This window comes from Saccopteryx leptura, chromosome 3 (genome assembly GCF_036850995.1).
Source record: "Saccopteryx leptura isolate mSacLep1 chromosome 3, mSacLep1_pri_phased_curated, whole genome shotgun sequence".
NCBI classification, from domain to species: Eukaryota; Metazoa; Chordata; class Mammalia; order Chiroptera; family Emballonuridae; genus Saccopteryx; species Saccopteryx leptura.
In genome coordinates, this window is record NC_089505.1 from 211,531,286 (window position 1) to 211,592,233 (window position 60,948).

The 60,948-nt window shown below is 46.0% G+C and overlaps 5 protein-coding genes across 7 annotated transcripts; 2 read left to right on the forward strand and 3 right to left on the reverse strand.

Annotated features, from left to right (window-relative positions):
- Positions 1–13,568: 13,568 nt before the first annotated feature.
- Positions 13,569–16,454, reverse strand: H2BC21 (H2B clustered histone 21). Its single transcript, XM_066372275.1, has 2 exons — positions 16,061–16,454; positions 13,569–13,659 (listed from the first exon to the last, which is right to left on the reverse strand). The coding sequence occupies exons 1-2, from the start codon at positions 16,435–16,437 to the stop codon at positions 13,647–13,649; spliced, it is 390 nt and encodes a 129-aa protein (XP_066228372.1). The 5' UTR covers positions 16,438–16,454; the 3' UTR covers positions 13,569–13,646.
- A 271-nt stretch (positions 16,455–16,725) lies between these two features.
- LOC136400515 (histone H2A.J-like) lies at positions 16,726–17,324 on the forward strand. Its single transcript, XM_066377325.1, has one exon. The coding sequence runs from the start codon at positions 16,785–16,787 to the stop codon at positions 17,175–17,177; it is 393 nt and encodes a 130-aa protein (XP_066233422.1). The 5' UTR covers positions 16,726–16,784; the 3' UTR covers positions 17,178–17,324.
- On the reverse strand, positions 17,325–17,718 carry LOC136400516 (histone H2A type 2-B). The gene has a single exon (XM_066377326.1). It carries the CDS (start codon positions 17,716–17,718, stop codon positions 17,326–17,328), a length of 393 nt encoding a protein of 130 aa, XP_066233423.1. The 3' UTR covers position 17,325.
- A 14,171-nt stretch (positions 17,719–31,889) lies between these two features.
- Positions 31,890–33,076, forward strand: BOLA1 (bolA family member 1). The gene is made up of 2 exons (XM_066372276.1): positions 31,890–31,983; positions 32,336–33,076. Exon 2 carries the CDS (start codon positions 32,339–32,341, stop codon positions 32,750–32,752), a length of 414 nt encoding a protein of 137 aa, XP_066228373.1. The 5' UTR covers positions 31,890–31,983; positions 32,336–32,338; the 3' UTR covers positions 32,753–33,076.
- A 4,906-nt stretch (positions 33,077–37,982) lies between these two features.
- On the reverse strand, positions 37,983–50,718 carry SV2A (synaptic vesicle glycoprotein 2A). Of its 3 annotated transcripts, XM_066377328.1 has the most exons (14): positions 50,598–50,708; positions 47,198–47,259; positions 46,019–46,963; positions 44,593–44,773; positions 43,642–43,793; positions 43,395–43,528; positions 42,666–42,755; positions 42,315–42,425; positions 42,045–42,133; positions 41,240–41,404; positions 40,909–41,042; positions 39,712–39,918; positions 38,977–39,136; positions 37,983–38,570 (listed from the first exon to the last, which is right to left on the reverse strand). In XM_066377328.1, exons 3-14 carry the CDS (start codon positions 46,638–46,640, stop codon positions 38,387–38,389), a joined length of 2,229 nt encoding a protein of 742 aa, XP_066233425.1. In that variant the 5' UTR covers positions 46,641–46,963; positions 47,198–47,259; positions 50,598–50,708; the 3' UTR covers positions 37,983–38,386. The 3 variants fall into 3 exon arrangements, with proteins under 3 accessions (XP_066233425.1, XP_066233426.1, XP_066233424.1); XM_066377329.1 differs by lacking the exon at positions 47,198–47,259 and having other exon boundaries at positions 46,019–46,743; positions 50,598–50,718; XM_066377327.1 differs by lacking the exon at positions 47,198–47,259.
- Positions 50,719–60,948: the final 10,230 nt, after the last annotated feature.

The window sequence follows — 60,948 nt, forward strand, 5'->3', positions numbered from 1 at the left end:
AATGCCATGTTCACAGGTCCTGGATAGGGGTTTGGGGGTTGAGAATAAGAGAAGGGGGGCTTGTGGGGAGTCTGGCACCCAGATCTGGCAGGAAACGCTGGAGCCAAAGGCAGGACAGGGCCAGAACTTCCTGTAAGAAAATTGAGGTTGGGCCTTGGGGTCCTGCAAACCAGTGTAAGAGCCAATAGTAGGTGGAGAATGGCCTGATGGAGGAGGGGTTTAAGAACACAGTGGAAAAGGGAGGGGGCCCTGGCCAGCAGGGGAAGAGAAAAAGAGAATGGTATCCAATATTTGCAAGTGAATGAGAAACAGAATCCTGCAAAGGGAGGGGGCTTTCTGGAGGAAAGAGATTGGAGTGAAAGAGGTCCACAGAGGGACCAGAGAGAAATCCTAAGAGGAGGTGCCCCCGGGGGTCAGGCAGGAGAGAGTTGGGAGTCCACAGAGAAGGAAAGATCAGGAGTGGAGGTTTTCTCTGGCCAGAAAAAGGGCCTGCATGGTGGAATAGGTGGCACAGAGATTAAAATGGGAACACAAATAACTAGAAGCCGTGAATGTAAGGGATCTCCAACCAGTTCCCAGCTTTTCTTTGGCGATAGTTAAATTGGTGACGGTGTTAAAACCGAAAGTGCCTTCAGGAGGCTAATCCAGTGGGTTCTGGGGCCTGGCCACAGCGGGGAAGAAGAACAGTTTCTTCTTCTTTAGGGAGGGAGATTCTTGCACCCCCACGGCCACCCTCAGTCCTCAGAATGGTCAGAGTTGAGAACTGGCATCCCAAAACTCAAGCTCTGGCCACGGACAAATAGGAAAAGTGGATGTGCTCGGGACGTCTCCATGGGACGTCACACGCACTCAGACGGAAAGAGGTCCCTGGTATAGCTACGGTGTCAGACAGGGAGTCTCGGTGGAAAGAACTGAGGGGAGGCTGGAGGCAGGGGACTTACCACACTGTGCATCGAAGTGGATGGAAGGTCAGAGATCCTGGTTCTTTCTCGGAGGGGAAGGGAAGAGGAGCAGTCCTTGCGGACTTCAACTCCTCCCAGGTTTTTGGCAACAAAATGTAAGGTATTTTCCCCACTGAGAAGGAAGGAAGGGGCCAGAGCCACGAAGTGTGGAATAATAAAAGGTTTTATTGAGTACAGAGCGCTTCCCACCCGACGAGGTACCCTGGCCCCGAGGAAACATGGAGGCCAGGGAAGTCGCAAGGGGTGACCCGTGTGAGAGATATTTAAAGGGTCCCTAGGGTGGTCGAGCTAATATGACGTGGTGAAATCTCACTGGCTGGCAGACGGTCGTTCTTTTCTGAAGGGCTCTTGGGAAGTTTCTTTTGGTATGCTTGGTTGTGGGCAGCCCTAGCCAAAATTCCCGGCCCTGAGTTCCCCACGTGACCTTCTCCTATTGCCCACCACCCTACAGAGAGTCCATTTAATCTGGTGAGGCAAAACATCGGATCCTGGACAAGCCCCCATATGTTATAAAGTACTGCACCCCAGATTCTGAAAGGCACCATACCTCACTTCATTGAGTCCACGTAGAGACACCCAGTCCAGATAAGTTTTGAAGAGTTTTATTAACAGAGGAAATTTTAATATGCCAACTGCATATGGCTGACACAGGACATCTGCAGGCCCCAATCATGCAGTCCCAAAAATAGTTCAGGGGCTGCTTATATGCCCTTGATCACACACAGGCGGGGGAAAGCATGACATTATGGCACAATTATTAACAAGATTATAACATTTGTCTAGGACAGAGGTCAGGAACCTATGGCTCGTGAGCCAGATGTGGCTCTTTTGATGGCTGCATCTGGCTTTCAGACAAATCTTTAATAATAACGTTAAAAATATAAAGCATTCTCATGTATTACAATCCATTCATTTCCTACCGCTCATGTTCATGGTTGTGGGTGGCTGGAGCCAATCACAGCTGTCCTCCAGGACAAACTAATTTTTTTTATTTTTTATTTTTTTTCAGAGACAGAGTGAGAGTCAGAGAGAGGGATAGATAGGGACAGACAGACAGAAATCGAGAGAGATGAGAAGCATCAATCATCAGTTTTTTGTTGGGACTTCTTAGTTGTTCATTGATTGCTTTCTCATATGTGCCTTGACCGTGGGCCTTCAGCAGACTGAGTAACCCCCTTGCTCAAGCCAGCGACCTTGGATCCAAGCTGGTGAGCTTTTTGCTCACACCAGATGAGCCCGCGCTCAAGCTGGGGACCTCAGGGTCTCGAACCTGGGTCTTCCGCATCCCAGTCCGACGCTCTATCCCTTGTGCCACCACCTGGTCAGGCAACACCAAATTTTTATTGGATAATGCATAACATACACGGGTTCTTGTATGGCTCTCATGGAGTTCCATTTTGAAATACGTGGCATTCATGGCTCTCTCAGCCAAAACGGTTTCTGACCCCTGGTCTAGGGGATACACAGAAGCATTAAAACTCTCAAAGTAACACAATCAAAGATATTTACAAATCTTTCAGGCTTCCTCTTCCCTCACTAACCTAGAGGTATTTTACTCTCAAATTCCAGGAAAGGGAGGAACTACAATCAATGCAAGGTTGTATGTAAATTATGCCTCCTCCTGAAAGAGAAGAAGTTTCTCAGTTAACCTTTATTTTAGATTTAAAACTAAATGACCCATTGTTTCTGCAAGCCAGAAACTTCTGCATTCTTCTCCCTGCCTCCCCAAAGGAAAGACGGACAGGAAAGCCTGACCTTTCCTCCCAGAATATCAATATCAATTTTCAGCTTTTTGGTACCTTACAACAAGGAGAAGACAAGAGGGCTAAGGCAAGAACCCTGGCCAAGCAGTGACTGGGCTAACAGATGAAAAGAAGACCAAGAAGCAGAGGGATAGCTGGAGGGAGATACAGACCACCAGGAAAGTCAGCATGTCCAAAGGTGGCAAAGATTGTATCAATAGGGCCATATTGTGCACTGCCATTCAGAAATATTGGTAAAAATTTAACTTATTCAAGATTCATGTGCCCAATACCTCAAAAGACCAATATTCAAAATGTCAGCGTTTGGAGTAAGGAAAGGTTTATTGATCAATAAAGTCACCAGCTCAAGAGGATAAAGGCCTTAAAGTTTCTGCAAATCTATCTTAAGAAAACCTAGAATTCAGCCTTCTTTTATGTCAAAGGAAGGGAGAATGGGTGGAACAAAAGGTGAGTGGCAGGTAGGCACCAACAGGGATCCAAGGAAGAGTGCAAAATTTCTAAATCTCTGTTCCTGGTCCATTAACCTTTGCTGACTGAGTCCAGTCTTGGGGTTCCTGCAAATCTTTGCCAAAAGTTCAAGCCTCAAGCAGAATTCCTCTAATAATCATATCTATAGCAGGAGTTATTTGCCTGAAGACCCTGGTAGAAATGCAAGCTAGAATTAAGATAGAGTTCAAGAGAGTGAGCATTTCACTCGGTTACATTCATATTCATTAAACTCAGTCACTTCTGTCTGTGGCAGGTGGGTGTTTTATCACCCCCATTTTACAAACTAAGAAGCTAGGAGTACTTTGCCCAAGCTCCCACAGCTAGTGAGTGCCAGGGCCAGAGATTCTGACCAAAGTGCAGGGGCTCCAAAGTTCATATTCTTAAGCAGAAAACACCAAGCAAAGAGCCCCTACTGGGAACTGAGAGGGGAAGTGACAGCAAGCTCAGAAAACACAGGATGAGAGCCTTGCTGCTTCACTGGAAGCTTCTCCTCTTGCTTACCCACTCCCTGCCTGACACCATTACCATCAAGTGGAGAAAAACCTCCCGACATGCCAGAGTTGAGCTTGTGGCCCCTGTACAGGACTTGCAATCTTTCCAAACCCTCCACCCATTGCTTCCAGAATGAAACTGATACCCATGCATCATAGTACAGAGAAGCAAAGGCTAAGTGTAATGCCATAAGACATTTTTGAGTCCTAGCTCTGCCTCTTACTAGCTCCACAACTTTGACAAGATGCTTAATCTCACCAGGCCTCAGTTCCTCATCTGTAGAATGGGAATAACGGGCCCTGCCTGGTGGTGGTTTTTGGAGACATATAGACACAATTTCCATAAAGGGACAAGCATAATGTCTGATGCAGAAAAAACAACGGAGAAATTTTATGCTATTATTAGCTATCCAGAAAAAATAAGACAAAATTATAAAGGTAAACTGCCTTACAATTTATACATTATAAATCTTCCCTGGTTTTTAATTAGACGTTCACTAGCTATTCCTCTAGCTGCACAAGTTTGTTCTGCACTGCCAAACATATACAATTCCTAACTACTCCCTGTTGGTCAAATAAGTTTGTAAATATAATATATATGTTTGCTCGCTTATAGTTTGCATTGTGTGTGTGTGGGGGGGGGGGGGGGATGACAGGCTGTAAGCAGGCAGGGTCGTTATAGTCAAAGGCTTAGTTTTAAGACTAAGCTTTTCCCCAAACCCTTGACTATTGCATGATGTGGGGTGGTGCACTCTCATGAAGAATCCCATTATGCCTCAGATAAGTGACTTTGTATCAGAGACTTCCTTGTTTGCATATTGGATTAAAGGTTTTGATTTCTACACTATAAAATGAAGCAGACTGGGAGCTTGCTTTCTCTCGGTTCCTGAGATTAGCATTAGAGGAGAGAGCAGAGAAAGGCCACGTGGAGGAGAGAAGAGGCAGCCAAGATGGCAGAGTGCTGAAGGAGAAGCCAGTTTGTGCAGAGTTTGTGCAGAGAGAAGGAGATGGGGAACAGAGATGAATAAGTCTGGTGAGCTAGAAACTTTTATTCTATGAAACTCAGATGAGTCAGTGGCCTTGGGAGCCCTGAATGGAAAGGGAAGTGTTTTCTCACTGTATGTATTTCTTGCCCGCCGGGTACAAGCTAGGAATAACGCTAATAGCCCACAAGTTCTTGGCTCCATTGTTTCATTACAGTCTGTCCGAATCAAATGTGAACAGTTGTTTCATTACAGTCTGTCCGAATCAAATGTGAACATGCATGGGCCAGGCGACTGTGATGGTGGCTGTGGATACTTGCCATACATTTGGCATAGTCTGTGGCAGGATTTGATACAGATCGGTATGGAGCCACCACTACCATTGAACGGTGGAGTAGAGGACTGGCTGCTGTTTTTGTTCCCCATGGCTATCCTTTTGGGGGCCATAGGCTGGCTGACTTTTACAGCCATGCGTGAGGAAACCAAGAGCTCTGTGGAAGAGGCTGCCTGGGACCTGCAAAGCGAGCAGTGGAAGGAGCTGGAGCAAACATGGGAGAAACAGATGCTGACCCTGGAGCTGGAGGAAGCGCTAGAGGAGGAGGCCGACCAGTATTGCGAGATTTGCTTGGAAATGGAGCAGCTGCTGGAGAAGGAATCACAGGTTTGTGAGTTGCAGATTGCCCTGGACGTTGTGGAGAGCCGGCAGCGGCAGGAGGCTGGGGGCTCAAGCCTGGCAGCGCCAGCTGATGTTTTCAGTTCCTCTTTGGAGGATGAGGAGAATCGGGCTGGAGTTGCCATCTGCAGTATCCAGAAGGTGAGAGCCCAGCAGCAAGGAGTACTTGCTATGTCTCTGGTAGGTCTGCGATTTTGGGACATAGGGGTGCATGCCATCATGTTCTTCAGAGCAGAGACAGAAATGCTGACTGCCATTGCCACGTGCTCCTCCTTGGGACAGTGTAAGACCTGCCAGGATGGCAGGGATGAGAGGTTGGCTGAGGCCCCATGTGTGTGGACTGATTCCTGGACTATGACCAGAGTGGGCACTGGCTCCTTTGTTGTATAGACTTACAGATTTGGAGAATGTAAAATACCCTGATGGGGGTGGGGGGTAGCTTTGCTGGAAGCACTTTCCTCCCCCCAGGAAGCTTTTCCCATGGCTAGAAAGAAGGCTGAGGACATTTTGCGCTTTTGGCAAAGTGCTCAGAGACTGGAGAAATGTATCTTTGTAACTGTTGAAATTGTATGATTTGTCATGTTGTAATTTGAGTAATGTGACTAATTTCCTTGTGCAAAAATACCTGTGCTTTAGATTGTGAAGCGAGCAAAAGGGGTGGAATGTTGGTCAAATAAGTTGGTAAAAATATATGTTTGCTTGCTTATAGTTTGCATTGGGTGTGGGGGACAGGCTGTAAGCAGGCAGGGTCATCATAGCCAAAGGCTTAGTTTTAAGACTAAGGTTTTCCCCACACCCTTGACTATTGCATGATGTGGGGTGGTGCACTCTCATGAGGAATCCCATTATGCATCAGATAAGTGACTCTGTATTAGAGACTTCCTTGTTTGTATATTAGATTAAAGGTTTTGATTCCTACACTATAAAATGGGGCAGACCAGGAGCTTGTTCTCTCTCTCGGTGCCTGAGATTAGCATTAGAGAGGAGAGCAGAGAAAGGCCACGTGGAGAAGAGAAGAAGCAGCCAAGATGGTGGAGTGCTGAAGGAAAGCCAGTCTGTGCAGAGTTTGTGCAGAGAGAAGGAGATGGGGAACAGAGGTGAATAAGGCTGGTGAGCTAGAAACCTTTGATTCTAGGAATACTCTGATGAGTCAGTGGCTTTGGGAGCCCTGAATTGGAAAAGGAAGTGTTTTCCCACTGTGTGTATTTCTTGCCCACCAGGTACAAGCTTCTCCTTCAGCACTCCGCCATCTTGGCTGCTTCTCCTTGCAATGCTAGTTTCAGAAACCGAGGAGAGCAAGCCCCCCAGTCTGCCCCATTTTATAGTGTAGAAATCAAAACCTTTAAGCCGCCCTGGCCGGTTGGCTCAGTGGTAGAGCGTTGGCCTAGCGTGCGGAGGACCCAGGTTCGATTCCCGGCCAGGGCACACAGGAGAAGCGCCCATTTGCTTCTCCACCCCTCCGCTGCGCTTTCCTCTCTGTCTCTCTCTTCCCCTCCCGCAGCCAAGGCTCCATTGGAGCAAAGATGGCCCGGGCGCTGGGGATGGCTCTGTGGCCTCTGCCTCAGGCGCTAGAGTGGCTCTGGTCGCAACATGGCGACGCCCAGGATGGGCAGAGCATCGCCCCCTGGTGGGCAGAGCATTGCCCTTGGTGGGCGTGCCGGGTGGATCCCGGTCGGGCGCATGCAGGAGTCTGTCTGACTGTCTCTCCCTGTTTCCAGCTTCAGAAAAATGGAAAAAAAAATAAAAATAAAAAAAAATAAATTAAAAAAAAACCTTTAAGCCAATATACAAATAAGGAAGTCTCTGATACAAAGCCACTTATCTGAGGCATAAATGGGGTTTCTCATAAGAGTGCACCACCGCACATCATGCAACAGTCAAGGGTGTGAGGAAAAGCTTAGTTTTGAAAAGATCTTAGTATTAAAAGGGCAGGAAAGTATTTTAAGACTAAGCCTTAGGCTATAATGACTTTGCTGGCTTACAACCTGTCTCCCACACCCAATGCAAACTATAAGTGAGCAAATATATATATCATATTTACAAACTTATTTGACCGACAGAGATCATTATTATATTCTTTTTGTTTGTGTGACAGAGACAGAGAGAGGAACAGATAGGGACAGACAGACAGGAAAGGAGAGATGAAAAACATTAATTCTTCATTGCAGCTCTTTGTTTTAGCTCCTCAGTTGTTTACTGATTGCTTTCTAGTATGTGCCTTGATGGGGGGGGGGGGGTGCTACAGCAGAGCAAATGACCCCTTGCTCAAGCCAGTGACCTTGGGCTCATGCCAGTGACCTTGAGCTTCAAGCTAGTGACCTTTGGGCTTCAAGCCAGTGACCATAGGGTCATGTCTATGATCCCACGCTCAAGCCAGCAACCCCACGCTCAAGCTGGTGAGCTGTGCTCAAGCTAGATGAGCCCGCACTCAAGCTGGCAACCTTGGGGTTTCGAACCTGGGTCCTCTGCGTCCCATTCCAATGCTCTATCCACTGTGACACCACCTGGTCAGGCATTATTTTATTATTTTATTCAATAATTATTGAGTATCTGTTAGATACCATGCAATCTCCTGGGCAATGAGGATTCAAGGTTAAACAGAATGGTGTGATTTCTGCCTTCTTGGACTTTTCATAGCTAGACTTGAAGATGGATATAACAAGTTTAATGTGAGAAAAGAGCAGATACAGAGAGTATAACCTAACATTGGTACTGATAATGAAGCCCTCCCTGAGGAAGGAACTTTTTGGATGAGACCTGAGGAGGCTGGTAAGGAAGACTGTTCCAGGCAATAGGTGCCATTGGCAAAGGCTTGAAGGATAGTGAAAGACCGCAGGCTTAGTGAGTTAGGAGGAACTGCAAGAGTATGTGTCCTTGTGAGTGAAGATTCAGAGGCCAAGGTTTAAGGTCCTCCTGCTTTTCCTGACCATTTAGGCACTTACAGGATGCTGTTGGTCAAATCAGTTTGTAAATATGATATATATGTTTGCTCGCTTATAGTTTGCATTGGGTGTGAGAGACAGGCTGTAAACTAGCAGTCATTAATACCCTAAGGCTTAGTCTTAAAATACTTTCCCGCCCTTTTAATACTAAGATCTTTTCAAAATTAAGCTTTTCCCCACACCCTTGACTGTTGCATGATGTGGGGTGGTGCACTCTTATGAGGAATCCCATTTATGCCTCAATGCTTTGTATCAGAGACTTCCTTATTTGTATATTGGCTTAAAGGTTTTGATTTCTATAGTATAAAATGGGTCAGACCAGGAGCTCTCTCTCTCTCAGTTTCTGAAATTAGCATTCAGGAATTAGCTAATTAGTTCCTGAATTAGCAATGCATCTCTTAGCATTGCAATGAGAGGCAGCCAAGATGATGGAATGCTGGAGGAGAAGCTAGTTTGTGTAGAGTTTGTGCAGAGAGAAGGAGATGGGGAACAGAGGTGAATAAGGCTGGTGAGCTAGAAACCTTTGATTCTAGGAATAACTGAAAGAGTCAGTGGCTTTGCGAGCCCTGAATGGAAAGGGAAGTGTTTTCCCACTGTGTGTATTTCTCACCCACCAGGTTCCAGTTAGGATTAAAAATGGCCCACCAATTCTTGGCTCCATTGTTTCATTACCGTCTGTTCAAACAAAATGCAAACCTGCACGGGCCAGGTGGCTGTGATGGTGATCACGGCTACTGGCTTTATAATCTCATACCTAACAATGCTTAGGAGTCAGAGAGGAGGACTGATCCTAGAGAGCCTTTCTTATAAAACTTAATAATAATATTAACAGATAATATCTACCAAATTAGTAGATACAGATTTTCAATCACCCATATTAAATGAATGATTAAACCTAGTTTACCTAGTCACATGAACAGTTTCTCCAGTAAGGGTCAGTTTCTGAAACCTAAACATAACTGTCCCTCAGGCTTAGTTTCTGAGCCAGAGTTACTGATTAGCCATGTTGTAAGCTCTTTAGCCTCCTTCTTAAAGGAATAGGACTCCCCAGACAACATTATGAAACCATAGGATATAAGAATTACCGATAGCTCTGGCTGGTTTGCTCAGTGGATGTCTTGGGTTTGATTTCCAGTCAGAGCACACAAGAGAGGCAACAATCTGCTTCTCCACCCTTCCCCTTCTCTCTCTCTTTCTCTCTCTCTCTTTCTATCCTTCTCTTTCTCTCTCACTCTCTCTCTCTCTCTCTTCCCTTCCTGCAGCCAAGGCTCCATTGGTTTGAGCATATAAGCCCCAGGCACTAAGGATGACTCCGTGAATCCTCAACCTCAGGTGCTAAAAATAGCTCAGTTGTGAGCATGACCTTAGATAGGCAGAGCATCAGCCCAAGACAGGGGTTGCTGGTGGATCCTGTTCCAAGCACATGTGAAAGTCTGTCTCTCTGTCTCCTTTCCTCTCACTTGGAAAAGAAGAAGAAGAAAAATAATTACTGATAGCCTGACCTGTGGTGGTGCAGCGAATAAAGTGTCAACCTGGAATGATGAGGTCACCGGTTAGAAACCCCGGGCTTGCCTGGTCAAAGCACAAACAAGCAACTACTGCCAGTTGATGCTTCCTGCCCCCCCCCCTACACTCTCTAAAATTAATAATTTCTTTTAAAAATAAAGAATCACTAATAATGTTTTACATTTTTAACTTTTTTTTATGTTAAACTGAGACAGCAAGGCAGGCCTGAGCAAATGCGTCAGATCTGTGTTTTAGGTTACTCTGGCAGCAAGTCAGAATGAATTAGAGCGCCGATTTTCAACCTTTTTCATCTTGTGGCACACATAAACTAATTACTAAAATTCTGCAGCATGCTAAAAAAATATATTTTTTGCCAGTCTGACCAAAAATATAGGTACAATTTTGATTCATTCACACTGGACAGCTATTGTGTTGGCTGTTATCATTTTTTATTTGACAATCTAAGAGAAAAGAGCTCAGTGTCCCTAACTAAACAGCCAGGTATTGCACGCTTTAAAAATTCTACTGGCATTCCAGTTGAACATTGCCGGATTGCAGAGGTTTTGAGCCTAGGAGAACAACTGTGAAATCCTATCACTTTCTCCCACTTGAATAGAATAAGTATACTGCTCACGAAAATTAGGGGATATTTCAAAATGAATATGAAGTGATAAAATATTTCCTAATTTTTATGAGCAGAATGTTGGTATATATCAGGGGTCCCCAAGCTACGGCCCACGGGCCGCATGCGGCCCCCCGAGGCCATTTATCCGGCCCCCGCTGCACTTCTGGAAGTGGCACCTCTTTCATTGGTGGTCAGTGAGAGGAGCATAGTTCCCATTGAAATACTGGTCAATTTGTTGATTTAAATTTACTTCTTTATTTTAAATATTGTATTTGTTCCCGTTTTGTTTTTTTACTTTAAAATAAGATATGTGCAGTGTACGTAGGGATTTGTTCATAGTCTTTTTTATAGTCCGGCCCTCCAACGGTCTGAGGAACAGTGAACTGGCCCCCTGTGTAAAAAGTTTGGGGACCCCTGGTATATATGTTTCATTCCCCATCTGAGTCCCCTCCCAATTGAGAGCAGAGAATTTAATCATGTTCATCTGTGGAACCACCATGACACAAAATTGAAGTGCACTAAAAAGTGCAGGAAGGACTAGAAACAACCCAACTATCCATGAACAATGAATAGATTAACAATTGTAGTGTAGCTATATGATGAAATGCTACTTAGTAATAAAAATGAATAAACTGATAAAAAAAAATGAATAAACTGATACATGTAACAGTATGAATGAATCTTAAAATAATTACACTGAGTGAAAGAAGCCACATACAAATGTGTTTGATTCTGTGGGTCATATAAGTTTGCAAATATGATGTATATATATGTTTGTTCGCTTATAGTTTGCACTGGGTGTGGGAGACAGTCTGTAAGCCGGCAGGGTCCTTATAGCCTAAGGTGTAGTTTTAAGACTAAACCTTTCCCACCCTTTTAATACTAAGATCTTCTCAAGACTAAGCTTTTCCCCACACTCTTGACTGTTGCATGATGTGGGGTGGTGCACTCTTATGAGAAATCTCATTTATGCCTCAGATAAGTGGCTTTGTATCAGAGACTTCCTTATTTGTATACTGGCTTAAAGGCTTTAATTTTTACACTATAATATAGGGAGATCAGGGGCTCTCTCTCTCTCAGTTCCTGAAATTAGCATTGCAGAGAAGCAGCCAAGATGGCAGAGTGCTGAAGGAAAAACCAGTTTGTGCAGAGTTTGTGTAGAGAGAAGGAGATGGGGAACAGAGGTGAATAAGGCTGGTGAGGTAGAAACCTCTGATTCTAGGAATACTCGGATAAGTCAGTGGCTTTGGGAGCCCTGAATGGAAAGGGAAGTGTTTTCCCACTGTGTGTATTTCTCACCCACCAGGTGCAAGCTAGGATTAAAGGTAATGGCCCACCAGTTCTTGGCTCCGTTGTTTCATCACCTTCTGTCCGAATCAAATACAAACCTGCACTGGCCAGGTGTCTGTGATGGTGGCCATGGCTACTGGTCATACAGATCCATTTACATAAAATTCTAGAAAGTACAAATTGTTTATAATCAGCTAAAGCAAACTAGTGGTTGCCAAAGGACAGGGATGGGAACAAAGGAGAACACTGGTAAAGGAGGCAGGTGAGAAGAATTATGAAAGAATATCAGGATACTCTGGGACAAGGGGTGATGGGTATGTTCATTATTTTGATAGCAGTGATGTTTTCATAGATATGTCAAATGTTAGCAAATTATACTTTAAACACATGCAGTTTATACCTCAGTCAAGTTGTTGTTAAGTACAGGTGGGCATGGTAGGGAATGAGTTATGAAGTATCATTTGAGCTAGAAAATATGGCCTTAGCTTGAAAGAAAGCTCTGGCCAAGCTAGAAGAAGAAGTTCAGTCCAGACCTAGGAAGGAACAAACAGGTTCAGGAGAAGGTGAATAGACCATTTTAACTAGACCAGAAACTTTTTTTAAAAAGGAAAAGCAGATGATTGAGGGCCTTGAATATTAAGCTTTTTCAAAGCATACATTGGATTGCAGTTCCAGTACTTACTCCCTAAACCAGGGGTCCCCAAACTTTTTACACAGGGGGCCAGTTCACTGTCCCTCAGACCGTTGGAGGGCCGGACTATAAAAAAAACTATGAACAAATCCCTATGTACACTGCACATATCTTATTTTAAAGTAAAAAAACAAAACAGGAACAAATACAATATTTAAAATAAAGAACAAGTAAATTTAAATCAACAAACTGACCAGTATTTCAATGGGAACTATGCTCCTCTAACTGACCACCAATGAAAGAGGTGCCCCTTCTGGAAGTAGTGCGGCAGGGGCCGGATAAATGGCCTCAGGGGGCCGCATGTGGCCCGCTGGCCGTGGTTTTGAGCCTAGGAGAACAACTGTGAAATCCTATCACTTTCTCCCACTTGAATAGAATAAGTATACTGCTCACGAAAATTAGGGGATATTTCAAAATGAATATGAAGTGATAAAAATTTCATAAGGACTTTATTTCTTCTGCCCTAAACAATGCTGAACAAGTTTAACTTTTCCATGACTCAGTTTCTTTTATGTATAAAATAAGGATGATAATAATGGAAGCTATCTTAAATGATGGCTGTAAAGATTAAATTAGGCAATACATGTAAACCACTTGGCAGAAGACCAGGTAAATAGGTACTCTAAAAAGGATACAGAACCTAAAAAGTAATTATTATTATAACCATTATTATTATTAAACTCAACATCAGCAAATGTATACAGATGTTTGAGCAGGAGAAAGAAGTGACCAAGGAGGAGATTCCTTAGGAGAGTTCATCTCACTATTTCGAATTACCTCCCCACCAAAGTTAAAATAATACCAAGCTCTATCATCTCTACCCTCTTCCTCACTCTGAAACGTCCTTCCTAGTAAACACCATGTCCAGGAAGAGCCCATAAACAGCAACTAAGTTTCTCTCAAGTTAGTGAAGGGATTCTAGCTGATAAATCCTACTACTGTGGGGACAAACTAGACTGAGTTGAACTACGGCCTCTGGGATAGACAACCAGAGCCCCCGCCCCCAATCCCATCCTCAAGACCACCACCACCACCATAGAGGTATATTCAAGGTGCATCCTATAGTGAACAGAGTAGGTAAAAAAAATTTATTTTAATTTTAAAGCATAGATACTTCCCCAAAAATTTCAGAAGGAGGCCCAGATTTTCAGTTACCTTACTTTCTCAAGGCCTTTAAACACAACTAGTTTGTTCTCTGGAAAGTTCCTGGGAAGAAGCCTCTGTGCTTCATTCAGTCTCCTTGCCTATAAAATGGGAGATAATAATGGTAACTATTTCATGAGGCTCTTGTGAGTATTACAGTCAATATGTGTAAAGGATCTAGATTCTAGAACATTGTCTGGCACATAATAAATGCTCTGTGGGTGTTAGCTAAAATTTCATAAGGACTTTATTTCTTCTATCTTGTTTATAATGCTTCTTATTTTTTACTTTAAGGCCAGTGGCTGTGGTCATTGTCATGCAGGTTCCCATTGGATTCGGGCAGATGGTTAAGGAACTGTGGAGCCAGATAATGGTGGACCATTCCGTTTATTAAAGTCTCCTAACCATGGACGAGCAAAGAGGCGGGGAAGGCCACGTCCCCCTCACTCCGGGCTCCCAAGCCCCTCAGCACTCTGGACTCACTGGACTCATTCTCCAGATTTACCGGACTCATAGGCCCCCACCAGCCTCAGCAGCGCTCCCAAGCCCCTCTGCCCTCCTCTCTTTCTTTAGGCTTTCTAGCAAAACAGGCTGGGGGGGGGGGGGGGGCCTTAGGCAGCAAACAATTGCCCCTCCCTACAGCAGGGCATCAGGTAGTTCTCAATTTGCAATTTACCCTACCGCCCTGAGAGCAAGCACCCTCAGCCTTCCACAGATCTTACACACATGGCGCTGCCCAATACAAGTGAGCAAACCTAAAAACACTTGTTACAAATGTATTTGCCCAACAGTGACCATGTATTTTTTCAATTACTAAGTATTAATAGAGTCTTCATAACAGACCTCAGTGCACCTCTGAGCTAGAAGTTTGATGTTTTACAAACATCCATCCTGCAAGCTGGAGGTGCCCAGCTTGTCCACAGGTTCACTAGTGGTTATATATGCTAATATCATTTAGTTAAAAAAAAAATACGGCAGATAAAAGAATTTTAACTATTATTTTAAATATAGTCCAGATAAAAGAATTTTAAGTTAACTGCTAACTTTATTAATAACAATGCCATCTGCACACATTTGAAAACACACATTTAGGAAACATACCCCTGTAATCAACTCCACAACCTCTTAGCCAAAAGCAGAGCTGAATAACTGATCAGACCATCAGAGTCTGTATAGCAAAATGAAGGGTTGGACAGAAAGATTTAACAAAATAAAATGTAATGTCCTCACATCTGAGGACACAATGGTGCACAATGGTAGCTGCTTTACCAGTGGATGGATCACTTTGCTTCTCTCAACCTCGTTTATAAAAGGGTTATTAACCTTGCCTATTTTACAAGGTCTGTCTTACATGGTCTCCTGAAAAGCAAATGAGACGGTAAGTGTAAATTAAAAGCTGATCTAGCCCTGACCGGATGGCTCAATCGGTTAGATCATCCCAAAGCACAGAGGTTATGGGTTCGATCCCATCAGGGCACATATAGGAACAGACTGATGTTCCCATCTCTCTCACCATTCCTCTCTCGCTAAAATCAGTAATTTAAATTTTTAAAAAAGGAAAAACTTATCTCAGGGTGGAGCAGGAAAGGGGGGGAGGCATTGGCAGGATTCAGAAAAGGGAAAAGGGTCTTTGCAGTGACCAATGTTCTCAATGTAATGAAAACCCAAAAGACGTTACACTAAAACGTACAAAGACCTACCACTGCCACCTCCTCTTTCTGGCAAAAGGAATCTTAACAGGAACTTCCTCCTAGCTGTTGCGAGGTGACCACGGACAAATTTGGGGAAGGAGTTCCAAAAACATTTCCATTATCATGTTTTCACATGCATCTAATGGGAATGAACCGCACCCATCCATCGTGGAAGTGATTAAGGGGTATCCGCTATGTGCCAAACACTTAGTGACACTCATATAATATTAATGTAGCCCAATCAGGAAAAGGCTGGGACCTGGCGTAAGTGCCCAGAATGGCTGGTGTCGCCAGCAGGCCACAAAGCACCATAGCAGCTATCAAACTCTTGGGAAAAATTCTTCAGGGTTGTGACGCAGTGTTTAAGAAACCTGGGCTTAGTTGTGTACTGGGTTCTTCCTTAAATGAAAACGGCTGACACCACTTCGTTTTTAAGACGTTGACGAAACATACCCAACAGAAGCACCAAGACATCACATTCTACAGCTGGAGTGTGGGAAGAGCAGACTTCAATCTTTAGAACCGACTCGTATGGGGAAAAAAGACACAGGGACGGGTTTAAAACGCTCCTCAGATTCGAAGAGCAAAGCCACTCATGCGCCAGGAACCTGAGGTCAGAGGCTTAAAAAGCTACGCGTAGTATGTATGTCCGTGAACTTTAACTAAAATAACTTACTTTGTGATAAAGAACTGAGAAGAAAATCTAATGTATACAGCTCTTTCTGGCGACTAGGTGGGTGGCTCTGAAAAGAGCCTTTGGAGGCAAGCAGCCAGCGACTCGTGGGAGCGCCGCGTCCCGGGAGGGACTCACTTGGAGCTGGTGTACTTGGTGACGGCCTTGGTGCCCTCGGACACGGCGTGCTTGGCCAGCTCGCCGGGCAGCAGCAGGCGCACGGCGGTCTGGATCTCCCGGGAGGTGATGGTGGAACGCTTGTTGTAATGCGCCAGGCGGGAGGCCTCGCTGGCGATGCGCTCGAAGATGTCGTTGACGAAGGAGTTCATGATGCCCATGGCCTTGGAAGAGATGCCGGTATCAGGATGCACTTGCTTGAGCACCTTGTACACGTAGATGGAGTAGCTCTCCTTCCGACTGCGCTTGCGCTTCTTGCCATCTTTTTTCTGGGCTTTAGTAACCGCCTTCTTAGAACCCTTCTTGGGCGCCGGAGCGGATTTCGCAGACTCCGGCATGGCAACAAACTACACAGACGCGCTAGAGAACGAAGTGAGAGGCTAAGCGAGCCTGGTCCTTTTATAACCACCCTTTGCAAATTAAGGCTCCAGAAGTCTTTCATTTCCATTGGGCCATATAGTAACTTGCGTTTCCAGTAGTAGTTACGTCATAATGCTTACACTGGACTTTATTGGTCATTTCTGGAGCCAATTTAGAACCAATGAAAGACGCGTTTCTGACCCCACCCCTAGGAAAGCTTATAAAGGCTTTCTGAGTACTGATTTTCTTTTTTTTTTTTTATTGTATTAATCTTGTTTAGTTGTGAGGTTCTGAGCTTTAGTAGATTTTAATCTCACTTCTGATCATGTCTGGTCGCGGGAAGCAGGGAGGCAAAGTTCGTGCCGAGGCCAAGTCGCGGTCGTCCCGCGCCGGTCTGCAGTTTCCAGTAGGCCGAGTGCATCGTCTACTGCGCAAAGGCAACTACGCTGAACGGGTTGGGGCCGGCGCTCCCGTCTACATGGCGGTAGTGCTGGAGTACCTGACAGCGGAGATCCTGGAGCTGGCGGGCAACGCCACCCGAGACAACAAGAAGACACGTATCATTCCTCGTCACCTTCAGCTGGCCATTCGCAACTATGAAGAGCTTAAACTGCTGGGTAGAGTCACCATCGCCCAGGGCGGCGTCTTGCCCAACATTCAGGCCGTTCTGTTACCCAAGAAAACCGAAAGCCACAGGCCAAAAGCAAGTAAATACTGACAAAATAAACCAAAGACTAAAGGCTCTTTTTAGAGCCACCCAAGTTTTCAAAATAAGAGCTAATGCGCCGTTTTGTGGTCAGCCCTTCATGTGACACGTTGGTGGCTCTTAAAAGAGCCTTTGGGTGAGTGGGACTGGTGTAACCTAATTATTTGTTCTTGCCGGGCTTATGACTCTCCGTTTTTTTGGGCAACAAGACAGCCTGGATATTGGGCAAGACACCGCCCTGGGCAATGGTAACACCCCCAAGTAACTTGTTGAGTTCTTCGTCATTTCTCACAGCTAGCTGCAAATGGCGAGGAATGATACGCGTCTTCTTGTTGTCTCGGGCGGCGTTGCCCGCCAGCTCCAGAATCTCCGCTGTCAGGTACTCCAGCACCGCCGCCAGATAGACTGGCGCGCCGGCCCCTACCCGCTCGGCGTAGTTGCCTTTGCGCAGCAGGCGGTGCACACGCCCCACCGGGAACTGCAGGCCAGCGCGGGATGAGCGCGATTTTGCCTTGGCACGAGCTTTGCCTCCCTGCTTTCCGCGTCCTGACATCACGGCTAAAAGTACAGTTATAGCTTGTTTTACAATGAGAAGGATGTGGAAAGAATAACGAATTTGATGAAATTTATAAGAGTTACCGGGAGGGGCTTAAGGGAGGTAGTTTGATTGGCTAAGACAGGCTGTCAAACAGCCAGTAGGAAAGCAGAAAACAGACTTCTGTTTGCATCCGGCATTACCAGGAAATGACGAATTTTGTAAATACCTACCAATTGCCGGGAGCCACATCAAAGCTCCTTATTTGCATGCCAGGATTTTTAGAAATTTTGAAACAGCGCTGTTTGGGGGAGGGGGGTTCCGAGTGGCATATTTTCCAGTTTAGGGTGGTAATTGTCTTCTTTTGCTCCAGTTTAGAGCTGGAAGGGAGATCCTAAGAAGTAACCAAAGGGACTGCAGAAGGCTTCTCCCACTCAGGGATACGAGATTATGAAGCCGATTATCTCCTTGAGCCCTAAATTACCTTCCAAATCCTGTAGTGTGGCTTCGCCCCACTCCTACCGCCTGCGCTCCGCAGAATCCGGAGTGACTAAGGGCTACAGTAGTTTGGTCTCTTGACCTCCAGGAGGCGTCCGATACCGCCTTGAAACTGGTTTCCTTGGCTTTCAAAATGTCCTCCAGCTTTCTTTATCCTCCTCCTATTGCTCTGCCCATCCCTAAATCCGCGTGTCCATTCGGACTGTGCCTCACTCCCGATTCATTTTATTGTTCATTGTTCTCGAAGAGTCTTACCCACTTCCATTGCTTTAAATTGACATCCAGACTTGATACAGAAACTCGGAGCCTCATACCAAAATGTTCACTGAGTATTTCAACCCATTTGTTCCAACTATTCGACCTATACAAACGCAAATTTATTCCAAAAATGCCCACCCTCCACTCTTTGTTCTTTTTCCTGAATTACATCAACAGTCTTGCAGGTATCTAAGCCAGAATCTTCTTGTTAGGTAGGATAGTTATTAGGGCAGGAAAAGAGAGGTTTTTTTCTTTTGTTTTGTATTTTTCTGAAGTTGGAAACTGGGAGGCAGTCAGACAGACTCCCGCATGTGCCCGACCGAGATCCACCAGGGGGCGATGCTCTGCCCATCTGGGGCGTCGCTCTGCCGCAATCAGAGCCATTCTAGCACCTGAGGCAGAGGCCACAGAGCCATCCTCAGCGCCGGGCAAACTTTGCTCCAGTGGAGCCTTGGCTGCGGGAGAGGAAGAGAGACAGAGAGGAAGGAGAGGGGGAGGGGTGGAGAAACAGATGGGCGCTTCTGTGTGCCCTGGCCGGGAATCAAACCTGGCACTCCTGCACGCCTGGCCGATGCTCTACCACTGAGCTAACCGGCCAGGGCCGGAAAAGGGAGTTTTATCTCACCCAGTCCTAAGGTCTGCCAAAACAAAATCACCAGACGTTCAAATCGCCCTGAAACCCTGTATGTTAGTCCCAATATCAGGGAAGGGGAACCTTGAAACCCTGCTAGCCCTGATAAGGGGAAACAAAGCCTTAAAGCTAAGAGTATATAACTCCTATGACCCCAACAGGACAGGTGCTCAGAATAGCTGTTTGCCCACTGTGTCTTATGCTTTGCTTAATAAACTACTTGCTTTCCTTAAACGTTGTGTTATAAAGTACCGTACCCCAGATTCTGAAAGGCACCGTACCTCACTCCATCAGGTTCACGTAGAGACACCCAGTCCAGATGAATTTTGAAGTTTTATTAAAGGAGGAGGTTTATTAAATATGCCGGCCACATATGGCTGACACAGGGCAGCAGACCCAAATCGTGTGCCCCAAAAATATTTCAGGGGCTGCTTATATACCCGTGATCACACTTGGGTGGGTAGAGCATGACATCGTGGCACAAGCTGACATTTGTTTAGGGGATACACAGAAACATTAAGACTTTCAAGGTAACACAATCAAAGATGATTACAAATCTTTTAGGGTTCATCTTCTCTCATTAGCCTAGAGGTATTTTACTCTCAAGATTCCAGGAAGGGGGAGGAACCGCAATTAATGCAAGGTGGTATGTAAATTCTGTTTCCAATTGAAAGAGAAGAAGTTTCTGGGTTAACCTTTATTTTAGATTTAAAACTAAATGACCCATTGTTCTTGCAAGCCAGAAACTTCTATATTCTTCTCCCTCCCCTCCCCAAAGGAGGGATGGGACAGGAAAGCCTAACTTTTCCTCCTAGAATATCAATATTAATTTTTCAGCTTTTTGGTACTGTAAAGCCAGCAGCCAAGGCTACCATCAGAGCAGCCTGGCCCATGCAGGTTCGCATTGGATTCGGACAGTCAGTAAAGAAACAACGGAGCCAAGAACTGATGGGCTGTCATCTTTAATTCTAGCTTGCACCTGGCAGGCAAGTAAAAACACACACTGAGCTCCAAAACCCACTCACATTCAGTGCTCACAAAGCTACTGACTTATCCGAGTTTCCTAGAATCAAAGGTTTTGTAAAGCCAGAAGCCATGGCCACTATCAAAGCAGCCTTCTGGCCCATGCAGGTTCGCATTGGATTCGGACAGTCGGTAAAGAAACAACGGAGCCACAAACTGGTGGGCCATAGTCTTTAATTCTAGCTTGTACCCGGCAGGCAAGTAAAAAATACACACTGGGCTCCAAAGCCCACTCACATTCAGTGCTCACAAAGCCACTGACTTATCCGAGTTTCCTAGAATCAAAGGTTTCTAGCTCACCAGCCTTATTCTCCCCAGTTCCCCATCTCCTTCCTTATCCTAGATACAAACTCTACACAAACTGGCATCTCACTCAGCACTCTGCCATCTTGGCTGCTTTTCTTGGCCTACTCCACGTGGCCTCCTTCTGCTCTCTGCTCTGCTCTCTCCTCTAATGATAATCTCAGGAACCAAGAGCGCAAACTCCCGCTCCGTCCCCATTTTATATTGTAGCTTCACAATCTCTAATCCAATATACAAAATAGGGAAGTCTCTAATACAAAGTCACTTCTCTGAGGCATGATTGGATTGTACCACCCCACATCAAAAAGGGTGGGAAAGGCTTAATCCCAAAACCAAGCCCCAGGCTACAAGGATTCTCAACACACATTAATATCACCTGGGCGATGGCCTCACGTGTTATCATTAACAAAGTGAGCATAATACATTTTATCTGCCCAACAGGTTTCTAGCTCACCAGACTTATTCACCTCTGTTCCCCATCTCCTTCCTTCTCCAGCGTCAAACTCTACACAAACTGGCATCTCACTCAATACTCTGCTGTAAAGCCAGAAGCCAAGGCCAGGGCTACCATCACAGCAGCCTGGCCCATGCAGGTTCGCATTGGATTCGGACAATCGGTAAAGAAACAACGGAGCCAAAAACTGATGGGCTGTCATCTTTAATCCTAGCTTGCACCCGGCAGGCAAGTAAAAACACACACTGGGCTCCAAAGCCCACTCACATTCAGTGCTCACAAAGCCACTGACTTATCCGAGTTTCCTAGAATCAAAGGTTTCTAGCTCACCAGCCTTATTCTCCTCAGTTCCCCATCTCCTTCCTTATCCCAGATACAAACTCTACACAAACTGGCATCTCACTCAGCACTCCGCCATCTTGGCTGCTTCTCCTGGCCTACTCCACGTGGCCTCCTTCTGCTCTCTGCTCTGCTCTCTCCTCTAATGATAATCTCAGGAACCAAGAGAGCAGGCTCCCGTTCTGCCCCCATTTTATAGTGTAGATTCAAACCCTTTAATCCAATATACAAAATAGGGAAGTCTCTAATACAAAGTCACTTCTCTGAGGCATGATTGGATTATACCACCCCACATCAAAAAGGGTGGGAAAGGCTTAGTCCTAAAACCAAGCCCCAGGCTATAAGGGGGCCTGCCCACAGCCCGCCCCCAACACACATTAATATCACCTGGGTGACAGGCCTCTATGTGGGCAGCGCCATCTTCAACAAAGTGAGCATAATACATTTTATCTGCCCACCAGGTACCTTATAACAGTTGCAGAGAAAAAAAGAAATAATAAAAGCCAACCTGCTACCTCACTTGGGACTGGCACTATCATCTTGGTAACCTGGCCCTTTTCTCTGTTGGAAAGTAATAAATTCTGCTTCAGCATTTCTACTCATTGTGAAATTTTTCACAACCCGTGTCACCAGTGACATAACAATATTCCTCCCTACATCTCAGCATATGCAGTTACTTCCTTAACAGATATCTCTTCAGCCTTTTTCTCCACACTCCTCCTGAATGCTTCATCATCCTCTCTTAGATCAGCAGCAGAGCCTTGCAGATTTGTTTGCAGATTCCTAATCCTCTACCTGCCTTTCATAGACATCTTTCCTGGAAGTTCTTTTTCTTCCTGTTCAGCTTCCCATACCTGGGAGTTCTACATCCCACACAACATTTTTGCCCTTTCCTGAGTATCCCATAAGGACATGAAATAGAATGCTATAGAGTAAGGAATAAACAAATTCTATTCCTTGAGCCCTTTTCTGATGTTCTCTTTTATATTCACTTTTATTCAACATTTATAGTATACAAGCTATCTATCAGGCTATGGGTATACAGAATGCACACTATTACAAAAAAACTTTGTGATGAGATGCCTCTAGAAAATGGAAGAATTCTAAATTCTGGAAGTTAAACTAATATCAGCTATCTATAGAGGTTATCTCTGGTATGAATGCTGGCATAGACTTGTGAAACACTCAAATCCAATCAAAGGTGGTGGGAGTGTTTCCTCAGTAGTAGAATGTAACTTAAGATATTTCTACCTGACCAGTGGTGGTGCAGTGGCTTGAGTGCCAACCTGAGATGCTAGGTCCCCAGTTTGAAACCCTGAGGCTTGAGCACAGGCTTACCAGGTTGAGCATGGGATCACTGGCTTAATTGTGGGATCATCAACATGATCCCAAGGTCACTGGCTTGAACCCAAGGTTGCTAGCTTGAGTAAGGGGTACCTGGCTTGGCTTGAGCTCCCCATCAAGACACATATGAGAAGCAATCAATGAATAACTAAAGTAAAGCAACTACAAGTTGATGCTCATCTCTCTCTCTCCCTCTCCACTTTCTGTCTCAGTCTCTCTCTCTCTCTCTCTCTCTCTCAAAAAAAATTTTTTTAATCAATTATATCATTTCAGAAGACACATGTGTTAATAAAAGATATGTTCCACATAGAGTCTAAACAAGGCAATTATAGTAGGTTCTCCAACACTGAGTATATGTCTGCTAGACACAAAAGTTTGGGCAGTTATAGAGGGCTCCATAGTTATGAAAGAATCAACCTTTTGGCCCTGGCCCGTTGGCTCAGTGGTGGAGCGTCGGCCTGGCGTGCAGAAGTCCCAGGTTCAATTCCCAGCCAGGGCACACAGGAGAAGCGCCCATCTGCTTCTCCGCCCCTCCCCCTCTCCTTCCTCTCTGTCTCTCTCTTCCTCTCCCGCAGCCGAGGCTCCATTGGAACAAAGATGGCCCCGGCGCTGGGGATGGCTCCTTGGCCTCTGCCCCAGGCACTAGAGTGGCTCTGGTCGCAACAGAGCGACGCCCCGGAGGGGCAGAGCATCGCCCCCTGGTGGGCATGCTGGGCGGATCCCAGTCAGGCGCATGCGGGAGTCTGTCTGACTGTCTCCCCATTTCCAGCTTCAGAAAAATACAAAAAAAAAAAAAAAAGAATCAACCTTTTGTCACAGCCTGAATGAAGTATTTCTGAACACTGTCTAATTCTTAGTTCAGATTCTATGCTCAATTAACAACTTTCTGATTATTCAATTTCAAGATAAAAATACGAGGCTGAGAAGAGGAGGTCCAGTTATGGGAGGATGCATCTACTGCTAGAAGTTAATAAATTTGCATTCTGGACTATTCATAAATTTCTTGTATATTGTATTAATGTGAGTCTCTCCCCAAGAAGCCAATCAACTCTAGAAGTTCTGATAGTATCAAATTTTCAGACCTACAAGTCTGAACCCAGACAGTGGAGACCCCACCACAACTCTAGCCTCCAGAAAAGCCCTGCTTGAGGAACCAGTTGACTTTCTGGACTCTGATGTATGTTTTTACTTCTATCACAGTTAAGGAAGATCAAAAAGAAAAGAGTTTATACTGAATTCTTATTATGTGAAAATTTCTATGCTGGGGGCTACCTAAGAAGTAGATATAATTGTTTGTTTCACAAATTAGATGTTAAAGGACTTGCCATAAGTCACACAGCCACTTACTAAGACATGCTTGGAATCCAGGTCTGCCTAAGTTAAAGACTGCTCTTTATCACTTTATTCTCACTGCTCCACTAACTAGATGTTGGGCTTCATGAAGTAACTTAACTTGCTGAGTATTGCTTTCTTACTCTGTTAGAGAGAGAATTAGACAATACTATAGATTCCATCTAGCTGTAAAACCTTATTAATAAGTCAAGATAGGCTAATATCTTTCAAATTATCCCAGGCTCAATTACATCTATTGCTCCCCAGAGGTCCTTTTCCAACATCCTTACAAGAGCTATTAAAAAGCAAAGCAAAGCAGGCCATTTATAAAAGTAGTACAACATCACAAACAGGCTGGATCTTCATTCCTTAACACTTCTGGGATTTTTAACTAAAGGAAACTGAGTTCCTTCCCAAGCGATCTAGATAATCAAACATTTATTTTGTACTCTAACTCTATCCTACCATTCTACCATAGTCCTCTCCCTTCCTCTTTCCCTCCACCTCTCCCCAGCACCAACCCAGCCTCCTTCACATGGAGCTGCTCACCATTCAGATGAGCAAGGCCTTTCCACAGCTCCCTGTCATTGTACATGCTGTTACCCCTGGCTTCATCCTCATCTTGACCTACAAAATCTTCCTCATCCTTCCTGTTTCAGCCCAGATATCACCTCTTCCTTCATAAGGTCTTCCCTATTCCCACACACAGAGCCTCAGTGTACTCACATCTCTGTTCACATCCTGGTCAGAGCACCACTTTTAACTGTTTTTTGTTTTTTTTTAATAATTTTATTTTTAATGGGGCAACATCAATAAATCAGGATACATATATTCAAAGATAACAACTCCAGGTTATCTTGTCGTTCACTTATGTTGCATACCCATCACCCAAAGTCAGATTGTCCTCTGTCACCTTCTATCTAGTTTTCTTTGTGCCCCTCCCCCTCCCCCTTTCCCTCTCCCTCTCCCCCCCCCCCCCCCCCCCCCCCCCCCCCGTAACCACCACACTCTTATCAATGTCTCTTATTAACTGTTCTTTAAACTGCGTCTCATTTCCTTTCTGCTACAACCTCCAAGGAGAAACCATGTCAAGGGGACAGGCTGTATAAGCAGGCAGGGGTGGTTATAGCCTAAGGCAGGGGTCAGGAACCTTTTTGGCTGAGAGAGCCATGAACACCACATATTTTAAAATGTAATTCCGTGAGAGCCATACTGCCGGGGTCCAGCCCCGGGGGGGGGGGGGATCCAGGGGTCCCACAGGAGGAGACGGCGTCGGCGAAAATGGAGTGAGAGAGCCGAATTCTTTTCTTTCTCTTTATTCTCTAGTTAGCATTTACTGCCAGGCATCTCTACCAAATGCTAGTACAGCTCCTTTTTTATACACACACACCAAGTTACAATTACATGGTATTAATCATTGCTTCTGTTTCACTATGTTTACATGTTTCCAGATAACAGTTAATTTATATCTATAAACTACAAATCAGGTGGCAAATCATTCAAAGTACAATTAAAAAATAACTTGAATAGCGATAACATCGGTAAAAGCTTTTAAGGGATTAGTACTAACTAATAACTCAACTTTACTGTTGTTGTGAGTCAAGGGGCAGAGAGAGATTAACAGACAAAATCATTAAGGACTAGCAAAGGACCACCGCTTTCTCAGGCAAATGGCCTTGAGTTTATGCAGTGTCCTAACTTTTCTCACAAGACTTCAAAAGGTTTGCTTATTAAGAAATTGTCATAACATCAAGAGTAACTTTTGCTTAAAGATATATAGAGTGCACCTGCAAGATAGCTAGTAGCAACATAATATCAGAAGGCATAATTGCTATTGCTTCTATGGATTCTTCCATATTCCTCTTTATTATCTGAACGAAAAACCTTGGGAAAGTATATAAATCTCATGAGAATGTCTCACTGAGAAAGCCCAGCAACTGCCTTCAGTCATAAAACAATTCTCTTAGCAAAACATTCTTTTCTTGCTGACTGCATTCCCATCCCAGGCCACGCAACGGGCCATTCCATTACACTTTACCTAAGATTCTAATGTCCAGTTAAACTTTATTTATTTACTATATTCACACACTAGTTAAGTTCTAACTATATTCTTCTTAGAGTGTACCACTATCTGCAGATCAAATAAGCAAGAAGAAAGGAAAGTTTCTCTACTCTATCACCTGAAAAGGCTAGGGAGGAAAAATGATGAATTAAGTGAAGGCCGAAAGGTGCTCTGCACAGCCACTGCCTTCTACCCATACACAAGTCACAATCTATTCTTTCTAACATGATTAGTAAGAAGAAATTCTCCTACAAACTTAACCCTTTACGAGGGATATCATAGCTAGCCTCTTATATCTATGAGCCCAGTTCAAGGGGCTTACAGGCTTTTCTGTGGAACTTACACCTTCTGTCTCATTTCCAAAGAAATTACTACAAATCTACAGGGAAAGCACGGTACTATTATCCCTGTGTCACAAATAATAGCACACACCCAGAAAAAGGGGGGATATAAGGCCAGATTAATTCAAAAAGTCAAAGGGGGAAGTATCGTTGTGCCTATCCTTTTGCGGTGACTTTGTCACCCCACAGCCATTGGTCTTCTCTGCTGTGACTTTGTCAATCAGCAGTTTTTTATCTTCTTCTGCTGTGACCTTGTCAGCCAGCAGTTGTGGGTCTTCTCCTGCTGTGACCTTGTCAGCCAGCAGTCGTTGATCGGCTCCCGACACCATACAACGACCCATGTACATTACACATTATCCAATAAAAATTTGGTGCTGTCCCGGAGGACAGTTGTGATTGGCTCCAGCCACCTACAACCATGAACATGAGCGGTTGGAAATAAATGGATTGTAATACATGAGAATGTTTTATATTTTTAACATTTTTTTTTTATTAAAGATTTGTCTGCGAGCCAGATGCAGCCATCAGAAGAGCCACATCTGGGTCACGAGCCATAGGTTCCCGACCCCTGGCCTAAGGCTTAGTTTTAAGACTAAGCTTTTCCCCACACCCTTGACTGATTGCATGATGTAGGTGGTGCATTCTCATGAGGAATCTCATTATGCCTCAGATAAGTGACTTTGTATCAGAGACTTCCTTGTTTGTATATTGGATTAAAGGTTTGGGTTTCTACACTATAAAGTGGGGCAGACCAGGAGTTTGCTCTCTCTCAGTTCCTGAGATTATCAGTAGAGGAGAGAGCAGAGAAAGGAGAGCAGAGTAAGGCCACGTGGAGGAGAGGAGAGGCAGCCCAGATGGAGGAATGCTGAAGAAGCCAGTTTGTGCAGTTTGTGCAGACAGAAGGAGATGGGGAACTGTAAAGCCAGGAAGCAGGGCCACTATCACAGCAGCCCAGCCCATGCAGGTTCGCATTGGATTCGGACAGTCGGTAAAGAAACCATGGAGCCAAAAACTGGTGGGCCATAGCCTTTAATCCTACCTTGCACCCGGCGGGCAAGTAAAAATATACACTGGGCTCCAAAACCCAGTCACACTCAGTGCTCACAAAGCCACTGACTTATCCGAGTTTCCTAGAATCAAAGGTTTCTAGCTCACCAGCCTTATTCTCCTCAGTTCCCCATCTCCTTCCTTATCCCAGATACAAACTCTACACAAACTGGCATCTCACTCAGCACTCCGCCATCTTGGCTGCTTCTCCTGGCCTCCTCCACGTGGCCTCCTTTAGCTGCTGGCTCTACTCTCTCCACTCTCTCATGCTAACCTCAGGAACCAAGAGCCAAACTCCCGCTCCGTTCCCATTTTATAGTGTAGAAATCCAAACCCTTAATCCAATATACATAATAGGGAAGTCTCTTAATACAAAGTCACTTCTCTGAGGCATGATAGGATTGTACCACCTTACACCAAAAAGGGTAGGAAAGGCTTAATTCCAAAACCAAGCCCCAGGCTACAAGGATTCTGCCTGCCTTTAGCCCACCCCAACACACATTAATATCACCTGGGCAACGTCCTCTTTAACAAAGTGAGCATAATACATTTTATCTGCCCAACAGGAACAAAGGTGAATGAGACTGGTGAGCTAGAAACCTTTGATTCTAGGAAATCTCGGATAAGTCAGTAGCTTTGTGAGCCCTGAATGAGTGGGTTTTGGAGCCCAGTGTGTGTTTTTACTTGCCCACTGGGTGCAAGATAGGATTAAAGCTAATGGCCCACCAGTTCTTGGCTCCATTGTTTCATTACCGTCTGTTCGAATCTAATGCAAACCTGCATGGGCCAGGCGGCTGTGATGGTGGCCGTGAATACTGGCTTTACAGGCACCCTGTTCTTAGTCCCATCATAACATTTAGCAATTGTCCTCTCACTTGTCCGTCTTTTCCAATGTTCTGTAAACTTTTTGAGATCAAGATCTGCTTTATTCCCCAGCCTGCCGAACTGGTCTGATGCACAATTACACTGGGGAACAATTTTTTTTTTTCATTTTCTGTTACATGAGGTTTTAGAACCGTTTCTATATATTTCTGCATCGCTGATTCCAAATCTGAAATCCGTTGTTTGGTGCATGCTCTAGTTTTTATGCAATTTTAATTTCTTTTTGTTACAGTTAATGGCATGCATTGGGTTTTAAATTGTTACAGTTAATGGCATGCAATGGGTTTTAAAGGGCAATGACTCTTGGATTGAACATAACCACAAGGCAATTAATGTTTTACAAACATCACTTTTACATAATTGTAATTGTTTTTAAATGTAAAAAATTATTATCTGATAAAAACACCCTCTTATTTTGTTTTAAGATTGAATCATGGCTTCTTCGAGTAGACATAAATGTAAGAATAGTCCTGACACTTTCTGTTGTATATGTGGCTGTTACACACTTCAACATCAAAGGTGCAATATTTCATCATTTCTGACACGTGCATATATTTCCTATTTTCAAGTTCCCCTTGGTGATCAAGACAAGAATTGGGCTCCTCATCTTGTGTGTCATAATTGTGAGGAAATGCTTCATGACTGGACAAAAAGAAAACGCAAAGGAATGCCTTTTGGTATTCCCATGGTTTGGCGTGAACCTAAGGACCACAGCAGTGACTGTTATTTCTGTCTGATCCATACAAAGGGCATCGGCAAGAAAAAACGGCATATGATCACATATCCTAATATTCCTTCAGCAATACGATCTATCCCACACTCTGAGACACTCCGGTTCCAGTCTTCAATGGTTTTATTTCTTCTAAGGACAAAGAAAGTGAACATGGTGATCAAGTGTATTTTGATAAGATGCATGAGGAAATGGTTGTATAATCTGAAGGGTCTTCTTCTGATGCCAAGCAGTCATTAACCCCTCAGCAGTTTAGCCAACCCAAATTGATTGACTTAGTAAGAGTTGGGCCTATCAAAGAAAGCAGCTGAGTCATTAGCCTCCAGCCTTCAAGAAAAGAATGTACTTCATCAGTCAGCTAAAGTATCCCATTTCAGGAAGCGTGAACAAATTTTTGTGGACATTTTTTCCGAAGCCAAACACTTTATTTACTATCATGATATCAGTAGTCTTCTCAGCCAGCTAGGTGTTACCACTTACAGTCCAACAGAATGGTGGCTATTTCTTGACAGCTCTAAACGGAGCCTGAAATATGTTCTCCTACACAACGGTAATGTTTATGCAGCGGTTCCAATTGGTTATTCAACTCATCTGCAAGAAGATTATAATGACATAAAAATTGTCCTCGAGCCCTGGCCGTTTGGCTCAGTGGTAGAGCATCGGCCTGGCGTGCAGAAGTCCCGGGTTTGATTCCTGGCCAGGGCACACAGGAGAAGTGCCCATCTGCTTCTCCACCCCTCCCCCTCTCCTTCCTCTCTGTCTCTCTCTTCCCCTCCCGCAGCCGAGGCTCCATTGGAGCAAGGATGGCCCAGGCACTGGGGATGGCTCCTTGGCCTCTGCCCCAGGCGCTAGAATGGCTCTGGTCGCAACAGAGCGACGCCCCGGAAGGGCAGAGCATCGCCCCCTGGTGGGCACAGCGTCGCCCCCTGGTGGGCGTGCCGGGTGGATCCACTCGGGCTCATGCAGGAGTCTGACTGTCTCTCCCCGTTTCCAGCTTCAGAAAAATACAAAAAAAAAAAAAAATTGTCCTCGTCTTTCTGAAGTATGAGGAGCATAACTGGATCATTTGTGTGGATCTTAAAATGGTAAATTTCCTGCTAGGACAACAGAGAGGTTTCACGAAGTATCCTTGCTTTCTGTGTTTGTGGGACAGCCGAGCTTGGGAGAAACATTGGACACAGAAGGAGTGGCCAAAATGAGAAGCTTTGGAAGTAGGGATGCAAAATATTGTGAATGAACCTGTAGTTAATTGAGACAGGATCATTTTTCCCCCACTTCACATCAAACTTGGCTTAATGAAGCAGTTTGTTCAGGCTCTGAATAGAGAAAGTGAATGCTTTCAACATATTATTTCTGCTTTTCCTGCCTTGTCTTTCAAGAAGATAAAAGCAGGTGTATTCGATGGACCTCAGATTCGAACCCTCATATGTGACAAAGAATTTGCCAGGAAGATGAATAAGGAGGACAAAGCAGCATGGCAGTCTTTTGTGGCAGTTACAAAGAACTTCCTTGGCAAGAAAAAAAGCAGAAAACTATGAACTTCTGGTTCAAAGGATGCTGTTGGCTTTCCGTGACACTGGATATAACATGAGCGTTAAGATTCACTTCCTGAACAGTCACCTTCATAAGTTTCCTGAAAATCTTGGAGCTGTTAGTGATGAGCAGACTACTGCTGGAGCATCAAACGAGATTGTCCTCAACAAGTACAAGTACAAGCAAGAGCTACAAATGCAAACTTTTGCCTGAATAGAATTTAAATTAGTTTTGCACAAATTTTATGATTAAAATAAGTGTTTTAATATGTTCTATTTTGAAATTGTAGACAAATTCTGATGCAATCATATCTTTAAGTGTATTAGTGTATTTACTGCATTATATAAATTATTATATTTTCACAAAGATGATGCCCAAGAAGACATTCTATCTACTTCATTATGTTAAACTAAATGTTGAAAATTTTACAATAAGATGAAAACCTAAATCTTGAATTGCAATAAAAACTGTAGCTTACAGAGAAAAACTAATGTCAGATTTGAGAACAACACACTCGATTTAGGTAAGAACAAGTGTTTTTGTGGATGCAACAAAAATTTTGCTCCCTAGTATTGTGTTCAATAAATGGAATGGAGTTCTATTTACTTATATGTAAAATAAAGGAGTGGAGCTATATGATTGGCAATAAAATGCATGGAATAACCCAATCTCAATTGCGCAGGGTTTCCAGAGTTTTTGGTTTTGTTTTGTTTTTCTTTTGTTTTTTTCTTTTTTGTACTTTTCTGAAGCTGGAAACGGGGAGATAGACAGACTCCCGCATGCACCCGACTGGGATCCACCCGGCACGCCCACCAGGGGGCGATGCTCTGCCTATCCGGGGCTTCGCTCTGTCGCGACCAGAGCCACTCTAGCGCCTGGGGCAGAGGCCAAGGAGCCATCCCCAGCGCCCAGGCCATCCTTTGCTCCAATGGAGCCTTGGCTGCGGGAGGGGGAGAGTCAGAGAGGAAGGAGAGGGGGAGGGGTGGAGAAGCAGATGGGCGCTTCTCCTGTGTGCCCTGGCCAGGAATCGAACCCGGGACTCCTGCACGCCAGGCCGACGCTCTACCACTGAGCAAACCGGCCAGGGCCTTGGTTTGGTTTTGGGTTTTGGGTTTTGGTTTTTTTTTATTTGTTTGGCACCAGAGTTTAGTACTTTTAATTTGTCCCAAAGCAAAACCAAAGTGGCTTAAGCAAAATCTTGATAAAACATTCTGCTCTTCTTTATACCTCCGATGTATTTTGTTTTTGTTTTTGCTTTTTTGTGGAGAAAGAAGGTAGCATTCTTCCACTGCCCAACATTCTTCCACTGACGACCTCACAAATTGGGAGAATCAGAGACTACAATTCCCGTGAGGCCTCGGGGCATCACGTAGCGTCTGCCCATTCTGTCGCGTAGCAAAAACTCCATTTCCCAGCGTGCCTCACTCAGAACGGAGCAAAGCATTTCGCCTGCATTAGGAGTCGTGTACCTGCGCCGAAACTGGTGTAACCAAGGCTGAGCCGAAGGTAGACAGGGTCCTGTCCGGGGTTCAGAGGGGATGCTGGCCCTGCGGGAAAACCCGGAATTTCACGTACCTACTTTTGCCACCCTTGTACCATACCTTGTTAATCCCCTTATTAACGAACGTGCCTCGTGCGCGGGCCTTCTCTAATCGCCCCGACACCCGCTGCCAGCGGCAGCCCAATTCCCCGACGTCACACAGGAAGGGGGCGGGCTTCGGTGTCGCTTCTCGGCCGGGTACCCTGCAGCTACGGACTGTGGACAGTGACCGGTGGGGGTGTGAGGGTGGAAGTGGGGGTGTCTCTCACCGGGCGGGAACCCAGGCCCTCACTGCTCTTGCCCTTGTCCCTGTGTTAGCCGATGCTGAGTGGGCAGCTGGCCAGACGCCTGTTCTCCATGGCCGGCCCCGTCTGTCTGCCCCGGGTCAGCGCGGGATCAGGGACCATAGGTCCCGTCGAAGCTGCCATTCGCACGAAGTTGGAACAAGCCCTGAACCCCGAAGTGCTGGAGCTGCGTAACGAGAGCGGCGGCCACGCGGTCCCCCCAGGCAGCGAGACGCATTTCCGTGTGGCGGTGGTGAGCTCTCGCTTCGAGGGACTGAGCCCCCTGCAGCGGCACCGGCTGGTCCACGCTGCACTGTCAGAGGAGCTAGCTGGGCCGGTCCATGCGCTGGCCATACAGGCGCGAACCCCTGCCCAGTGGAGGGAGAACCCTCAACTGGACGCGAGCCCCCCCTGCCTGGGTGGAAGTAAGAAAACTCGAGGAACCCCCTAAACTCCAAGAGAGAAAGGACCAGGATCCGAATGGGTTAGGTGAGAGTAAACTACTGGGGCCTTCCCTTCAATACAGTTCAATATTTGTAAGGAATATGGGCCGCTAGGACCCATTCAACCGGCATATACATTAATTATTCTCTGAAGATAGCAACTCATTTCAGATCAAAGCTAACCCAAGAAAATAATAAAATTACTAATTACTGCTTTAGCCCTACACTATTCAGGAAAAGCTACTTGGTCGTTTTATGTTAAATTGTGCCTTTGGAACCACCATATCTGATGAGTTGGAAATAATCATGTATATTAAAAGACATACGAAGTAGTTTCTGTGTTATTAATGTCATGTTGAATTAGTACTACAGATGTTCTTGAGATCCTGTAGCCTAGAGTAGTTTGGGAGGGCTTCATGGTGGAAGTGACTGATGTAGTTGGCTCTTTAAAGGAAAGTACAGAATTAAACCAGAAGGGGGAAAAAAAGGTGTTGCAGGCAAGGGGAGGAGCATATACACATTTCTCTACCCCTGCCCCCCCAAGGACAGGAAAAGGCTAGACTGGGCAGTGACTGACTGGGTAAGACAGGACTAGCAGACACATTTGAGTTTTATGCTGGAGTAATGTGCCTAACATCTAGTCCATTTCCAAAAGGATTTGCGCTTTTAAGAAAAATCTTTAGGTGGAGGGAGGCACACCAAAGCAGTGAAAAGATAATAACCTAAAAATGAGTATAGAAGATGAAGAAAACTTTAGCCCTTTTTCCTGAGCCTTCCGAATGTTAAGCCTTACTTCTGATAAATGCTCAAGTCTAGATCAGCAAATTTATGATCTCAATGTAGAAATACAACCTAGATACCAAAGAAAACCCTTGATTAACATGTGTCTTCACCATTTATTGGGTAAAGAGTTTAGACTGCATCTGGTTGGGCAGTAGGGAGTCATTGAAGAGTTTTGAGGAAGAGTATGCCAAAGAGCATTGTGGGGCAAATTGATCAGGAGTGATGTTTATAAGTGAGTTGGCATAGGAGCTTGAAGACACAAATATCAGCCAAGGCTGAAAGTGGAACCCTGACTTAGAAATCAGCTGTGGGGATGGAAAGAGTTGATTTGAGAGCTACCATAAAAAGTCAGAAAATAGCTTAACTAGAACAAAATAATGAGTGAGAGGGGAGTCAAGGGTAAACTCCCAGTAGTTTTCAGATCCCCACACAGATAAGAATTGCCAAGGGAGCTTATGTAAAATGGAGATTCCAGGTCTCTTCCAAAAACAGAATTCTGATTCCACAAGAATGGAATATGGAAGCTATATATTTAAAAGACAGGGCCCTGGCCGGTTGGCTCAGTGGTAGAGCATCGGCCTGGCGTGCGGAAGTCCGGGTTGATTCCCGGCCAGGGCACACAGGAGAAGCGCCCATCTGCTTCTCCGCCCCTCCCCCTCTCCTTCCTCTCTGTCTCTCTCTTCCCCTCCCGCAGCTGAGGCTCCATTGGAGCAAAAAGATGGCCAGGGTGCTGGGGATGGCTCCTTGGCCTCTGCCCCAGGCGCTAGAGCGAAGCCGGGGATAGGCAGAGCATCGCCCCCTGGTGGGCATGCCGGGTAGATCCCGGTGGGGCGCATGCGGGAGTCTGTCTGACTGCCTCCCCGTTTCCAGCTTCAGAAAATTAAAAATAAATAAAAAATAAAAAAGACAAGAGAATTTGGAGAAAATTGATTAAATTCCCAATAAACATTACTACAAATATTTGTTTTCATTTTTGAGGTTTTTGTTTTGTTTTTTTGCAAGAGACAGGGACAGACAGGAAGGAAGAGAGATGAGAAGCTTCAACTTGTAGTTGCAACACTTTAGTTATTCATTAATTGCTTTCTCATATGTTCCTTGACTGGGGTCTCCAGATGAGCCAGTGACCTCTTGATTAACCCAGCGACCTTGGACTTCAAGCCAGCAACCATGGTGTCATGTCTAAGATCCCATGCTGAAGCCGGCAAATCCAAGCTCAGGTCCAATGAGCTCACATTCAAGCCTGTGACCTTGGGGTTTCGAACCTGGGTCCTTAGCATCCCAGACCAGTGCTCTATCCACTACACCACCGCCTTGTCAGGCTCATTTTTGAGGTTTTTAAAAAATATTTAAAAATTTAGTTTTGTAAATTTTATTTTACTGTGATGAGAACAGTTAAAAAATGATACCTTCTGCCTGACCTGTGGTGGTGCAGTGGGTAGTGTTGACCTGGAACACTGAGGTCACTGGTTTGAAACCATGGGCTTGCCTGGTCAAGGCACATGGGAGTTGATACTTCCTGCTTCTCCCTCCTTCTCTTTCCCTCCCTTTCTCTCCTCTCTAAAATGAATAAAGTCTTTTTAATAAATAAATAAATAAATAAATAAAATGAGATGCCTCCCTAACAAATTTTTAAGTGTACCATTCATCATCACTGACTATAGGAACAATGTATAGCAGATCTTGAGCTTATTCAGTGTGCTTAACTGAAACCTTATGCTTGTTGATTAGTAATCCATTTCCTTCCTCCAGTCTCTGGCAACTACCATTACATTCTTTCATTATATGAATTTTTTTTTTTTTAAGGTTTTATTTATTCATTTTAGGGAGAAGAGAGAGAGAGAAGGGGGGGAGGAGCAGGAAGCATCAGCTCCCATATGTGCCTTGATCAGGCAAGCCCAGGGTTTCAAACCAGCGACCTCAGCATTCCAGGTCCTTGCTTTAATCCACTGAACCACCATGGGTCAGGCCATTATATGAATTTGATTGACTATTTTAGATAACTTATATAGGTGGCAGCATGCAATATTTTGTCTTTCTATGACTGGCTTATTTGACTTGGTATAATATTATACTCATGGTTCATCCATGTCCCATGTTGCAGTTTCCCTTTTTTCTTAAAGGCTGATTAGTATTCCATTATATGTGTCATGTATATCACATTTTCTTTATCCATTCATCTGTCAGTGGACATTTCGGTTGTTTCCACAGTTTAGCAGTTGAAAATTGTGCTCCAGGATCCTGACTTCAATTCTTTCAGTTAAATACCCAGAAGTGGGATTACTGGATTATATGGTTAGTTCTATTTTTAATTTTTTTAGGAACTTCCATATTCTTTTCCATTGCAGCTGCACCATTTTGCATTGTCACCAAAATATGTGCAAGGATTCAAATTTCTCCACATCTTTGCCAACACTTTTTGTCTTTTGGGAGTTTTTTGGTAATAGTTATCTGATGTGAGGTGATAGCTTGTGGTTTTGATATGCATTTCCCTGATGATTAGTAATGTTGAGCATTTTTTCATATACTTGTTGGTCATTTGTATTCTTTGAAGAAAGATCTCAAGTCCTTAGCTTGTTTTTTGTTGTTGTTGTTTTGTTTGTGACAGACAGAGGGAGGGACAGATAGGGACAGACAGACAGGAAGGGAGAGAGATGAGAAGCAACAATTCCTCATTGTGGCACCTTAGTCTCCTTAGTTGTTCATTAATTGCTTTCTCATTTGTTCCTTGATTGGGGGGGGGGGGCTACAGCAGAGCAAGTGGCCCCTTGCTCAAGCCAGTAACCTTGGGCTCAAGCCAGCAACTGTGGGGTCATGTTTATAATCCCACACTCAAGCTAGTGACCCCGCGCTCAAGCTGGTGAGCCTGCGCTCAAGCCAGATAAGCCCACGCTCAAGCCGGCAATCTTGGGGTTTCGAACCTGGGTCCTCTGTATCCCAGTCCAATGTTCTGTCCACTGCAGCACCTCCTGATGAGGTCTTAGCTCATTTTTTAAATCAGGTTATTAAGTTATTTGCTATTGAGTTGTAGGACATTATCCCAAGTCTTCAAATCTGGGAGACTGAGAGGGCCTTTCATCTATAGAAATAGGAGGTCAGAATAGAGAAGCCAATTGAAGATACCTCAATGTAATACTTCGTGTTACTCTGGCTTTCAGTTTGGAGAGAGATGAATCATTTTCTATGTCACCATCTTCCCTTCCAGCAGGCAGAACGGACTTGGATGTATGTGAGTGGAGAGGCAAAGAAGCAGACATAACCATTTTGGATTTTAAGGATTGGTTGTTTTTATTTTTCAACAATATTTTTTATTTTATTTTTCACATCAACACAGTTGAGTTTAGGGTTCCCCAGGAGATCAAGAGAGATGGATGGGGTCTGTCCAATGGGTGCAGGGGAGGGCTGCAGTGAAGGGTGAGGAAAGGGCACACACACACTGGGCACTGGGGGAGAAGGTGGTCCGTTGAGCACAGACACCAAAGAGTTAAACAGTCACCTCCTGGTTCAGTGTTTCAATATGGGGGGAGTGACCATAGAGGGTCGGGACACCAGACACAGCATGAGGACGGTGAATTTGGATTTTCTGTTTTCACTTTTTTCCTTTTAACATTTTACAGCTAAAAACTACAACAAACACATCATAGCTACAGTGATGGGGAGGGAGGCACCAAAGAAAGCAGTCACACAAAGTAGGGTGGGGCAGGGGCAGTTTAACCTACAAGGGCTATTGTGTGGAAAGGGTGAGATGGGGAAATTGAGGCTCTGGTCCCTGCATCAGGGCTCCCTGGCTTGCTACCCAACCTCTTTCCACTTCAGAGGAGTCCCTGGGAGGGCCCCTGCTTCCTGCCCCTGCCCCAGCTCCTTGTGCTTGTTGATCTGCTGGTTTGACCATGTGCCTGGTTTCTTTCCCTCCCCTGTCCCCCTAGGGGCCTGAGAGGAGACAGGTTGGGGGTGGGAGAGCTGCTGTGCTGTTACCATCTGTGCTATAGTGGGTGGACCCTTTCACTCCAGAGGAGCCCTGTGCTTGAGAGGAGGGAAAGTACCCTCAAATCTCCCTACTCTTATCCCAGCCTGGCCTGGGGCTCCTCCCTCTCAGGCCCGGCACAGAAACAAGATTAGGGGAGGTACTGTGGAAGGCAGGATTGTGTGTGTGTCCACTGAAATTACCCTTGGCTTTTATTTTAGGGCAGTATAGTGACACCCCGCCCCATCGCGCGCGCGGGCACACACACACACACAAAGTGTACACATGCAGTCCTGATGAGCTGCCTCAAACCAATATATAAATAAATAAGAATCATAAAGTTAATTTCATTAAATTCAGGCTTCTTATAGCCTAAATTGACGGGGAAGTGGAGGCTAGGGGCTGAGGTTTATTGCTACTCCCCCAGCATCCAACAGGAGGTGTAAGAGAGCACTCAAGGCCCTTCTCACTTTAAGTTGTTCTTTTGGTCCATGATCCACCAAGCCCCAGCCCCCAGCATAGCCACATGCCCATGATTTCACCCAGGCCCAGGCAGAGGGAATGAGGGGGAAGCCTGTTCTGGAGCTCCTGGAGCTGAGAAGAGCAAGGACCCCCCTCACTAACACTGGGGGAGCAGGATGGGGCCAAGCCTTCTCTTGTGCAAAGTCAACGGTATAAGGAGGTGGGGAGTAGAGCTGCATCCCAAAACTGGGATGAAGCAGCCTTCCCTGTAGTCCTTGCCCACATACATGCACACATACACACACACAAGGAAGGCTAAGACAACAAACATGGGCATGGGTAGTGAGGGCTCTGGGAGCCAGGATGGCAGGGCAGGGAGAGGGAAATAGTTGGCCTCACAGTGTGCCTGCCACCCCTGAAGCCCCAGAGACCCCCCTCACTGCAGCACCTGCCCCCGGGTCTCAGGCAGCTTCAGAGCCAGAGAGCTACCGAGGGCAAGGGCAGCAGAGGCAAAGAGGATGGGAGCAGCCTTGGTGATTCCCACAAAGGACGTGAAGATGCTGATCCCCAGCACTGCTGCCAGCTTACACAGGGCATTCAGGAAGCCGAAGGCTGTGGTCCTGTTCAGGGGTCCCCCAGTGCAGCATGGGGAGGCCAGCCCAGGAGGGAGACAAAAGGAAGAGGCATGGGAGGGTTCATGGGGGAAGGGAAGGCGTGGGGAAGTAAAGGAAGATGGCAGGCAGTGTCCAAGAGGAAGAGGAAGGTCAGAGGTCAGACAGGTGAGGGATGCACATCAGGGAGTATAGGTAAATTGGGAGGCAAGGGGTAAGGGGACCAAAAAAATAAGTTAATAGTTAAGATTTCAAGGAGTGAATACAAAAACTAACAACTCTTAGAGGAGAAACTCAATAGGAATGTGTATCCTTTCACCCCTAAAGATGCTTCTCTCATTCAGCCCCTTCCTCACCCCACTTCTTCCCCACCCTTTAGGCCCTCAAACTGCTGCCCGACCCCACCATACTCCACCTCTTGTCCGAGGGGTAGAGTTCAACAGTCAACACGTCCAGCGCATTCCAGGATGCAATGCTGACCCCCCCAAAAAGGCAGAGCAGAGCGATCATGGCTGACTCGCTGTTCCCAAAAGACAGGAAGAAGCAGGAGACACACGACATCACGCTGGAGCCAGCTAGAGCCAGGAAAGGATAGAGCAGTGTGAACCCACCACCACCCACCCTGTCTCATCAACTGTTGTGGAAGGCAGCCAGGTGACTCTTCTGAGTTACCCAAAAGTAAGGCTTTTCACTCATCCCAAGCCTCCCTTATAATTTTCTTCTTAGTAATATCAGTACCAACAACTTCTTCAGCGCTGGCTATGGGCCAAGCAACTCAATGAATTATGTGCACTGATCTAATATGTCAACCCTAAAAGGCAGGTTCTGTCATCACCCCCATTTTCCAGATGACACAAGTGAACTCACTGAAGTTAAAGAACTTGCCCAGGGTAGGTGATGGAACTGAAATTCAAAACCTATAACCTCAAACCCTGCACCCTGAGACAGATGCTATCCGATCTACCTCCTTTACCCACAAACTTCCAGCCCAGGCCCCACCCCATCCTGCAGCCACCCCCCTGAGCAGAAAACCGGAGAGAAACTTCTCTGGCTGAGCTCTCTCACAGACGAAGTTAAGACAGTTGACACTCTCCCTTCCCCACAGCACCCTAGTCAGTCCTGACACCACCACCCAGCTTCTCCCCCTTACCAAGCATTCGGAGTCTGCCAATCTTGTCCATGAGCAGGGCAGACACGATATTCCCCGGAAGCACAGCCAGTGTCCCCAGGAAGCTGACAAAGTACACCATGTAGGCACCTTCTCCCGTCCCTGTCACATCTAATGGGCAACCTTCCTTGTTGTGCAGGAATGTGCTATTCACCAGACGACTATTCACAAACTTGTACTCAAACAGATCTGAGGATGAAAGGATGAGGGTCAAGACAGACAGGCAGTCATGTCAAGCAAGAGAGGGTGGCTGCTACAGCTTATGGCTCAGGGCTCTGCCTCTATGGGGTTTAGCACGCATTACAAAACATCAAATAACATCACCATAGGAACTAACAATCTTAACAACAGAAAATGTCCATAGTCTATCCAATGAAACAGTGTGACCATCTGTTTCCAAGTTTTCTTATCAATAATCTGCTTCCTGTTCATTTTTTTGTCAGCCCTGCTACTAGCAGTTAGCAATGCCGTAGGTTTAGGAAAAAGTGAGAAAAATATTTAAAATCATTCAAAGTCCTATGCATTATTTTTTCCTGCAAGATGGGAAAAGCTCACAAGTCCTCCATTAAGAGGTAGGGAACCCAAATTAAACTCACAATTCCAGAATTTCTTATACATATAGTTCGAGAATCACTGTTAAATGGATTCATACAATGATTCCCAACCTTTTCCCCATCAAATATTTCTTTTATTGTTTTTCTTTTCCCCAAGGGCCCTGTTTTGAATGATTTTTGCCCTCTTCAAAAGTGCATTACTGCCCTGGCTGGATACCTCGGTTGGTTAGAGCATTGTCCCAATACACGAAGGTTGCAGGTTCAATCCTCAGGCAGGACACATACAAGAATCAACCAATGAATGCATAAATAAGCAGAACAACAAATTAATGTTTCTTTCTCCCTGTCCCTTTCTCTCTCTCTAAAATCAATCAATAATTGTTTTTAAAGTGCATTACTATCACCATATTGAGTTGTTTTAATTCCAGGCAAAGGCAAAGAAATTAGATATCTTTGTCAGATATTCTATTACAGGAAAAAGTTCAATTTCCATTAGATTTTTAGAATTATTGGTGGTATCTTGTAGGCCCCATACCACCTTCCTCCAGAGAACCCTGAGCTAGGGACCACTCCTCAAGATGTTCCCAACCCTGTGGTCTGACAGCCACTGGCCACTCCACTTTACCAGTGTTATAGAACACGGTGTTGATGAATGTGCAGTTGCGGAAAAATGTGTTGCTGGATGTGACATCCTCAAAATAACACTCCTCAAAAAGGGAATCTTCAAAGGACACTGACTTCAGACGCAGCCCGATGAACCTGGAAGACCAGGATGGTGAGAGGCACTTCCCCTCCTCCTCAGCCCCTCCTCCCAGGCTGGAAGTTCTGGGGAGCTGTGGCATTACAGAGAAACCACAGATCTTCACCCCAAAATATCTGTCTCAAAACTCCCAAACGCATAAGAGACGAGGAGTAGAGGGACAGAGGAAGACTACAATGTGAAGGTCCCCACATACTTGTCATTGAAGTACTGTCCCCCTCGGTGGATCTGGTTCTCCAGGGTGAAGTTAAAAGTCACATGCTCTACATGCTCCCCAGGGAATACTTTGGTGCGGGCTGCATAGTCCACCGCCTGGAGATGGCGGATCATGTCAGGAAACCAGACAGTCAGGCCATAGTAACTGAAGAGTCAAGGGCGATGGAATCAGACAGGGCTCAGGGATTGGAATCAGGCAGTCCAGGGTAAGGAGGAAATCAAGGATCAGGACCTTGCTTACCTCTCCAGCTTCGCCCCTCATCACTCCTCCCTTCACTGATTACTGTGGTTCTTCTGACCCTCCCACCATATAAATAAAAGAGTACTTTATCTTCCAGGCATTTGCTCTTCCCTCTGCCTAAAACAGCCTCCTCAACCTACCCTCAGCCTAACCCCCATTCATCCCTCAGGACTCAGATCCGGGCTAGGAAGCCCCTCTGCTTTGCCCAGGACAGTGTGTACTTCCCCCATGTGGCACTCATCACACTGCTGTATGCTGGTTTTGTCTAGCTTCCTGACCAAGAGGTAAACTCCATGAGGACTGAGACCAAGTCTATTTCAGCCTAGTACAGTACCTGACACAGAATAGAAACTTAATACAGTTCAACCTGTAATATAAGTTTGTTGGATCAGTGAATGCTGTTGAGGAGCAGGATGGAAGATCACGGGATCTGAACAGCACCATCCCTCATTACTCGCCTCCTTCATTTCCAACTTCCCCACCTCCCACCCAAACCACACACCGTCATGTCGACCACAAACCACAACCCCACACACCTTCTCACCTGAACGACATGGTGAACCACACACCCATCATCATCAGAGTGATGCGTCGATATTCTGTTCCAAAACAGGAGAGGAAATTCCCCCAAACCTAAGCAGAATAGAACAAAGTTGGATAGTGGCCACACTAACTTCAAGCACCCCAGATCCCCATGTTTCTCCCCTACCACCTCCCTTCAGTTTACCCATCCCTGCACACATAGGTCAAGCCCTGACTTCCTCTCCACCTCTCCCACTTCCTTCTCTCTCTCCACCATCCAATCCTCCATTACCTGCCCCCCCAGGCTCAATGCTCGGACCCCCCAGCGCTGGTACCAGGTCCCTGTGTCTGACTGGATCTCAATCAACTCATCCTCCTGGTGAATCGTCTTAATGTGGGTTACCTGGGGTCAAGAGAAGGGGTGAGCAGTCACCTACTGTCTGCATTTCCCAACCCCTTCCAGGTGCCTGGCTTTCTCCTACAGTAGCAAAATGGGAGAAAGGGGTGGACAGGATGCCTTAAGAGATGTCATTGAGGGAGGGTGTGTTCAGAGGTGCCTACAAAGGTGGGGGTATCCAGAGAGGGCCAGGTGGGGGTTGGAGTGCAGTGGCTTGGAGGACTGAGGGGGAAGACTGTAACTTACTGAGAAGACTCTCTCGGGATGCCCCTTGGCTCGCATGTTGGTGTCATGAACTTGCTTCAGCACCATCCACGCCTCATCATGCTTCCCATTCTAGAGCCGACAGAACCCCCACATCCAGGTTAGCCCTTCCCTGACCCTGGGTTATAGACCCCATCCCACCAACCTAGCTTCTAGAGTTATAGAACACAGAAAAGCTGCTACCCCAACCCCTGACCTATGGGCACATCCATCACCCACTATGAAAGAGACCCAGGGAAGACATAATCAGACTTGGGCAAGAGTGGCAGGAGTCTAGGAAACAGATACAGGCATACGTCCTAGGGATCCTTGGTACAATGGAAAAGGAAAAGAAAACAAGTGGGTGGGAAAGCATGCAGTCAGAGAAGGAGCAGCATTCTAGCCCTGCTGGACCAAGGTATAGTTGGAGGGGAGAATTGGAATTAGAGGGGTTAGTGAGGAGAAGAAACTTCTGTGAAGCTATAAGGTCAAGGGCCAGGTCCCCGCTTGTCAAATTCTAATCCACCTATGGTTGAACAGGTTTCCTGGTTTCTCCACCCACAGACCTCTTCTAGAGATACAATCTACACAAAGGAAGTAAGATCAAGTCCAACAGAGTATGGGCCCCCTGAGGAAGGAAGGCAGCTGTATAGTATCAAACCCCACCCACAGCGGTGTTTGAACTCAGGAGCCCCTGTTGCCACACCCCCAGCCCAGCCCCAGCCCAGTCACCTCCAGGAAGAAGCGGGGACTCTCAGGCTGTGTGGTCAGAGCCCCGATAGCAAACACAGAAGGAAAAGCGCAGACGAGGACAAAGACCCTCCAGCTGTGAAACTGGTAAGCAGACCCCATCTGAAAGCTCCACCCTGGCAGGGGACAGTCATAGAATCAGCAGAGAGGCCAACTGGCTGGGAGTTCCCACCACAGGGAGCACAGGGGAGGAGGGAGACAGACGGGGCATTCCTGGCGGGCTGCTCACCATAGTGGGGGATGATGGCCCAGGCCATGGCAGCTGCGTATACTCCACCAATCATCCAGAACATGCAGAGCCAGCTCAGATGCTCCCCACGTTTCTCCTGGGCCAGAAACTCCGAGAAATAGGAGAAGACAATGGGGATGGACCCTCCAATCCTGGAGGGCATTGCAAGAATTCAGCACTGAAAAACAGCCACATTCCTGATCTCTTGCCAGGGGTCTCCCCAGCGATCTGGATTCCCAGTCCCTTTCATTGTCCAGACCTTTCTAAAGAGACTCCTTCTCACACCTTGTGCCCTATAAGCTCCCTCACCACCAGCCTTCAGGCACCCATCCTTGGAACCCTGGAACAAGACAGCAGGTCTCAGGGAAAGGGAAGGACATTGAATCTTAAGGATACTGGCAGAGGTGGAAGGGAGGGAAGATAATTACGGAAAAGGGGAACATTCCACCCCCCAAAAAAATAAAGATGAGCAAAGGAGAGTCTGAGGGCAGGTATATGGGGCAGGCCAGAGAAGAGCTTGGAAACAAAGAGGCAGTATGTGCAGGTAGAAGTGCAGGAGTTGGATGGGTCAAGGCTTCAGAGTTCAGGGTGTCAAATGCAGGAAATACGTAGACTCAGGAAGGGGATAACTCAAGAGTACACAGGTGCCCTGGGGTGAAGCTAAGACCCACTAGCCTTCTTCAGGAAGCCAGACTCAGAAAGGAACTAAAGGGAGGGGTAGAGGAATCAGGAGTGGAGCAGAAATGGAATGGCCTTCTGGACGGGTAGTAGACAGGTCCTGGACAGGGAGAAGCTGGCCTGAAGACAGTGGGAGAAGAAAGGAATTTATTCATTCAACTCACACATACTTGAAGTGCATCTGGTATTGCTGGCACTATGCCGGGCTCTACAGATATAACAGTGACCAGAGCACAGTCCTGTCCTCCAGGGGCTTAGGAGGTGGACACTCACCCGACCCCAGAAAGGAGGCGGCAGAAGAGGAAAGTGCCATAACCCTGGACAAAAGATGAGAAAAAGGCGAAGACACTGTTGACGGAGAGCGAAATGAGCAGACACTGCCTCCGACCCAGCCGATCAGCCAGACCGCCCCAGAGGAAGGCTCCCACCATCATGCCCAGATAGACGATGAGGCCTGATGGGAGGAACACAGAGGAGGAAGGATATGATCAGACCCACTTTAATTTTCCCATTCACTGAACATTCAATGATCTGAAACTGCAGCAGAATGTGCCAAGGACCTGAGGACTTCAAGAAGCTGACTGAGTCTACCCAGAGGTGAGAGCAAATGAGAGAAGCATTTTGAGAGCAATGATGGAAGGCCATCTCTGTAGGCCCACAGCTCAGGGTCAGGAATACAGACACAGCAGGATCTCAGAATTCTCCTTTCAGAATTCTCTCGCTCTCTTGCTCACCCTTTCTCTCTCTTGCTGTCAGCTAAACAATGTCCCCATCTCTGGCTTGCCTGGAATGAGGAATGGATCTAACCATACTCCTAGACCCAGCCAGGATCCCCTCCATCCTCCCTGCCTTGAGACCCTCAAAGTAGCAGGAGGGGTCTCTCATGTTCCCTGGGAAAAGAGCTCTAGTCCTTTACTTCTCCCAGGGAATCCTCCCCACAAAATCCATCCTTCACTCCTTGTAGTTCCAAAACTTCTGGTCCTAAAACTCTCCTGTTTCTTCCTTCATAAATTCAGAATTTGAAATTGTTCTTAAAAATCATCTACTCCAAACTCCCCATTTTACCCATGCCTAATCCATGCCCCAGGGAAAAGGGACTTGCCCAAGACCTCACAGCAACTTGGTGGCAGAGCAAGACTGAGATCCTTTATGAGTGAGTCTAGGCATTTCCTCCCTCAGGGTCCTCATCAGAAAGGACCATCAGGAACCATTGACTGGCCTGTGACTCCCAAGGCTGACCTAGAGCTCCTCAGGCTGGAGACAGGCCCAGGATTCTTCCCCTGCCTCCACCACCCCAAACCAACCCTTCTCAGATAATCTAGGGAGTTTGAATACTGACTTCTAGTTGCCAAATCCAGGAAAGGGAACAGGATAACAAGAGGAGAGGCTCTGAAGAAACACAAAGTGGGGTCCCTCCCACCATGGCCACCTCCTGCAGAACTAAGCAGGTCACCACCCAATCACCAGCCCAAGCCCAGCTGTCCTCCCCCAGGCTTTTCTTGCACCAACAACCTCACTGTGACCCAAACTCAACGGGAAGGTTGTGTGAAGGAGAGTGCAGAGAAACCCTGAGCCCTCTGGAGACTTTCTAAAAGCAGGATCCTAGGGAGCCCAGCAGTGAGTACAGGAGTTCTCAGAAGCATGGGGTATTTACAGAATTTGGGGCAGGATGGGGTGAAGCACCCCCAGCGTGTCTTACCCAGCATGCCTTTGTTGGAGTCAGACAGGCACATGTCTTTCTCAGCACTGGGCAGCACGAAGACTACCACAAAGACCTCAACACCATCAGCCATCAGCGCCAGACCAAGCACGAAGTAGAGTGTCCACTGGAAGCGGCCATGACCACACTCCTGGAGGATGGCTTCATACTGCTGGGCCAGTTCTTTCCGTTCTTTCTGCCGCTGTGCTGGCCCCCGGCCCCCAGGGGGGCCTTCTCCATCACCCAAGCCTCCCCTCACTCCAGCCAGGGGTGCCCCATCTGCCATCTGCTCGCCTTTGCCTCCCGACTCTGCCCGGGGGATGCCCTGATATTCCCCCTCGTAGATCTCATCATCGTCGTCATGGCCCTCAGTGGCATCACTGGATGCGCCACCTTCATCCTCATCCTGGGTCCCTTCCCCATGATAACAGCCATCAGCAGGGGCAGGGAAGTCATCATCATCATCCTCCTCCTCAAAGCGGGAGTAGGATCTGCGGGAATATTCGTCCTGGACTCTGTCCAGGCCTTTCACCACCTTCTTGGCCGCATGCTTCTTGACTTCCTTGGCAATGTCTTTGGCCCCACGGATGAAAGCTGCTCGGTCTCTGAAGCCCTCTTCCATGATGGGTCTCCACCACACCCTGCTCCTTATTCAGCTTCTGCTCAAGGACTCTGGAGTCAGTAAGGTCCTTCTCCCAATACTTAGATGAAGTACGTTCAAGTATCTTTGGGCACAGAAAAGGAGAAAATAGGACCTGGCCAGTGAATGTCTAGGAGAAGAAAGGAGGGAGAGGAGGTTTGGCCTCTACCCAGTTCATTTGGGTGAATAGGAAAGAGGGCAGGGGAGCAGGAAGGGAAGGGGGACCCAGCTTGGAGGTGCTAAGCTGGAGAGCCAGGATAACTCAGAAAAAGCTGCCTACTTCTCTTCCAGGCACCATTGGAGATCTAGGAACAATAAGAGGGAGAAAAAAAGAGGTTGTAACGCCCAAAATTGTAAAGAAGGCCAATACAGAGCTCCTGTCAACCCAGAGCCCCACCTGCGCCACGTGGTACAGACCTGGTCTCCTTGCTTCAAACCCCCACTATTGGGACCAACTGCAGGTCATTCAGTATAAATGCCCTTACTTTGACCTTGGAGACTAGACCCATGGGGTTTGCTCCTGAATCACAGTCACCTACACAGAGCTCTCCTCCTGACCCTCTGCCCCATAGCAAGGTCAGGCCCCTCCTTTACCACCAACCTGCAAAAAACAAAACAGGAAATGTTAGAGACCATAATTCCCTCATATTCCAGTCTGGTCTGGGTTTCTTACTGAGGGGAGAGCTTGGGGAGAATGTGTAAAAGGAGAAGAACCAAGTCATTTAACCTATTTCCTTCAGTCCACTGAAGGCATCTGAGGGGAGCTTCCAAAGTCCTCCCCTCAGGTTCCATGTTTACACACCTCCCAAGGAAAGGTCTTCTCCCAACATTGCCCAGTGAGAAAAAAGCTCGGCTTCCAGAGTCACACAGACCTGAGTCTGACTTCCTGCATCATCAGCACTTACTAGCTAAGTGACCACGGGCAAATCTCTGAACTTCCAAGCCTCAGTTTCCTCTTACTTAAGGGGAAAGTAATGATTAGGTAACATAATACATATAAGCTTCTTACCATAGTATCTAGCATATAAAAAGTGATGAATAAATATGTTATTACTGTTTGTGGTGATTATGATATACTGAGATGCCTGCTACTCCCTCAAAAGACCTCAGAAAAAGCCACTTCTGAGTGCTCTTTTGGGTGAGCCGCAGAACGGGAAACTGGAACAGAGAAAGCCGGTCCTGCACGAAGTGCACCACGGTTATGTGATGTGAGCCGAAATCCCAGCTCTGCTATTTACTTACTAACCAATCTTGGGCAGGTTACTTAACTTCCCTAAGCTTCAGTGTCCTTATATTTAAACTGGGGGTAATAACCTCTATTTCTCCAAGCTCATGTGAGAATTTAATCTCACAGTAGATATTCTATAAATATTAGCTTTCTACCTATGAAACTGATAAATGTGAAAGAAGCAGGAAACAGCAAAGGAAAAGCAGGGGGTCATACTCAGGTGCTCTTGCACCCAAACATACTTGGGTGATATTGAGCCCTTCCAAAACAGTCCCACGACCCATCTGTCTGTGTTCAAACTAACTCCACGTTGTCTCCAGTCAGACAAACAAGAGAAGGCTAGGGAAAAGGGAGACCTAGAACCTGAGGCCATGGAGAAGAGGACAGATCAAAAGGGGTAATGACTGGCCGCTGCTGCCTTCTTCCAGGGTATCATACATGGGCCCCCCTTCACTGGTGGGGTAGGGATGGAGATGACTGATCAGTATATACTTCCAGCAGGGGGGGGTCTAAAGTCTGTAGGTGCACCTCAGTCCTCCAGGGCCTCCTTTCCTAATCCCCCTTAATCCTTTCTGTTCCACCTCCGGGACTCTAAGGATAAGGAGTCCACAGATACCGCATTGCGTAGGAGACTGGTGGAGCATGAAGGGGCTTGAACCTCCCCCAAAAAAAGACATTCTCCAGAGAGAGACATAGGCGCACTCTCCCTTCCTTCATGAAAGCAGAGGATTCAGGACTAGATTCTCATCAGAGATCATTCCTCTGAAATATCCTGCCTCCGTTTGCTGGCACCCTCTTCATTAAGTGTCTCACACACATGCACAGGCACACACAGGCACGAGCACACTCGCATAGGCACGCACAGGAGCCAGGGAAAACAGGGTAAGTAACGCTGTGTGGTTCAGACAGAAGCACTGGCAAGCAGAACCTTAAACCCTCAGGACAGATGTGAGCAGTGGACCACAATGACCAGAACCAGTGACCCCTATGTCACCTTTTCTTTGTGGATCAGAGCCCAAACCATCCCCCATGAAAGTTCCGTCTTGAACTGTGGAATTCCCTCACTATGTGGCAATTTGCTTTCCTCTTCTTTCTTCCCCGGCTAGGTTCTTCCCCTAAACCCCAGGAGCCATACCCAATGTTTGTTATCACTATTTACCCCTGAGGGTACATGTAGGGTGGAGAAGGCCCCAGAGCCACAGCAGAGCATGATGGATCAACAGCCAGTACCCCCAGGGCCAGCAAGCCCAAGCGGTCAGGAAGGAGAGAAAGAAGACAAAATTCTTTGAGCTGGTGAGAAAGTGATGCTATTTTTAGCCCCAAAAGCAGCACAGGGTGGCTAAGCCTATGGGAGACAGACAAGCCTTGGAGAGGTGGAAGCTAAAGGAGGCGAGATTCAGGGTACACAGCCCTTTAAGGTGGGCTGGTTCCACCTGACCAAAAAAAAATGTGCCCAAGAGATTCTCAGCAGAGGAGGGGGGACTGGGACTCCTGAGCAAATGCTGCCTTTCAGGACAACTCACTCATACCTGGATAAGAGGAGGATCCAGAAGAAGTCCCCCACTCACCCATTAAAGCACCTGACTTTGGGAACCACCCAGATTCCCCAGTCCACCCTAGCCCAGGTGACAAGGTCATTAAGAAGCAGTCTGTTATCAAAACATCCACAGAGGGGGGGGTGGGGGGACCATGAGAGAGAAGGTACTGGAGCATCCCTCCCTGTTAAAGCTGGGCTATTGAGCCTCAGCCCCACTCCAGGACAGCCAAGGTTGCAACTCCCCTCCCTATATCCCACCCAGGAAGATAAAGTACCCACAGTTCTGAGGGGGGAAAGAGAGTCAGCTGAGAACGCACACGTTGGAATACGGAGGGCAGAGAGGCAGGGATAAGGAAGAGACCTCTACACACTCACAGGCATCTTACTTCCCTACCGGCATTTGTGGTTACCCCCACTTCCATCCCACCTGGGCTCTGCAGTGAGGGATGAGTCCCTAGAATTGACTGAACTGATTGTCAGCGTCTCCCCTCACCCGTGGTCCTGCTGCTGGACAAGTGCCCAACATCACTCAACACCCCTTCCCCCCACCCAGAGCAACTGCCTCCAAACCCACCATCCATGCCCCCAAACCTGATGGTTTACCATCTCCACCATCTCCATCTACCCGGCATTTCCATTCTTCACCTCCCCCTTCCCTCCCTCCTTCACTGCCCTTCCTCCACTGCACCCCCCAAGTCCAGGCGGGCAGACTGAGGCAGCATCAATTCTCTGGCCCCAGCCAAGGTCATTTATCACTGGGGGGGGGGGGGGGAGAAGGAGGCAGTAATCGCCAAGGTGAAGAGGGAATTACAGTCTGAAGGAACCCTATTCCGTCTAACGACCCCCCCACCCCGTCAACATCTAGAGAAGGGAGGAGGGTAGTAGAGCAAAACACCCCTCTTGCATATATATATATATATATATATATATATATATATATATATATATATATATATATATATATATATATATGTAAATTTTATTTCAGTTAGTATATGTACAGATATAGTAACTGAAATAAAGGTCCATTCAAGCCACTACCGATCCCCTCACCCCTAAAGCGGGGATGGTCGCCCTCCCCACCAGCAAAGCATCTGAGAATAAAATGGCTGCAAAGCAAGGATGCTTCTGCCCCGGGCGGGGTGGAGTGAGAATCTGAGAGGAGGGGTCTCACCTGGGCTGGGTCCCCCGGGTAAGAGAATCCCGGGTGAGGGCGGAGGTCCCTGTCGCGAGGCTGACGGCAGCGGCGACTGCTCCGGGAACCCGGAGAAGCAGCAATGCAGACCTGCCCCCCGCCAACTACGCTCCGGCCCCGCCCCCCCCCCCATGCCGCTGAGCATAGGGAGAGACCATTGTTGGGGGTGGGGGTGGGGGGGTAGAAGGAAAAAGGATGAGGAGGAACGCAGGGCAGGAGGGAGAAAATGATGGACTAGGGGAGTTGTCACGGGGACAAATGGAGATGACACACAGCTCTTCCCAGCCTCTTCCTAGTAAAAGATGAAAGAAACTAAGGAAAGAAATAGTGATCTCAGGAAGACAAGTGGGAAGAGAGAACGGGGAGGTGGTGAATGAGGCAGCCCCTTCATCATTGCCCCAGTCCCAGAATGTCAGACCCACATATTTGAGGGGTTCTCACTGCCTTCAAAGCACTTCCCTCCCCTTTCTCCACTGCTCCCAGCCAAAACCCTTTCCCACAAGCCTCTCCCAAATGTGGAGTGCTCAGACTTCAAGTTTATCTGGCTATTTTAGAGAAGGCAGGAATAACAAGGTGTGGTTTCCACCCTGAGCTCCCAGAGGCAGAGACTCCTGGATCCCTGCCTGTCTCCAGAAACAGTACAGATTATTTACTCACATGCAGACTTCTCTGTCCTCCATTCAGGTGATGGCAGCAGAGGTGAGTACTGAAGAAGCTGGGTTTCACAGGCCTGACCGACTAAACATCTCCCATCTATTCACTGACTCCAGTGACTCAAAAAGGCACTCTCTCAGTACTCTTCCCACTTTCTTTTCACACAAGCACATTTCTGCTTCCAGGGCAGGAAGGAGTGCATCAGTTCTTTCCTTTCATCTTTCCTTTGTCCCTGTCAATAACCTGGGCTTGGAGATCCAAGACATACCACTCAGTGACCATCCTGCTCCAGAGGCAAGGAGCTATGTGGTGGTTTGGGATATATGCTGAATGTGTCTACCTATTCCAGGTAAGGCCGTAGCATATTCTGAATGGAGCATTGACCTGGGGCTCTAACCTGGGTTCTCACTGCTAAAACATTATGGGCTTTTGGTCAAGTTCTCTGCCTCTCTGAAACTCAGTTTCTCACCTGGAAAATGGGGCATTTGGATGAGATGCTGCATCAGACCCCCTGAGATCTAATGGTGTGTGGTTCTGCTTTGCTAAACCTGGGTTTCTTAATGCCAGGGTGCGTACATGGAGAAGACTGTCCCAAAAGACCCCACAGGTGGCATTTGTGGTGTTGAATGTACCACTGACAGGGATGTGGGCTTGGGTTTTTTTTGTTGTTGTTGTTGTTGTTGTTGTTTTGGGGGGGGTTGTTTTGGTTTTTTAATTTTTTATTTATTCATTTTAGAGAGGAGAGAGAGACAGAGAGGGAGAGAGAGAGGAGAGAGAGACAGAGAAGGAGAAGGTGGGGAGGAGCTGGAAGCATCAACTCCCATATATGCCTTGACCAGGCAAGCCCAGGGTTTCGAACCGGCGACCTCAGCATTTCCAGGTCGACGCTTTATCCACTGCGCCACCACAGGTCAGGCTGGCCTTGGGTTTTGAAGACTCCACAGCTATATCTTGGAAATACTTATTGTGCCAACAAAGTTTACAATTTACTGAAATATAAAGCCATAGTACATACCTATTAATTTACTATGAGAAATTTAACTGTCACTCAAACTGAATGAAAACTCATGTCTGTACGTCCAGCACATTTTCTCCCTTAAGCCAAATCAGAATCATGTCTGCATATAAATGTGCAATGACATAACTGAACAGTATTTGTATCTTTAATGGCATCTGGCCATTCCTAGTGAGGAGGCATGCCAATGGATTCAGAAAACTCTTCTTGGCTACAATTCTCCAACCCCATCTCTATGTTATGGGCAGCCAGGCCAGTGCTGCTGGACTACTCTAACTGTTGGCTAAGGCATTCTTCCCAGGATGGTACTTGGAACAGCTGTGCCCATGTCTGTCTCAAGGACTCTCGCATTACTAGGCTTTCATCATTGACCCCTCTTCAAGGTTGACACATTCTTCATTTAAGTATGTTAACATTTTCAATTAGGTTATATACTCTCCACTGATCCATTACTTGCTAAAATAGAAATCTTGCACTTTTAGAAAGAAAGCTTATATTTTTTCTTTTTAAGTTCTGAGGGACTTCATTGTTTATCCCAGATACCGTGGGCCCGTGCACCTCCCCAGGTACTCCTTCCGTTTCCTTTTCTGGGTCCATTAACATTAGAGTTCGTAGGGGCTCAGTCCTGGGCATTTCCCCCTTCTGCATACTCTCTCCTTGGCCATCTCAGGTAGTTCTGTGACTTTAATGCTATCTATATGCTGATGATTCCCACATTTACATCTGCAGTCCAAACCTCTCTCCCAAGATTTTGAGGCCAAACTCAAAATCTCCATCTGTGAACACATGGATTTCTATTAAGTATCTCAAACTTAATAGATCCATAAGCAAACTTCTGACCCAGTTCTTCCTTGACTGACTCTTCACTAAGGTGTTCAGGCCAAAAAAACATGAGAGTTGGTTGTCCTTTTTTCCTTTCTTTCTCTCTCTTTACATCAGCAGCTCTTGTCAGCCCTACCTTCAAAATGTATTCTGAATCCACTACTTTTTTTTTTTTAATATTTTATTTATTCATTATGGGGGAGAGAGAGAGAGAGAGAGAGAGAGAGAGAGAGAGAGGGAAGGGGGGAGGAGCAGGAAGCATCAACTCCCATATGTGCCTTGACCAGGCAAGCCCAGGGTTTTGAACCGGCAACCTCAGCGTTTCCAGGTTGATGCTTTATCCACTGCGCCACCACAGGTCAGGCCTGAATCCACTACTTCTAATCAGCTCCATCACTGTCCCCCTAGCCTAAACCACATGGTCTCTCTTCAGCTACCACAACAGCCTCTTAACTGGTTCCCATGCTTCCAATCTTGCTCCCCTAAAACCTATTCTCAGCAGTCAGGTGATGCTCTAAAAACAAATCAGATCTGATCCAGCAGAAAAATGAGTGCATATATCCCACAAAAAGACAAATATTTTCATAGAAGATTTGTAATATTCAAAAAATTCTACTATCAGCCAGCAAATGGTTAAACTTGGGTAAACAAATAGTGGTATATTCATATAAGAGAAAACAATGTAACAAATTTTTATTTATTTACTATTTATTTACTTTTAGGTGAGAGGAGGGGAGGTAGTGAGGCAGACTTCGGCATGCACCCTGAACCGGGATCCACCCAGCAACCCCATCTGGGGCCCATCAATGACATATTTTTAGTGCCTGAGGCTAATGTGCTTGACAACTGAGCTGTTCTAAGTGCCCCAGGCCAACACTCAAACCAGTCAAGGCACTGGCTTTGAGAGGGGAAGAGGGAGAGAAGGGGGAGAGGGAGGGGAGGAGAAGCAGATGGTCATTTCTTCTGCGTGCCCTAACTGGGACATCCATATGCCGGGCCAACACACTATCCACTGAGCCACCAGCCAGGGCCAGCCACAGTTTTTTAAGATTAAACTAAGTAGCAATGGTATAAAAAGATCTCCCAAATATTGAACAAAAGACGCCAGACCAAAAAGAGTAAGTACATACTATATGATTCCATTTATATAAAGTTCAAGAAAAAGCAAATTAATCTACAGTGATAGAGAAAATAGTGGTTACCTCTGGGAAGTGGAAATTCATTGTGAAGGGGTAGGGGGAGCCTTCTAGGTTCTGAAGTGTTACATCTTGAGCCAGATGGTGATTATAAGGTTGAATACATGTGTGAAAATCAACTGAAGAGCTGTGTGGTTTCCTGTATATATGTTATTTTTAAAATTGGATTTATTGTGAGACAAAATTGTGTTAACAAAATTATACAGGTTTCAGGTGCAAAGTTCTACAACACATCTTCCATACACTGTATTGTGTGTTCATCCCCTTGTATATATCTCACAATTTTTAAAGAAGTTTTAATGAGATTTAATCACTTTCCTTTCTTCAAAACTTCCGATAGCTTCTCATTATACTAAGGATTAAATCCAAACTCCTAACAAAGGCCTAAAATGCCCTGCATAGCTTGGTCCCTGCCTGCCTCCCCATCCCCTGCACATTTTTGCGCTTCTGCCGTGGAGGTCCCCCTGCTGTTCCTCAAACATGCCCAGTGCATACCCATCAGAGGACGCTGGCCCTGAGGACCCAGCTGTCTGGAACCGTCTTCTCCCAAATCTTTACTTTATCATTCAGGTCTCTACTCAAGTCACCCCATCAGACTAACCTTTTTAAAAGAACTACCTCCTTCCCCACTTCCCAGTCACTATCCTGTAACCCTGTCTTACTTTTTTTTCTTACAATATATCCCTACCTAAAATTATTTTTATGTTTTTACTTTTTGTCTTCTCCTACTTGATTATCAGTTCTAAGGGAGCAAAGACCTTACCTGGGTTATTTACTGCTATACCCCCGGTATCCATTAAGTAAACACTTAATGAAAGACTATTCCAAATAAGTTAAATATTACCTTTAGTGTATGTAATAAATTTCTTTACTCCTACTAAATATCAGTGTTGAATTGATAGGTAAAGAATTTCTGTCTGGCCTGGCCTGTGGTGGCACAGTGGATAGAGCATTGACCTGGAGCACTGAGGTCGCCAGCTTGAAACCCCGAGCTTTTCCAGTCAAGGCACATGTGCTAAGTAACTATGAGGCGATGCTTCCTGCTCCTCTCCCCAACTCCCATCCCACCTTTCTCTTTCTCTAAAATCAATAAATAAAATCTTTTTTTAAAAAAAGTATTTATTTGAAAGAAAATAATTGCCTACTGGAGAATTGCCCCAAATTTTGGTCTAGACATATTCTTATCTCCCAACTCAGCTTTTCTCCACCAGTGGCTTATACTGGGTGAGGGGTTAACAGGACTATGGCCCAGGAGGTGATAAATAGGTATGTGGGTAATGATGATGAACATTGGTAGAGCATTTAGCTGACTTGGGCACTTCTCTGTCACTTTACATTAACTCATCCCACCTCCCCATTAACCCTGAGATAATCACCATTAACAGATGATGAGATTGACCCACTGATTGGTTAAATAACTTGATATTATCACACAACTGAGCAATGGCAAAACTAGGATTTGAACCCAGGCAATACAGATCCAGAGCCCTTATTCTTTTTAAATGCATCAGTTTTAAGTATATAGTTTTGGAAGTTTTAAGAAATGAATTAGGCCTGACCAGGAGGTGGCGCAGTGGATAGAGCATCGGACTGGGATGCAGAGGACCCAGGTTCGAGACCCTGAGGTCGCCAGCTTGAGCGCGGGCTCATCTGGTTTGAGCAAAAGCCCACCAGCTTGAACCCAAGGTCACTGGCTCCAGCAAGGTGTTACTCGGTCTGCTGAAGGCCCGCGGTCAAGGCACGTATGAGAAAGCAGTCAATGAACAACTAAGGTGTTGCAACGTGCAATGAAAAACTAATGATTGCCCTGGCCGGTTGGCTCAGCGGTAGAGCGTCGGCCTAGCGTGCGGAGGACCCGGGTTCGATTCCCGGCCAGGGCACACAGGAGAAGCGCCCATTTGCTTCTCCACCCCTCCGCCACGCTTTCCTCTCTGTCTCTCTCTTCCCCTCCCACAGCCAAGGCTCCATTGGAGCAAAGATGGCCCGGGCGCTGGGGATGGCTCTGTGGCCTCTGCCCCAGGCGCTAGAGTAGCTCTGGTCGCAACATGGCGACGCCCAGGATGGGCAGAGCATCGCCCCCTGGTGGGCAGAGCGTCGCCCCATGGTGGGCGTGCCGGGTGGATCCCGGTCGGGCGCATGCGGGAGTCTGTCTGACTGTCTCTCCCTATTTCCAGCTTCAGAAAAATGAAAAAAAAAAACAAAAAACTAATGATTGATGCTTCTCATCTCTCTCCGTTCCTGTCTGTCTGTCCCTGTCTATCCCTCTCTCTGACTCACTCTCTGTCTCTGTAAAAAATAAATAAAATTATAAAAAAATAAATAAAAAAAAGAAGAAAAAAAAAGTTTTTTTTAAAAAAAGAAAGAAATGAATTAGCCATGTAAGCACCTCCCCCCATCAAGATAAAGGACATTTCCTTTGTCCCAAAATGTTCTGTTATGCCCTCCACAGTCAATCTCCCCATTCTTGACAACCACCAATCTCCTCCTGTCACCGCAGATAGTCAGTCTTTCTCTAGAGTTTCATATAAGTAGATTCATACAGTATGTGGGTCTCGGCTTCTGGTATAACTTCTTTCCCCACTTACCCATCAAACTGGCAATTCTTCAACCTTACCCCCCCCCCCCACACACTCCAAGTACATGAGATTGTCAGGATAGGGAAGGTAAAGAGGGACAAACAAGGTCAATCACAGCACCTCTAACACATCATAAAGCTCCAATGAGAGATGCTAACAAGTACACCAGAACTCCTACCTTTTAGGTAATCACAACCCAGTTAGAGAGGTGATACCTCACATAGAAAGCCAGTCTTTCTCTAGAGTTTCATATAAGTGATACCTCACATAGAAAGCCAAAGTAACAAAAGCAAAACATTCATTCAACAAGTATTTATTCAGTAAATATAATATAGTATAATGTGACTGATTAAGTAATTGGCTCTGATGTTCAGACAGCTATTGGCTCGATTATTGAATTTGCCACTTGGCAAATGTGACCTTGGCCAAGTAACATGACATCAGTTTCCTGATATTAAACTGGGGATAATAACAGAACCTACCTTGGAGGTTTAAGGATTCAACAAGATAATGTATGTAAAGTACTTAATACAGTGCCTGGCACCGAGTAGTTCAGTAAATATTAGCCATTACTATTTTTATCACTGTTGTATATGCCAGGCACCTTTCAACATTCTCATGAAGCTACCAATTAATGGAATAAGATCCCTTAAGGCAGTGGTCCCCAACCTTTTCTGGGCCACAGACCGGTTTAATGTCAGAAAATATTTTCACTGACAGGCCTTTAGGGTGAGACTGAGACAAGCGTCAAGAGTGAGTCTTAGACGGATGTAACAGAGGGAATCTGGTCATTTTTTAAAAATAAAACATCGTTCAGACTTAAATATAAATAAAACAGAAATAATGTAATGGCCCACGGACCGGTACCGGTCTGCAGCCCAGGGGTTGGGGACCACTGCCTTAAGGGCTCTTTTTTTTTTTAATTTTTTATTTATTTCTTTATTTATTCATTTTAGAGAGGAGAGAGAGAGGGAGAGAGAGAGAGACAACGAGAGAGAAAGACAGGGGAGGAGCTGGAAGCATCAACTCCCATATGTGCCTTGACCAGGCAAGCCCAGGGTTTCGAACCGGCGACCTCAGCATTTCCAGGTCAACACTTTATCCACTGCACCACCACAGGTCAGGTTGTTAAGGGCTCTTAAGTGATTCAGTTTAATGCAGGGATACTTAGGTTGGGATCTACGAGTCTTCTAAAATCTTTGCTTCAGAATATTGGATATTTTTTCATATATGTATTTTTCTTGGGGGAAGTTCCATAGTTCTTGTCATCTTCTCAAAGGATTGTCGATGATCCACAATACATTAAAAGCCTATGGTCTAGAGCAGGGGTAGTCAGCCTTTCTATACCTACCACCCACTTTTGTATCTCTGTTAGTAGTAAAATTTTCTAACCACCCACCAGTTCCACAGTAATGGTGATTTATAAAGTAGGGAAGTCACTTTACTTTATAAAATTTATAAAGCAGAGTTACAGCAAGTTAAAACATATAATAATAATTACTTACCAAGTACTTTATGTCGGATTTTTGCTGCTTGGCAGAATAAATCTTTATAAAACTTACTATAGTTAAATCTATCTTTTTATTTATACTTTGGTTGCTCTGCTACCGCCCACCATGAAAGCTGGAATACCCACTAGTGGGCGGTAGGAACTAGGTTGACTACCTCTTGTCTAGAGCATGCATTCTCAATGGGGAGTAATATCACTCCTCAAAGGGTCAAAAATTGGTTCAGAAAAGGGAGAATTTTAGATATTATAATGGTTTTTGTCCCTCCAAAGGGGCATAGCATATGAGCAGATATATAGCATATCTATACAGCATATCTACTAAAATTTTATACACTGGGGCAGGGCAATTAGGAAAAAAAGTCTCCTTAGGAGGACAATAAATTAAAAAAAGGTTGAGAATCTCGTTTAGTGAACAATAAACTGAATAATACAGTACCTAAGTGGACAAGTAATACTCTGGAGAACTGCTGAGCACCAGAGTCTAGAAGAGCGAGAGGGTAGAGAGATAAAGGAGAGTTTGGGGGAGTCAAACTTAAAACACTAGAGAAGGCACTCAAAAAATATTCAATGAACAAAAGCTCAGCAATTCTGAGAATGAAGGCCTGAGATTATAGTGGTTCCAAACAGAGAAGTCGGGAGTTCAGGAAAGGCACGAATTTACTCTGATGCTGTGGATTCATCAACATGATATCAGTTAATGACTGAAAATACCACACGGGAGCTTATGTGAAAAAACAAGGTAGAAATCTGAGAATCATCAGCATAAGGTAACAGTTGCTGGAGTCCTCCTCAAGGATAGGCAGAAAGAGTCAATTAATTTACAGGGAGCTGACAGGAAGGCAGAAAGGACACAGACTGAAACAAAGCCTTCCATCACCTGTGGCTGCTCCAGTGCTGGCCTTCTATACCTGGGGCCAGGAGCCAGCTGATAGCTCTGCCAGGTTCCAAGTGCTCCTGCAATTTCAGCTTACAATGACATCAAAGCAACTTCATACTAGAGCTCTGAAAGTAAGAGGTCAGTTGATCACACCATAATTTAGAAATCCAGCATCCTTAGCTACTGACATGAAATACCATGTCTAATCTTCCCCCAGTTTTAGACATACATAACCAGATGTCCATTAGATGACTACCTGCATGTCTCACAACTCACCTCAAAGTCAACACATCCCAAACTGCCCCCAAAATTCTTCCTGCTGCATACTCTCGCCCTTGATTCCACTCTCCCCTTCATTCCTATATCCAATCTAATACCAGGTCCTACTACTTTGCCTTTTTTTTTTTTTTTTTTTTTTTTTTTGTATTTTTCTGAAGCTGGAAACGGGGAGAGACAGTCAGACAGACTCCCGCATGCGCCCGACCACCCGGCACGCCCACCAGGGGCGATGCTCTGCCCACCAGGGGGCATCGCTCTGCCGAGACCAGAGCCACTCTAGCGCCTGGGGCAGTAGCCAAGGAGCCATCCCCAGTGCCCAGGCCATCTTTGCTCCAATGGAGCCTTGGCTGCGGGAGGGGAAGAGAGAGACAGAGAGGAAGGAGGGGGGGGGGGGGTGGAGAAGCAAATGGGCGCTTCTCCTACGTGCCCTGGCCGGGAACTGAACCCAGGTCCCCCGCACGCCAGGCCAACACTCTACCACTGAGCCAACCGGCCAGGGCCTACTTTGCCTTTTAAATACCTCCCCAAAGCATTTCTTCATCTTCACCGCAGCTCCTGCTATAGCAGTCATTCAGGACTTCATCTCTCACTGGAATTACTGCCTCATGAGTAACCTACTTGCCCCAGTCTTCATCTCCCTCAAATCTACTCTGCACTGCTGCCATGGTTCTAAAAACACAAATCTGTCACTCCCTTGCTTAAATCCCTGCTGTGGCTTCCCATCAGGGAGGGATAACAGCCTCCCAACCAGTGTGCTCTGGCAATGTGCTCAGATACTAATGCCCTTGGCCCTTGGGGCAGCTAGGCAGAGCCTGGGACAGCTACACAGTTCGAGCCAACTGCCTCCAGCCTGAAGCAGCCACCTCCCTTCCCCTCAGTATGCTGTTTCAAATGGCTCCATGCCATGCTATGAAAAAGAGCTGAAAAGCACTGATCTGTGGGAGCCCCTGAACTGGCCCTGACTTCACCCTGCCCTCAACACCACACGGCTTTGGTGCATTACACACCATGCTGTTTATCAATCTCTGCTTCTGCTCAGAAATCTCCCATAGACCTGGAATGACCTTCCCCTTCACCTTTGCCTGGGAAACTTCTACCCTTTCCTTAAATTACATTAGAGTGTCACTTTATTTTTCCAGAAAGTTTTCTTAAATAGCCTTTCCCATGCTTCCAAAATATTTTTTCATAATAAATTTTATCAGTCTATGCCCTTGGTAATGATTAGAACACTCTTGCTCACATTCACATCCTCAGCTGCCCCAGCAGAGTCCTTGTAGGTACCACAAAAATGTCACAGAAGGGAGAATGATGCACGAGAACAAGAGGGCCAGGCTCACCTTTTCTTACCTAGTTAAGGAAAGTGCATGGTTGCAGTCAAAACCTAGCTTCAAGAAGGCAGTG

What these genes read in the sequence shown, in the direction of transcription:
- H2BC21 (XM_066372275.1), bottom strand. Translation starts at nt 16,437, where the DNA reads ATGCCGGAGTCTGCGAAATCCGCTCCGGCGCCCAAGAAGGGTTCTAAG.
- LOC136400515 (XM_066377325.1), top strand. Translation starts at nt 16,785, where the DNA reads ATGTCTGGTCGCGGGAAGCAGGGAGGCAAAGTTCGTGCCGAGGCCAAG.
- LOC136400516 (XM_066377326.1), bottom strand. Translation starts at nt 17,718, where the DNA reads ATGTCAGGACGCGGAAAGCAGGGAGGCAAAGCTCGTGCCAAGGCAAAA.
- BOLA1 (XM_066372276.1), top strand. Translation starts at nt 32,339, where the DNA reads ATGCTGAGTGGGCAGCTGGCCAGACGCCTGTTCTCCATGGCCGGCCCC.
- SV2A (XM_066377329.1), bottom strand. Translation starts at nt 46,640, where the DNA reads ATGGAAGAGGGCTTCAGAGACCGAGCAGCTTTCATCCGTGGGGCCAAA. An exon ending in GGCCATCATCCCCCACTATG is followed by an intron (nt 43,529 to 43,641) that starts GTGAGCAGCCCG and finishes GTCCCCTGCCAG; the next exon opens with GGTGGAGCTTTCAGATGGGG. An exon ending in TGGTTCACCATGTCGTTCAG is followed by an intron (nt 41,405 to 42,044) that starts GTGAGAAGGTGT and finishes TTGACTCTTCAG; the next exon opens with TTACTATGGCCTGACTGTCT.